The following is a 70,503-nucleotide window of genomic DNA, read 5'->3' on the forward strand; positions in this document are numbered from 1 at the left end:
CTGATATGCGGTATTTTTATGATTTTAGCGACATTATTTACCGGAATTGTTTCAAAATTGATATGTAAAGTTCGTAATGAATACTACAGCCTAAGACAGAAAATGGACCATGTAGGTCCATGTCTTTGTATAGCCCCCATATGACGGTACCTCCCAATATTCGGTATTTTGATGATTTTAGCGACATTATTTACGGGAATTGTTTCAAATTCCGCATTTGAAGTTCGTAATGGATACTAGATCCTATGACAGAAAATTGTCTGTGCAGGTGCACGTCTTCGTATTGCCCCCATATAACGGTAGCCTCCGATATTCGGTATTTTGATGATTTTAGCGACATACAGCGACAGCGTATTTGAAGTTCGTAAAAGATACTACAGCCTATGCCAGAAAATTGTCTGTGTAGGTCCACGCTTTATAACCCCCATGGTACGTCCCTATATTCGGTATTTTGATGATTTTAGTTACATTATAAACAGATTTTTTCAAGATTCGCATTTGAATATGGTAATAGCTTATGACAAAAGTTGCCTATGCAGGTCCACGTCGTCTTATAGACCCTAATATACGGATACATTCGTTATGTTTAAGATTTTAACAGGATTTTTAGCGGATTTTTTTTTTAAATTGCCAAATTTGTACCAAATGGTGGAGGGTATACAAAGTTCGGCCCGGTCGAACTTACAGCTTTTTTACTTGTTATATATAATCAACCTGTCCTGCCTCGTAATGATTGTACCATTATTGGTACTTATTCTCTGTTTCCTTATTGATCGATTTGATAGAATATGAACTAGCTCAATAGACAAATCAAGCGTGCGAGAGGTTTCGGTAAGAAACACCGAAAATTGAAGCTCTCCCATTCCTTCTTTACTCAACCAATCATTTCGGATCAACTAGGAAGCTCAATAGCTATCCGACAAGACAATTGTCCCGGTACACACAAGGGTCAACAATTGAGTTTATTTTTTAGAACATTCAGGAGTAAGCGAATAGAGATTTATTGTGCTCTACACCCACATGGAATCCACAGGTATAAGGTGGAAACTTTGCTCTTGCCCATCTTGAGGCATGCATATTTTTTCTGGTTGTGAACGCTGGAAACTAAATTATATGTGTCCAAATTAAAGTACAAAGACCGCATATTGACTGCGGGAGTATTTAGGAGCTCCTGACATCTTGTACGAAAACTCGATCCTCATATTCCAACCATTGGATCTTTAACGTGGATTATAAGCTGCGAGAATTACAGTAAGACTACGTACAGGCTCAAATACTTTTTGAATGTTCTGACCTTATACCCAACTTGGAAAGATGTATTCACAACTCTTGAAGCTAAGCTCACTACATTTGCATGGATTAAAAACTATTTAATTTAAATAATTAAATTCCTCTTTTGTCTATTCCATTTTCCCACAGCTCTCATCATTTGCACACGAAACAATTCTATTTCATACACCAAAACATTGTTACAAGTACCTGCTGAGATCATAATTACTATAAAGCCACAATTAACAAACCACCTAAGCCATCAGCATTGCCGCGAGGACCTGTATCGGCAACTAAGGCATAGACAAGACGACAATGGGCAACCGAAGGGAAATCACCAGCGACTGACTGGCAAAACAAATAAATAAGTGGGCTCTCGAATAAACAATATAATCAGGATTAAGGCAGACTTTCAAAATAAGGATCATAAAAATGAAAGCCTCACAAGCTGTGGAATCAACAGCCGACAGTTATTGTTTACCTGTTCAATAATGATGGACAACCCAAGCGACCAACCAACAAGACTCAGGAAAACAGGAGGGCATTAGGACGACACGCGACTGGCGCGTCGCCAGTAATGATAATTACGCCCCGTAATGATGATACAGCCACATCCAGCACCACCATGATGATGTTGTGGCAATGCAATGTCGGTTTCGATGGTGATTTGTAATGGGATGCTGTTGTTGTCGTTTTGGCGGTTGATTATAATGGGATTTCATGCTCTAATATGAATTTAACACATACGATTATGAATAGTCGTTACATTGAGGAAATAAGGATTGGGAAAACAGAACAACATTGCCATGATTTGTAATTTTAAACTCTTGGGAATTAAAAATATCCCTCACTATTCAATGCAATAGAATAGAGTTCGACTTATTTGCTGAATGAATATGGCGACCCTTTCATCTTCGAACTCGACCTTGTCATTTAATGTTATGTTTTCATTGCAATTTCAATCACGTTGTTCGCTCTCAGAATAAGGTACACGAATTATTCTGTTCATACAGAACGCTTCGTAATTCATAATTCCTGTATTTTAATGGAAATTTGCAGGAAAATACGTGCAATTCATGGTAAAATGTATAGAAGAAATTATTGTTTTATTTTATAATTAATTTTACAATTTTCAAAAATGTTTTGAACTTTTTGACATTTAAAACTTTTTAATGAAAAAACATGGTAGAAATACCAGGTAGCAACATAGGCGAAAATTACAACAAAGCAACTTTTTTGGAAACTTGATATGTCAAAGTTGTAGTCAGGGCGAATTGATTTGAAGTACAAAATTTGGGGCAAATTATTTTTCCAATCAAAATATTGAATTAAAAATTTTCAAAATTGTTGTTTTTTCTATTACAAAAGCAAATATTCAAAACTTCCAACATCGATTGAAAGTAATGCTGAAGCCGCTGCATCTTGGTTCGATTATAGCACGTTCAATACAACATTTTTGAAAATCACATAGACTGGAAATGGAGTGATTGTAGTCTCCAGCGCGCCAACGAAGGATATTTGCGATAATAGATGTCCAATCGTTGTTATCTCTTCATCATCCTTACACAGCATGCAGTCTTGGTAACGTTGGCAACGTTGATTTCATATTCAACAGCGATAATGTTCTTTACAAGAAAATATCCGGAAAATTATTTTTGAAAAATTAAAATTAGGTTTTGTGGTGGTTCTGGGGTGTACCCTTTTTTCTTTTGCTACATCGTCAGCTTTCTCGCTGTAGTGACATGCTACCTAAAAGGTACTTTAGGGTATATTTACTCCTCAGGCTTACTTAAGATTTGGATCAAAGATTGCAGAAGATACAGGGGGGCTGAGTCTACTGTGAGTCCAGGCATATTATTTGCTCAGCTATGAAATGTATAGCAGACAGGAAGTCTTTTAAGCCTAGATAACTTTAATACATTCGAACAATTTGAAATAAAAAAATTATCTCAATATTTAATCACACCCCAAAAATTGTCAATATTTTGTTCCCCAAACCAATCCAATATGCTTTGGAATCATTCACCTTTCACTGTTGAAGCCCTATAGTGTATAACATAGTTGAAAATCCGTACAAATAAGATGATGAAATTCCATGTATCGGTTTATCTCCTAAATGAAATTGATTCCCTGTTTCACTTATTTCAAATATCCACGAATTTTAGATCTCCATATTATCTATGCCTACCATATGTTGAATATACACTTTTTCCCTCATACTCTATAAAAACGTAAAATCTCGATTTTCTATCAATAGCATTGTTAAAGTTTGAAATCATGCAACAATCTTCTTATGTGTAAATGAAGGCGAATTCAAATTACAACAATTTTTTGACATATCAAATTGATATCAGCTGGCCTGAAAGGGTTACCTTGTAATTCTACCATGTGAAAAAATATATATTATTTTCAGTTTCGTTTTTTTTTTAATTCTGCCTTAGAGACACTTGTCAAATTCATTTTTGTCGATACACAATTTTTAAAAATAGTGACTCTTTTGTTTTTAGCTTTCGGCGAAAATTCCAACTCTTGGACAAAAAACCTACCCCGAATGAGGGAGAAAACAAAATTTATTTTCTTTTAATGTAATATACATTCATTCCATTCAACATTACATTTACATTAGATTATTTAATCTTTCCGAGTAGAGAGCGAATCACTGTGCCATGTGAACTTAGCATAAAAACCTATAATTTTTATTTCTTTAAAATTTGCGTAATGGTGCGAATACATAAAATGCTTTTCTGACCGGCTTAAGTCATCGGCTGGCTTCTTCGTATTGGAACAAAGGAGTTTTAGGTTGACTTAGTTCGATTTTGGACCTACGCTTCTTTGCCGAAGAAGCCTGCCGATGACTTAAGGGTGGAAATACATAAAGAGCTTACGTGGCTGTCTTAAGTCATCGGCTGGCTTCTTCGGAAATGATCAAAGGAGCCTAGGACAAAAATCGAACTAATTCAACCTAAAACTCCTTTGTTCATTTACGAAGAAGCCATCCGATGACTTAAGTCAGCCAAATATGCTCTTTATGTATTTCCAGCTTAAGACAGTCAAAAACCAGTAAAGAAAGTCTTAAAGTCGGGCGGGGCCGACTTTATGATACCCTACACCACTTTGCTAATTTAGTAGAGCTCCAAATAACAATTAAAAGTTTTTATGGGAGAATTTAATCATACACGCTATGATTATAATTATAATTTAAAGTTCAAAGGACTAAATATGCCGAAGCATTTGTATCTTTTAAATTCGAACTTGTATTGCCCATTTGGTGCACAATTAATTCGAAATCGGATAAAGATAAATATGGGAGCTATATCCAAATCTGAACCGATCTCGATAAAATTTGGCAAAGATATTTCTGAGCTGTATTTGATATATTTCCCTGAATATCGTTGATACGGAGTGCATATTACGGTTGTGGGTAACAAATATAACAAATCGGATGAATAATATATATGGATGAAAAATATATATCTGAACCGATCTTCACCAAATTTGACATACTAGCTTCTAGACTCAATTCGATCGTAAGTGCCAAATTCCATCCCAAATATTAGACGTTTGGTGCACAATAAAAGGAAAATCGGACGAAGTTATATATGGGAGCTATATCCAAATCTGAACCGATCTCGATAAAATTTAGCAAATGTATTTCTGAGCTGTATTTGATATATTTCCCCAAATATTGCTGTTACAGAGTGCATATTACGGCGGCGGTGGACAAAAAAAATAAATCGGATGAACAATATGTATGGGAGCTATAGCTATATCTGAACCGATTTCGATCAAATTTGGCATAAATATTTTCAGGCCTAATTTGGGTGTATATGCAAAATTCCATACAATTCGGGCTGATATTACACGTTTGGTGCACAATAAAAAGCAAATCGGACGAAGATATATATGGGAGCTATATCTAAATTTTGACCGATTAGCTTCAATTCGTCCTTGGGCCAAACAAAAGATCTTTGCAAAATTTCATCTGGATCGGACGATAAATGCGACCTGTACTTTGTTTACAAAAATACATGGACAGACGGACGGACGGACGGACGGACATGCATAAATCGAAAAGGAGCTATGGGTCTATCTCGTTTCCTTCTGCCTGTTACAAACAAATGCACAAAGACATAATACCCTGACTACCTTGTGGTGTAGGATATAAAGAGATTTATGTATTCTTACTTTAATAAAGAGGGCAGCCGAGGAATTAAGTCAGTCAAGTAAGCATTTTATGTATTCTCACCTTAAGATTTTTTCCTTCTGAAACGTAAAAATTTATTCCTTTGTAAAACTGTAATTTCGAATTTTTATATTCACGGAATTTTAAAATTATTTAAATTAACATGGCCTCTATATGGTCAGTCAAGGAGAATACTTTTGACAATGTTATTGTCTGTTCCAGAAGTGGAAGAATGTGCAGTTCGTCCGTGTTTAATTCAAAATTGCCTGCATTTTAACAATACAGAGATCAGCTGTTCTTACCGGATGACCTTTTAAATAGGACTTGAATTGTTTAACTTAAACAAATATTTCAATTTCAAATAAGCAATTCCATCTCTGCATTTTCTGTAATTTTCCTTGTCAAATTTCACTGCAAAGAAAACAGTTTCCCATATCTGGTTTATACATTCCACTTAGAAAGTGAGATGTTGTCAAGTGAATAATTTTGAAAGAAATGAAAAGATATGATTGCATAACTTTACCTTCTTTATTCCATCTAAAAAACCTAATATAAATTCGGACTTAAGGTGAAGATACATAAAATGCTTTTTCGACTGGCTTCTTCGGAAAAAGAACAAAGGACAGTAGTTCCAAAATCGAATTGAATCAACCTAAAACTCCTCTGTTTCTCTACGAAGAAGCCGGCCGATGAATAAAGCCAGCCAAAAAAAGCCTTTTATGTACCAAAGTCCTAAAATGGTAAAGACAAGACAAAATGCATTCTCAGTAGATGGTTTGGGTCTATACTATCTAGAATAACAGCTCATGACAGGACCATGTTAATATAAAAAACACATTCAGTTTGAAAAATCCAAAAATTGGGTTTCTAAATTCTATTCCATAGATTTTTCAAATTAATTGCATATTGCCCAAATGGTTTAAATCGCTTAACATTGCTAATTATGTTGTTACGATATCATAACAACAGAGGTATTTTCACAGGGTTACCATATTTTTGCTCTGTTTTGTCCCATCTTTATTTAAGTCCGAATTTCTATTAGGCAAGTTTATTTGTGGGAAGTCTCTGTTTTCAGAAAAGAGGGCTAAGGGGAAAGGAAATGGCAAAAAATTGCTTGCAATGGCAAGATTGTGGCAATCCCTTTTGTGTTTTTGTTTTTATTTTTATACAAGAATATTAATAACAATGCAAAGGTCTAAAATGGTAAAGATTAGACAAAATTAATTTTGAGCAAATGGTTTGTATCTACAATACATAGAGTAACAGCACATGACAGAGGTATGTTAATGTAAAAACCACAATTACAAAAACGAATGACAAATAAAAGTTTGAATAATCCAAAAATGTGGTTTCAAAATTCTATTCCATAGACCTTTCCAAATATTTTCATATTGCCTTAGCGATTAAAATTAGTTAACATTGTTAACTATGTTGTTATGATATCATAACCGAGGTATTGCGTTAGCAGTTAAAATTAGTTAACATTGGTAACTATGTTGTTATATCATAACAGAGGTATTTTCACAGGGTTGTCAAATTTTTACTATGTTTTGTCCTATCTTTATACTCAAAAGGCAAAGACATACTTCTATGCATGGTACAATGAAGAGAAGGTAGGTCAACTTTGAAAAATTGCAAGTATAGAGGTCTAGCTGTTTGGCTTGTAATGTCAGAATTAGTATCAAAACAATAACAAGTAAAAAAGCAGTAAGTTCGGCCGGGCCGAACTTTGAATACCCTCCACCATTTGGAACAAATTAGAAAATTTTCAAAAAAATAAAATCCAATAAAAATTCTTTTAAAATCTTTAAAATATCTAATATAGGAAGGTGCCGATATATGGGTGGATATACGATATTGTGGACCTATAAAGACAAATCTATGTCTGTGTGTAAAGTACTCACAAGGAACTCCGTGTGTGGATTTTCAGACAATACGATTGGAAAATGTGACTAAAATCATCAAAATACCGAATATCGCGGGGTACCGTTATATGGGAGCTATACGTTATCGTTAACCTATATAGAGAATTCTGTGTCGGTGGGTAAAGTGCTCACAAAGAACCCCTTGTGACCATTCCGTTGAAAAATATGGCTAAAAACATCAAAATACCGAATATCGGGGGTACCGTTATATGAGGGCTATACAATATCGTGGATCTATATAGATAATTCTCTGCCGAGGTATAAAGTACCCACAAGGAACTCCTTGTGTGGATTTTCAGACAATTCCGATGAAAAATGTGGGTCAAATCATAAAATACCGAATATCGGGAGGTACCGTTATATGGGGGATATACGATATCGTGGACCTGTATAGACAATTCTCTCTCAGGGGGTGAAGTACTCACAAGGAACTACTTGTGTGGATTTTCAGACAATTCCATTGAAAAGTGTGGCTAACATCATCAAAATACCGAATATCGGAGGTTACAGTTATATGGGGGATATACGATATCGTGGACCTATATAGACACTTCATTTTGAGGAGGTAAAATGCCCACAAGGGACTCCTTTTGTGGATTTCAGACAATTCCGTTGAAAAATGTGGGTAAAATCATCAAAATACCGAATATCGGGGGGTACCGTTATATGGGGGCTATACGATATTGTGGACCTATATAGATAATTCTCTGCCGAGGTATAAAGTACCCACAAGGAACTCCTTGTGTGGATTTTCAGACAATTCCGTTCAAAAATGTGGGTAAAATCTTCAAAATACCGAATATCGGGGGGTACCGTTATATGGGGGCTATACGATATTGTGGACCTATATAAATAATTCTCTGCCGAGGTATAAAGTACCCACAAGGAACTCCTTGTGTGGATTTTCAGACAATTCCGTTGAAAAATGTGGGTAAAATAATCAAAATACCGAATATCGGGGGGTACCGTTACATGGGGGCTATACGATATCGTGGACCTATATAGATAATTCTCTGCCGAGGTATAAAGTACCCACAACAATTCCGTTGAAAAATGTGGGTAAAATCATCAAAATACCGAATATCGGGGGGTACCGTTATATGGGGGCTATACGATATCGTGGACCTATATGGACAATTCTCTGCCGAGGTATAAAGTACCCACAAGGAACTCCTTGTGTGGATTTTCAGACAATTCCGTTGAAAAATATGGGTAAAATCATCAAAATACCGAATATCGGGGGGTACCGTTATATGGGGGCTATACGATATCGTGGACCGATATAGCCCATCTTCGAACTTGACCTGCCTGCAGACAAAAGAGAGATCTGTGCAAAATTTTAGCTTCCTATCTTATTTCGTTTAGACTGTAGCGTGATTACAACAGACGGACAGGGCTAAATCGTCTTAGAATTTTACGCTGATTAAGAATATATATACTTTGTTGGGTCTAAAATGATTATTTCGATCAAATAACAAATAAAGATGACATATTAAGCCAAGAAAATAAAAAAATTAAAATCATATGGTATCATAGCCCTACCTTGATATCATTGTACCATGCTTCTACGTATGTATTAAAAATGGGAAAAGACAGAGTCAAAATATGGCAACCCTGTGAAAAATACCTCTGTTGTTATGATATCGTAACAACATAAGTTGTGTTCCAGTACTTTTTAGTAGTAAAACTAGCAGAAGAGAGAATAATTCGAAATGTCATTCTCATTTAGGTTTGCTCAAAAAATAAGGGAACGGAAAATTAGCAGAAATGCGATAAAAAGTCAAAATTCAAAATTCCAAAAGTAAACAGCCTAAATCGGACTGGTGAAACCTTACTGAAAAGAGCGCCAACATTTAAAAAATGAGTATTGAAGACGATAAGTTAAAATTAATAATTTATAATAATAATTAATAATCTGATTCCTCATTCAGCCAGTTCTCTTCACTGCTGGAATCATCCAAAAGTGAATACATCAGTTGCTCCATATTTTCTCTTTTTGTTTTTTGCACGACAAATATTAGTTTTTCCTTTAGTTTTCAAGTTGATCATTTTCTTTATTGAAATGTATCAATACATTTTTCAACCTTGTTAGCCCTGCCAATTAAATGTCAAATTTACAATATGCACATTTCTGCTCGGCCAAATTCATGTAGCTAAAACAAGCAGAAATGTGCACCACTCAGCGCCATTTTTTTCTCGAGAGAGCTGCAAGTTTTGCTAGTTTTTGGAGCACGGGAACGCCTTGTGGCAGAATTGGTGCTAATTAGTACTAATTTGCAGGTTCTGGAACACAACTATAATTAGTAATGTTAGCGATTTAAACTGCTTGGGCAATATGCAATTAATTTGAAAAGTATATGGAATAGAATTTTGAAACCCATTTTTTGGATTTTTTAAACTTTTGTTTGTCATTTTTTCCTATGAATGTGTTTTTTATATTAACATGGTCCTGTCATGAACTATTATCTAGATAGTATAGACACAAAACATTTGGTCAGAATGCATTTTGTCTAGTCGTTACCATTTTAGGTCTTTGCAAAAGGTCCGTTACGATAAATTCCGAATTTACCTAGCCAAGACACAAACCACGAATTGTACATAGAAGATAACATAACTATGTTAACGTTAACAGGGCTACATAAAAATTGTTTTTCACTTAAAATTATTAATTTGTAATTACATTTCATATAAAAGGCTAAAAGAATTCATTACATGATCATAAATAATAAATGTTCCAAAGATTGTAAGGCTACAAACACCCATTAACTCGTACCAATATATTATGTGACAGGACAAGTTTACAACCAACTGTGCCTTACAGGACAACTCTGCCGGTACAATATCGGTACGAACGGAAAGCTTATAAAGCGTACTATCCCTTGGCATTATGAAAAGTACACAAAGTTCCGGGTATATGGTCATTTCTGGAGATATCCTTGGATCAGAATAATTCCAATGATCAATATGCCTTCCAGGACAATTCTGCCTGCACAGTATGGGTACCAACGGAAAGCTTAAGAAGTGTACTATCCATTGGCATTATGAAAAGTATACGAAGTTCCAGCCAGTTCCGAGGTATATGGTCATATCTGGAGATATCCTTGGATCAGGATAATTCCAATGGTCAAGATGCCTGCAAGGACAATTCTGCCGGCACAGTATGGGTACCAATGGAAAGCTATCGAGAATAGTCTCCGTAGCATTAATAAAAATATCAAAAATATTACCCAATGCCGCCGAATTGTACCGGCAGAATTGTCCTGGAAGGAATATTGACCAATGGAATTATACTGATCCAAGGATATCTCCAGAAATGACCATATACCTCGGAACTGGCCGGATCTTCGAATACTTTTCATAATGCCAATGGATAGTACGCTTCATAAGCTTACCGCAGGTACCTATATTGTACCGGCATTATTAACTATTGAATTTGGTAATTGGTATTGAAATTTCTAGTTCCAGACGTGCTTTAAATGAATTAAAATCCGAAATATAGAATTTTAAAATTTTTCAACACTTCTTTACTGAAGTTTAAAGTTATGTACTTAACGTAAAGTCAATGTACAATAGTATTTCACAGTACCGATTATGTAATTTTAAATTCTTGCCGAATTAAAATATCCGATTACCACAAACGAATGCTGGCATTATACACCTCAACACTTTGGCATGGATACAGGATAAAAGTACGCGCATGGCTGTGATGGTGGCAACGAACCGCATTACATCATTACACCGGCACGTAAATTAAAACCAACCACAGTAACAACCAACACATTTTCCAGAACTCACAAAAAAGGGGGTGGTCCTTAGCAACCGACCAATGATGCTGGGCGGCAGTCTGTCGATGGTGGTGATACTTTTCTACCCCAGGACGTAGTGATGCATTGAATTTTTCGTTTGTTTATTTGTGATGATGTTTGGATGACACGCTGATGTCAGGATTTAAAGTGTTAATCTGCCTAGACTGCAGAGTGTGCTGGTCATGGGAAAATTCATATTAATTTCAAGTGAAGTGATATCCATGTTTGAGACCCCAATGAACATCTGAGTGTTTTTTTTTTTTTTGTAAATTAATGAACGGCACGTGATCTGTGTATAGAATTTCAAAATATTTTGACATACCGCAGTCGCCAAGTTAACCACCATATTTTTGTTTTAATTAATTACAATATTCATAAAAAATAAATCATTGAAAATAAATCTTAAATCACATGTGTAGAATGGCATTAATATATATAACACACTTCTGGTGAAAAATTAAGGCGAACTGAAGGTGCAAATACATGGAAGCCGTTTTTACTTTATTAAATCATCCGCTGGCATCTTCGTAAAAGATCAAACAATTTTTAAGCCATTAAAAACTTGTTCTGTGTATTCTCACCTTAATTCAATGTCATTCTGGTCGGTCTTTTTTTCTCCTTTGAAATGTGAGAGATGTCTAAGAAGTGTGTGATACGCATGCATTTCCAGAAAGTTTCCTATAGAGCAGTCTCCACATTGTGTTAAAGTCATATGTAAAGTGATTTTTAACATTTTGTATTTTACATTTCATTTAAGTCCGCTCAACAATTTTTAGACTTAATCGAAACGCGATACTTTAAAAAATCATATGCTATACAAAGATATGTTAAAAAAGCACTATTACATTTAAAGTATATATAAGCATATATACTATGATATAAAGCGTTTTCTTTCGGATAACAAAACTGTGCGAAGCGCCTTAAAGTATGTAATAAAAACTCTTAACATAAATGTAGAAAAAGAAGCTTTACAGGGTGAGATGAAAATCTGCAACCAACTTCAGATTGCTGTCATATCTAAGCCACTCGTCCGACAGCTGTCAAAATTACTCCAGTGACACCTCATTATATTATATATACAAGCGTACAAAAGCATTTTGGTGAGAATTTTCCAGAAAAAAATTATTCATGATGGAATTCAATGTGAATAAATCTTTAGTGTCTCGTACCGTGATACTGCAGCGTAGCCCGACGTCAAGAAAGTGGACGGAAGAAAACAGCAACATCAGCGGAAATGGTTCGAAAAGTAAAGATCGAAACCCGCGTCGCAGTGGCCGAAAAGTGGCTCGTGAGCTGAACATATCGCAGTATTCTATTCGGCAAATATTGAAAAATGAGCTCGGGTTGAAGCCATTGAAATTCCAAAAAGTGCAAGAACTTACACCTCAACAGAAAGAAAATAGACTCAAAAGAGCTAAAGAGTTGTTTCGCTTGACCGAAAGTGGTGAACTGCAGAATTTGGTTTTCTTTGATGAGAAAACATTCATTGTCCAGCAGTTTGTAAACAAACAAAATGATCTTGTTTACTTGCCGAAGAGATCAGCTGAAAATGTGCACTTTTGGTTGGCCACCAGAACTCAAGCGCCGGCCATGGTGATGGTGTGGGCCGTAATAACTGCCGATGATCGTTCACCGCTCGTATTAATCGACTGTGGCATCAGAATAAATGCCGAATATAATCGCGAAAATATATATAAGGTGTATTGAAGCCTTGGTCACGCAAACATTTTGGCCACAGACCTTGGATTTTCAAACAGCACTCAGCACCATCGCACTCAGCACGGGCCACCCAAGAATGGTTACAAAATGAGGTTCCTCGTTTCATTTCCAGCGCACAATGGCTACCAAAATATCCGGATAACAATTCGTTGGAATATTATGTCTGGGGTATTTTGGAAAGCAAGGTTGGCACTAAAAAATACCAAAGTGTCGATCACCTCAAGCAAGCGCTTCGCCAGGAATGGGCCAAAATACCGCAGAGCAACATTCGTTTTCATTGGCCGTTCGAAGGCCATAATTCGTGCCAAAGGTGACCAATTCGAACAAATCAAAACTTATTCTAAAATTTGATGCTATTTCCGACATTTGTTGCTTTCATTCAATTAAATTTAAAAAGAATGTAAAAATTATGTCGTTTGACTTTGTTGCTGTTTTTATACCCTCCACCTTGGAAAGGAGGGTATATTAACTTTGTCATTCCGTTTGTAACATACCTAAATATTCGTTTTAGACCCCATAAAGTATATATATTCATAATCAGCATAAAATTCTAAGTCGATTTAACGATGTCCGTCTGTCTGTCTGTCTGTCCGTCTGTCTGTCTGTCTGTTGAAATCACGATACAGCCCACATTATTTGACGTAGAGCTCCAAAATTTGGCAGAGCTATTTGTGTCTAGGATGGTTGGTATTGAAAATGAGATATATCGGTCCACGTTCTGGTATAGTCCCCATATAACGGTACCTCCTGATATTCGGTATTTTGATGATTTATGCCACATTTTTTCACGGATTTGTCTTAAAATTGGTATTTGTAGGTCATAGCGGGTCCCTGAGCGTGTGGCAAAACATTGCATGTATAGGTCCACGTTGTGGTATAGCCCCCATATAAAGGTACCTCCCGATATTTAGTATTTTAGTTTTTTTTTACCACATTTTTTCACCGATTTGTCTAAAAATTGGTATTTGTGGGTCATAATGGTTTCCAGCTCCGGTGGCGGAACATTGGATGTATGGGTCCATAATTTGGTATAGTCCCCATATAACGGTACCTCCCGATATTCGGTATTTTGATGATTTATGCCACATTTTTTCACGGATTTGTCTTAAAATTGGTATTTGTAGGTCATAGCGGGTCCCTGAGCGTGTGGCAAAACATTGCATGTATAGGTCCACGTTGTGGTATAGCCCCCATATAAAGGTACCTCCCGATATTTAGTATTTTAGTTTTTTTACCACATTTTTTCACGGATTTGTCTGAAAATCGGTATTTGTTGGTCATAATGGGTTCCAGCTCCGGTGGCGAAACATTGTAATTATAGGTCCACGTTTTGGTATAGCCCCCATATAACGGTACCTCCCGATATTCGGTAATTTGATGATTTTTGCCACATTTTTTCAGGGATTTGTTCGAAAATTGGTATTTGTTGGTCATAATTGGTTCCAGCTTCGGTGGCGAAACATTGCATGCATGGGTCCATGATTTGATATAGCCCCCATATAACGGTACCTCCCGATATTCGGTATTATGATGGTTTTTGCCACATTTTTTCACTGATTTGTCTAAAAATTGGTATTTGTGGGTCATAATGGGTTCCAGCTCCGGTGGCGAAACATTGTAATTATAGGTCCACGTTTTGGTATAACCCCCATATAACGGTACCTCCCCATAATCGGCAATTTTAAGGTTTTTACCACATTTCTTCTAATGTTTCTTTTACCCTAAGGTGGAGGGTACTAAAAGTTTGGCCCGGCCGAACTTAATGTTTTTTTACTTGTTTTATCTCACCCTGTATGCATCAGGATAATTACTTTTATCAGTTAAATCAATGATCGACGCATCCTGTCGACCGGTTGATATTTTGAACATATTTGTTTTGCCGTTTTCATTTATTTTATATTTTTCGTCATTTTAAAACAAGTAAAATAACATCAGTCGATTTTGCCGACAGATATATACCTCCAGCCTTGAGTTATGATTATTCTAACAGACTAACTGTTGACCCTTTATGGGGGAGGTTCCCAAGCATTTGGCCAATATTATCCAATTCGTATCTGACCTAAGTCTGATATAAATATTACAACGTGACAGGTTTAGACTATATCGTCTACTTCCTGTACTTTATATGAGATATATGCAAATTTTTGGAAAATGTGGAAATGTGCGTGAGGTTTCAGATATAGCGAAACCAATAAACCACTTCATATAACACAGATAAAAATATTGGTATGTGCAAAATTTGAAGGAAATAGAACATTCACATCACATTTTGTACGAAATCATAAATTCCGATAACAGATTTCTGGTAGCAAGTTGGATAGAATCGCCGACTTATTTATGACAAATATAGGTATTGGAAAGGGTTTGGCAGATATATATCATCTTCACCAGAGATTTTTCCGTTAGAAAAAATGTTTGAAATGCTTATTTCGCGTGTTATGAGCATCTTTCTTTCAAAATTTTGAACACTTTATTGGGAAGTGGCAAAAGGAGTGCGACAATATATCTCACTTTTACAGCAGATCTTGTGTTAGTAAATATGCTGGAATGTATGTAATGAAATGTGAAGAGAAGCGGATGGTTATTTTATAATCGTTTTGGGTATTCAAAAATTTGACCCGCCATATTTATAACAGATCTTGTAGCAATGAAAATTTTGAAATGTACCAAGTCTGAATGGAATCGGATGTTAATTTCACGTTTGGCGAGCTTCGCAGATATTAAATGTTGACCCTTTGTGGGGGAGATACCAGAAGGAGTGGACCGATATTGCCCATCTCCGAACTCGATCTAAGTTTGATAATAATATTACGATGTACCATTTTTGGACAAAATTGGATATTCCACAATTGGATATATATCCTCTCTAGCCATATGGTTCAATAAGAATGGTTGCTCAACTTCAAAGTGTCAAATAGACTTTTAAATATGCAACAGCTGGCTTTGTTTATTTTTATTTCTTAAGTTGAGAAAAACCCGCGAAACAAGAATGGAATTTCGGGGCTATTCCACAAGATGGAATCTAAAATAGTAGGGCAATACAGTTTGTCACAAAATTGTACAATTTGATACCCATTTACGTCGAAAATTTGCATTTATGTTTTGACAGAATAAGGCCACTAAAAAAATTGTATGCTTGGTTCTAGCTTCTGTAATTGTGCCTGAGTCCGCTTATTTGAAATACTTTACCATCTTAATTTTGCCATTTGTAACGGCAGGATTTCTCCTCTTGGGCTGAAATAGCTCGTTGGGGTCCAGCGGTTCGTACAGAAATTTATTTGTTGAATATGTGCGATGATCCTATCCCAAAATCTGCCCGGTATTGATGTGTTACGAAAAACCCTCAAATTGAATATAATTTCATTCAAAAAAGAAATGATTTATTTAAATATATGTATAAAATATGCATGTATGTATAATTTGTTTGTATATAAGACAAAATTTTAAACAAACTATGCGTATATAACATAAAAATAAAACAATTTTGCATAGCAAACATTTATCTATTTTTACGGCCACGTTTACGCTGGGGTACATCATCATCTGAACTTCCAGTCTCTTGAATAACTTTGCTACGTGAAGAAGTAGAAGCAGCCGGACGACCTGGACGCCTGGACGATGAATGTGAAACATTACTGCCTTTCTTTGAAGTGCTCGCAGGTGGTTGTGGGGCGTCTGAATCACTGGAATCACTGGCCTGTGATGATTGCTGTTTTTTACGACGACCTGCTGCAGCAGCAGCTTGTCTGGCTGCTGCACCTCTTTTGGGTGCTTCATCCTCCGAAGAAGAAGACTCTTCGGATGTTGATGATTTCCTTTGTCTATTACGGCGTGATTGGGATGCCCCTCCTTTTGCTTTATTTTTCGTTGTACTTTTAGTTTTATTTTGAGTATTTGAGACGGCATCGGGAGCATTTTCTTTGTCATGTTCTTGGTTTTCCCCTTCCTCTCCAGGTTCTTTGACCTGTAGACATTCGTTTATACGTGTTTCCAATTCGGTTACTAAAGTTTTCAATTCCGGTTTGGCCAATTTGGAGGTATTCGAAATAATCAGTTTAAATGATTGATGCACTTCATCAATTTGTACCTTATCTTTGTAATATTGAATGTTATCGATGAGCTTCTTAATTGTCTTCTCATTGTAGCTTAGTAAACTCAGGCAGTAGGCAATATCACGCCATTGACGCTCTTCACGGGTTACTGGGAAGCGGAGGCAAAGTTTTTCCACCAATGTTTCGACTTGACGATCTTTTTGAATCAGATTGAGAATATATCGCATAATAATTCGATATTTTTCCTCTTCCAAATTCTGTGAGGTATCGCTCAATTTTGAAATTATGTCGGGCAACACATTATAAAGAATATTTGATTTATTTGCAATTTCCTTAAAGAATTGTTGGGTGATATTCTTAATTTCATCATGGGGATCAACGATGCACATTGCCAAATCGGCAATTTGTCCTTTAACGCGAATCATTTCATGTAAAATCAAATGTGACAACATTTTCACAGCCGTCAAACGAAGCTCAGTGTCCTCTTCATGCAGCGTGGAATAGAAATGACCCGTCCACGGCTCAATGATATTGGGAAAACGAAACGTTAAATCCGATAGACCGATGACAATGTTACATTTGATTTTAATATTTTTCGAATGACTCAAAATGTTCATCAGGAATGGCATATTGGCCTCGCAGAAACGTGATGATACGCTCATGAAACGTATCAACGCCAAAGTAGCAGCCTGCTGAAGGGAGGCATCGCGATATTTAACCGGATATTTACAAATTTCCATTACATATGGGAAAATTTTGACCAGTAATGAATTTTGCCCATACAATAAGACTTCTTCGCAAATGTGATTGATAAGTTCGGCAATGTTGTCTTCAGCTGTGGCTCCCACCAAATCTTCATCGGGCTAATAAAATAGAAAGAATAATTTTCAATTTTTTGCGGAATAATTTTACAATGTCTCTCTTACCTCTTGCTGTGGCTCAGCAGCAGCAACCGATAAACGCTTTAGTGACTCTGTGGCAGACATATTAAGATTTGTGGTTGTACGACGAGTTGAATTGAATGCTGTTTTCTTTTTCTTCTCTTCACACTCTTTAAGCTCCTGACGAAATTTCATATTGTTATAGACATCAATGTCCAAGAATATCATTTCCTTGAGAGTTATATAGCCAATCATGAAAATAAAACGTGTCAACAAAAACACCGGCATTTTCATTTGTACCAGACCAGCACCACCAATCTGTGATGGCATAGTCTGTGTCAATTGGGTGCACTGTGTGCCGGGTATTTGTTGCGAGAATGGTGTCTCATGCGCCTGTGCCTGTTGGGATGCTGTTATTTCACACAGCTTCATTGCAAATGCTTTGAATTTTTTCAACAAATCCTTTACGATATTCTGGCAAATGACATCGGGTGTCTGACACATTTGATAGAAGAATTGCAGTGTGTTCATGGTAAGTTTATCAAAATCGGGAATACGTGGATGGAAAAAGAATTTCAAGAACATGTCGATGATTTTTTGTACTACCGGTGAATCGGCATCATATCTTTTATAGTATTTCGATGTCAACGATTGATCAATGGAATTCAACCAGAACTCCAAGCAACTGGCATAGATGCGAGGGTCTTGTTTGCCTCTTTGACCCAGGCCAATACCTTCAATTATATTGATATTCGCTGATGCTATTGACGATTTGGCATAAGAGCACATTATCAGGAGTTGTAATGCTAAACGTGATTCGTTGTCAGTAGTTCCTTCCAATTTCAGAGTGAAACGTTCAAATAGAACTTGTACGACATTCGCATCAATGTCTTCATTATTTACCCATTCGCGTACTAAGCATTCCAATGCTGTGTAATGACCATATTCGATGCCTTCCAGGAACATGGAAAGATTCTGTACCACACGAAGGGCGTGGGCTCTGTAGGGAAGATAAAAACAAGGCGATTTAATGACAGCTTGGTTTATGAAATAATGGATATTTGTTACTCACCGTCCGGTTTGGTCTGTTGTAAATAATACTTTCTTATAGGCATCTGAAACAGCGTCTCGTTTCTCCTTATCCGACGACCATACCAAGTACAACATTTGACGCATTCCAACCTCGGTTCCCTTAATGCCGAACATGTAGCCGGTAGTAAAGAGATCTACAGCCTCATAGACATCAGTGTTTGTTTTGGAAAGTAACATTTCCAATAATTTTGGCATTGCCCGCGAAACTGCTTTTGAGAACTCAATAGAATCTTGCAGAAATTGAACAGTTTTTATTTGTGTTCCCAGTTCTTCATTCTGAAAGATAAAAAATAGGAAAGTATTTTTAAAAAGGGGATTGGAGCTAAAAATCTCAAAATTTACAATAATTAGAAGAATTTCTGAATAGAAGCAAAATACAATCCTCCTGAAATATTTTTTTTGAGATACATAATATGAGGTTTTCTATAGACAAGAGAGAGACTGTGATCCACATTTATGCAATCAATGTCGTTTTGTTCGACGCTTTCGATTAACTTCACAAATTTATATCTTTCCTCAAATATATGTTGAGCTCCCAGTAAGTCTGATTACAGGTCACTGAAGATCTCTAAATACCATGTGGGATGAGACTGGTGGAAACTTAGGAGGGCCATGTGAAGTGCGAGAGATTTGGTAGTTTTTAGAAAAGGAGCAATAATTTAAGGAATGTATCGGCCAAAAAATTGAAGCCAGTGTCTTCCAAAGATCACATGTTTACAAAAAAAAACTTCACAAAATGGCAAACATTCATTCTAGAAAATATTTAAAAGCTCTCTGATAAATACGCTAGGAACCACATCAAATTTCTGAAATACCTCTATTCAATCATAAGTTGGACTATGGAAGAGGTCCGTTTCAATATGTCTCATCTGAATTAGGTTAAAATTAAAAAAATCTGAAAGCATATTGGTTTTTCTACTCAACGGCAGTTAACAAAACTAAAATCTTCAAAAGAAATTCTTAAAATAATAAAACAGTGAAACAAATATTTTACTCACGCTGTCTTTGCATCCGTTCGCCAGAAATATATAGGACTTCAATAGCGCCATATAATATGCACATTGTTCCTCATGACGCAGAGATAAACGCAGCTCCGAATTTCCCGCAACATGGTCAGCTTTGCGCACCAAAACTACAGCTTCTTTGTAGTTTTTCTCCAATAACATTGTTGAGATGCGCTGCACCAAATCTTCATAGTTCTCCTGAGTCTCGGTGGGTTCATTATTTTCTTTTAGGCTTTCTTCCACAAATGGCAAAATATCTGGTATAACTAACGTCCATTTCTCTTCTATCTCTTCCGCCTTTTTACGTTCCTCCGCCAATGTTTCGGTAAGTTTTTCCATTTTCTCTACCTCCTCATTGTGTTTCTTTTGTAACTCTTCCAATGTCAGCTTGGCCGAAAATGGATTCCTCTCCAAAAATGCTTTAATTAATTGTACTGCATGCTTGCGCACCGAGGAAGTACGATCTTCTAAACGTTCCACTGCCTCCGATAGTACTTTCAATTGAAAAGATAAAGGCACTGCCTGTTCCTCCTTCATGTGATGCCAAATTTGCAAAACCTTGGAACGCACATGAGCCGATACGTCATTGATGTGCATTAAAAGATTTTCCAAAAATTCATTACGTGCCTCCTTCAGCTCCTCGGAAAGTTCCTCAGATGTTAATTCACCCACAATTGCATCACCCATAATTTGTAAAATACAATTTCTCAATAAATAGGATTCACAATTCAGCAATTCATCACATAGCGTGGATATATGGGGTATCATCAGCTTCGGAGCCACTGAGGCTGAATGCATTAGGAAATTAGAGAAATTCCTTGAAACATTTGAATCTGCCGAGTCCAATGTTAAACATTCTACAATTTCCTTTATCAGCACAGAGAAGACGCTCGTTATGTTGTACTCCTCATGCAAGATATTGATGCCATTGGCAATGGAAACAGCTGCATGCTCTACCGTCCTAAGGATTTGCAGTATACGTACTGGAAAATTCATAGCATGTTGATAACGTTTAATTGCTGTGCCGAAAATTTGAAAAACTGTCTCAACAATGTGACGATTGTCGGGACGGACATGTAACATTTCCAAAGTACGATAACAAATGTCACAAATTAAACTAAAGAAAAAAAGTAAACAAGAAACCCAACTATGAAACACAAAGGGAAACAAAATGATAATGTAATCCTTAACACTTACTTCACAAAATTCTCCTCGGCCATGGGCGGACTCCATAGTTTCTCTAATGGAAATTGCAGAACATTGTATAACTGTACCAAAAACTTGCCCCTTTTGTTTTCCCAATCAGGATACTGTTCTACTGTATCGGCATTTTTCCCTCGCTTCTTTTGCTGATTGGTCTGTTGTTGCTGTTGCAAACGCAAAATATTGCTGTCGATTTTCCTCACCACATTCACAATTAAAAACATACACATCTTGGTTAGATTTAGATGGGCATTGCGTTCTTGATTTGTCGGTGGCTCACTGACGGCCAGGAAGGGCGCCAAACGATTTCCCAGCTTGTCAATAGTCAAATACAGCAAATCAAAGCTACGCATCAGATTTGTCATAGCCGCAGAATCAGTGTTCTTATTTTCAATTACAGCATAAAAGGTGTCGAAATGATCGAATATATAGAAAGGATCACCTTGATATAGCATTTGCTTGCAAACTGTTGGTAGAAAGAAAGAATCCATTTGGCGGGCATTAGTTAAATCTTCAAAAATTACAACAATCACTCTCACGTACCTTTTAATTTTTCCGGAATTTCTGATGGACTATACAATTGCTTAACATAATAATTATCTCCACTGGAATTCAATAAATCTCCAGAGGTAAGAGGCAAATTAAATTGAAAATCCATTTTGTTTATTTGTAAATATTTTTAGGAAAATAAAATGATTCTTGAGAAATATATTGCTCGTAGCTTGTTATTAGTGTAGTAGCCGTGAAATTTCAGTTGATTGATATGAAACTATGACTGACGCTACAACACAGGGTTGCAAAGATGCCGTGTAACAACGGCCGAAACAATGTTTGTGGCATTATGACTTTTCACCCATATTGACTTTACTCACAAATGTAAGTGGCGAATAGTTACGAAAACATAATAAAGATGGCGGTAATGATGATGATGGCGCTTCTGTGTTACAATAATTCACAAAGTAGGCCATAAAAATTCCGTCAATACAATTTGAATACACATACCATGGTAGAAAAATATAGGTAGATGCATCAAAGCTTGAGAGCATTGATATGTCAAAATTTTTTTAATTTATTTTCAAATATAAGTAGCTTTTTATATGTTTTCTTATACGACGTCATTCGGAGGTTATTATAAAATGCCTTTTTCAACAATTTTTACAAATTTAAAAAATTTTCATTCAACATTTTCAATTCCAAAATTGGTTTGACATTTCATTGTCTCAGCAGCTGCGTCGATACGTCTACCTATATTCTTCTACCATGACACATACCCATGGCAAAACCAGGAAGGCAGTCCAAATTCAAAGAAACTATGAAAAATTCAACTCTGTCCTGGATTCTTGTTTTTGTTAACTCTTCAACTTTTTCATAAAATATTTATGATTTGCATTTTTAATTTAGGAGAACAACAAAATATATGTTTGTGGTTATTTCACACAACTGAAATGGCAACTCTATACTTGAGTATTATTGTGTCAAATAGACAAATCAGTCGCTATTCAACTTTTGTTGACGATAGACTTTTTCGCGCCGGTCGCAACCAAGACTTTTTTGCTTTGTCTTTTGTTTACTCACACATACACACACACTGCAGTAACATTTTCATACAAAACAAATCGTTTTTTGGTTTCTTTTTATATTATTGAAACAATTTCTTTTTCTGAAGAAAAGTGTTTTTCCAACTCACCGGATGGATGACGAGGACCCACCTCCTCGTTTTTTGCCGAGGAGGAAATATGAGGCTGGAAGTAACCCGGACAGCAAGAAGTTTAAAAATCTTCAAACACCAACAACAATAAAAAACAAAATGGTTTTTGTTTCGGAAACGAGTTCACCAACACCAACAACATCTACAGCTGCACAAGTTACTGAAGACACCAGTCATCAAAACAATGATACAAATGAAATTATTTCTAAAAATACTAATAACCCCACTACCAATTATCCCAATACCATTATTTCCAACACAAATAGATCCAATCCCAATAATCCAAACAATAGCGCCAACACCGATAAATCCATCATTTCACAATCCATTCATCCCAACAACTCACACTCCAACCATCCCACTCCCATAGCGGCCACAACTAACACCAATCAAGAAGATTTTCACAACTACAAAACATATCAAAATACACAGATTCTCTACAACAAACTGCATCCTGGTCCTTTTTATGTATTAGTTAAGACTGATGAACCCATCAGCTCAAAGAGGAAAAATTCTGAGCTTCATTTATATGCAAAGCTAACTAATGCAAACATAAATTATCATTTTGTTTCAAAAAACATAGCATACAAGACTTTCCGTTTAACTTTCAACAACAGCGATTCAGCGAATAGTTTTGTTTTGGATTCGAAAGTAAAGCAAATTGGCCTTAATGCATTTATACCGGATACATTTGTGCAAAAATTTTATGTTGTAAAATCGGTACCTACTTTTTTCAGCGGCAAAATGATCATAGATCAAATCAATAACAGCGATAATGATTTTAAAGCGGTGTCTGTATACCGTTTCAATTATAAGAACGAAAATGGACAATACGTCCCATCACAAACAATTAAAATAGGAATTGTAGCGAACTTCATGGTAAAACAAATACGAATGTTCAATTGTTTAGCTGAATGTGAATTGTATACCCCACCTACACGTCTTTGCAAAAACTGCGGCCGTCTGGGCCACATAGCAATTAGATGTCGATCATATAAAAGATGTCTTCACTGTGGAAGGAAGATAGATTGTCCTAATAATTGTGGCGAATTAAAATGCGACTTTTGTCTCTCAACCACTAAATGCAATAACTTTTGTTCTATGCCCAGATGTATTTTATGTAACGACGATAAACATAATGCCATGGAATCAAAAAAATGTCCCAAGTACACCGAGGAAAAAAATATTAGGGAGGCTATGGCTATCTCAAATTTGTCCAGAAATGAAATTATTCGCAAAAGCAAGCCCAATTATTATGCAATTTTTGATGACCCACAATATGAGAACGATTTTCCTTTGATTTCTACAATGACTAAGCCTGTACGCAAATCACTGGATGAGGAGCTAAATCGGAAATTAACAAAAACTAAATATAGTAAAGTGGTATCTTCGGTTCCGAAACGGATCCACGTAACAGGAGACGAAGAAAATATAACTCCCAGCAAACCATCATATGATTTTAGAAATTTTTCTAAAGTTACGGAATATGAAAAAATGATATCATCTTTTACAAATCAAATGGCAATTATTTTATCAGAGGCCAATTGCAGTGAAGGATTAGACATGTTAAACTGTTTTGCAAGTGCACTAAAGATAGCTTCAGAAGGAAACTCTGAAGTTCCCCCAAATAAAAACAATGAAAATTTTGCAGTACAACATTCAAAGTCTTAGTAAAAACAAAAACTATCTCGAATTATACATAAATAATTTATCAGTGGACATCTGTATACTAAGTGAAATTTTTAATGTCAACGAAAAAAATAACAACTCTTTCCTAAGGAATTACAATTTGATTTGCAAAAAACGAAGCGATAATTATGGTGGTGTAGCCTTTTTACATAAGAACAATATTTTTATGAAAAAAATCTCTTTCAATACGGATTTGGACATTTTGGTCTGTGAAACCACTAATCTATGCCCCAATTTCACCTTCGTATCAGTATATTTTCCTCATTCTGTTAAATCCAATCATTTAAAGAGAGAATTATCTAAACTTTTTACACTGCTTGAAGGAAAACCAAACGTGTTCATAGCTGGAGATTTTAATGCAAGATGCAGAGATTACGGAGATATCTTTGACACTGTTCGTGGTTCGACTGTGAAAACTTTGTTTGATGGTTCAATATTCCGATGCATTAATGATGGTTCTGCAACTTTCAAGAAAAATTTGTATGACAATTCTCCTGGTTCTGTCCTGGATCTCACTTTTACTAACTCGGCATACCATTTTACATGGAAGGTGCAAAACATTACTATCGGTGGTAGTCATCATAAGCCAATACTACTAGATATTAGTAATATTAAACATAAAGAAAAAACCTTTCTTGCAAAAAAACACCTTTTGAATAATATATGCAATCTTCATATAGGAACGGATATGCATACAATACAATCAGAGTTAAGTCATCAAGTAAAGAATTCTACTTTTGCTATTGGACCGAAAACAAAATTCAATTCATGGTGGAACGAGGATCTAAAAAGATTACTTCGTCTCAAAGATGCCGCTGAGAAAAAGTTCGAAAGCTATAAAAATACTGAAAATGCCTTAAATGCTATAGAAGCTAAAAATAATTTCAGAAATGCCGTTAAAAAAGCCAAAGCCCTTGCACAAGTTTCCAAAATCAATGAGTTAAACACCATCTCAAACTCAAAGTCTCTTTTCCGCTACATCAAGGGATGTAAGTCCTTTTTTGAAAATCAAACTCATTCAAAGTGGTGTTCCGACAACAATATCGTCTTTCTACAACATTTGAAGGACCAAGTTCCAAATAACAATCAAAATATTTTCAATGACGAATACTTAAAAAAATCCGATGTTTTTTCATTTGCAGAGCTACAAAAAGTTCTTGATATGAAGAAGAAGCCATCTGCAGCTGGCCTGGATGGCATAACATATGAAATGGTAAATAATCTTTCCATACAATCCAAACACCATCTTTTAGTCGCATATAATAAATTATGGAGAAACTGCAATTATCTTGATGAATGGAGAGAAATCAAAATTGTGCCCATTCCCAAAAAAGACAAAGATCTGGATATTCCAACTAATTTCAGGCCAATTGCCTTGATTTCTGTTTTTGCAAAAATAATAAATCTAATGGTAAAGCAACGCCTAAATCTCTATATTGATGATAACAAATTGCTTCCACATAGATCATATGCCTATAGGAAACACGTATCTACATCAACATGCATCAACGACATTCTTCACACAATAAACTTTCACAAGGAAAGAAATGAGAAAGTTGTTATACTATCAATGGATGTATCTAAGGCCTATGAATGTGTAGACATCAGCTGTCTACGAATGATCTTGCAACAATTGGATATTCCCGAGCAAATCAGAACTTGGATCCTAAACTTTCTATGCAAAAGAACACTCAGAATGGGAAACTCCCTGCTAAATATTTACAATGGCATTCCTCAAGGAAGTTGTTTAAGCCCAACTCTGTTTAATTTATACACACTAGGCCTGCATGGTATTTCAGATGGGAACACTAATCTTTTTCAATACGCTGATGACTTCATTCTATTAGTTCACGACTTCGACTTTGATCTGGCAAATAGAATTTTACAAAAAAAAGCAAGTAATTTCGTCAACTTACTTATGAAATTAAACCTTAGCGTCAATATAGAAAAAACAGCTGTTATGTATGTTGCCAAAGGAGGCCGTAAGAAACCTCATGTCATGATCAATGGAAACCAGGTTAAAGTTGTAACATCCATAAAATTTTTGGGTAGACACATTAAAAACAGTCTGTCCTTGAAAGAACATTACGATGAGGTGATACTATCTTGCAAAAACACTTTAAACGCTCTAAAGATGGTAACTGGCCCAAAGAAAGGATTACATCCAGCAAAAGCAGTAAATTTAAGTAAATCTCTGATTTTTTCCAAGACAGAATATGCAATATCATCAATGGCTCACAGACCAGCATACATAAATAAAAAATTAACTTCTTTTCAAAATCAACTTTTAAGAAGAAACTTGGGACTGGTGCCATCAACGCCAAATCATGTTGTATGTGCTCTCGCTGGTATTCTTCCAACGGATTTAAGAGCCCGACAGCTTGCGGCTAAAGAGTTGTTAAGATTAAAAATTTATAATCTTTCTCTATATGATTACTTCACAACGAACTCATCTCAGAAAACGAGCATTGGATACGTCTACAACAATTTCAAAAACATATTTGATAAAACAAGAATTGGTTACAACGTAAAATCGTCAAAAATTGAGACAAAACTAAACATTTTTAATTTCTCAAAAAATGATGTTGCTTCTGAGTGCATACAATCTCATTTTCGCAAAATGTTTAACGAGCTAAAATCTCAAGGGGTTTCCATTTGGGCAACAGATGCCTCGGTAACAAATAATAACACAGGATGCGCTGTCTGTAACATATCCTCAAGTCAGAACTTCTTATTTAAAATCGAAGAAAAGTTATCTTCTCTAGCTGGAGAACTACGAGCTATAGAAAAAGCTATAGATATAATAATTGAAGACGGAATCAGCATGGCTGCGATCTTCACAGACAGTAAAAATGCGTGTCTTCTTTTACAAGATAACTCCTCCAACAATTACACCACATACAACATAATACAAAAAATTAATAACTCATCTATATGCAAAGTGACTTTTATTTGGGTTCCATCACATGTTGGAATTTCCTTAAATGAAACTGCCGATTTCTATGCAAAACAAGCTACGGAAGCTGGATGTGTTATACCATACGAACTCTCGGTCACAGATGCAATCCAAAAGATTGAAGCAAATCTCTGGAACGATTTTGTTGAACGTTTCAAAGAAACTTCTCTGCACAAAGGATCTTATTTCTTCCGCTTCTTCCCAAATCCTCCCAAACAACCATGGTATAAAAACTCTAGCATGAAACCTGAAAACATAAAAATCATTAATAGACTTTTTACTGGACATACATATACCAAAAAATATTTTCACCGTGTTGGTATTTCCAACTCCAGTTTATGCGAGACCTGCAATGTGATCGAGGATGAAAATCACATTATCTTCCACTGCAAGAAATTTAATAGAGAAAGAAATGAACACAACCTTTTTAAAACACACAATAACTTACCGGATGTCCTCATGGCCAAAGATTTTCAACTCATAGATGATCTCCTGAATTTCATTAGCAAATGTAAAATTGTTTTATGAAATCAATTAATCTTTTTATCCTGTCAAAATCAAAATATTGCTTTTCTTGTTTTGTTTTGCTACACTCCTTTCAAAAAAAAAAAAAAACAAAAGCTTTGTTTATACGTATATTCATGTATACTTAGATGCACTAACACATATGTATCCTCATGTAAAAAGAAGAGAAATAAAGAGAGTACTTTTATATGGTTTCAAGTAACCAACAACTAGCACTGGTGAATGAACACTTCGTGTTCCACCAACACACTTGACAACGTATGAAGTACAAAAAAAAAAAAAAAAAAAAAAAAAAATAGACAAATAATTAGATTTGTTTATTTTAATGTTTTTATAAAATTCTTATTTTGAAGAAAAATAACAACACATGAACACAACACACAAAATTGAATCCAAGAGAGAGGGACAATATTGTTTTATCTAAAAATCATTCATTTTTTGGAATTTCGGGGTTTTCCACAAGATTGAATCTAAAATAGTAGCGCAATACAGTTTTATCCCAAAAATATACAGTGTATTGCCCATCAATGCTGAAAATTATTTTATTTTTTATTATAACAATACACACACTTACACAAAATGTATATATGTTTTGACATAATATGGCCACTAAATTAAGAAAAGTGTATTTAGGGGGTAGATTTGTTCTACCTTTTTTCCAAATATAAGAATTTGGTAGAATGAAGAAGGTAAAGTCATGTAATCATATGTTCACATTTTTCCAAATTATTCATTTGACAACATCTGATTGTCAATATTTTGCTTGTAAATACATTATACATACACAAATCAGAAATGGTAACTTGCTTTCTATGCAGTGAAATTTGACAAGTTAAATTACAGAAAATGCAAAGATGGGAATGCTTATTTGAAATGACTTAACCTTTTTAATTTTACCATGCATTTTGTTAAAAAAAAGATGGTTAATATCTACAATGCTCAATTTCATTTCTTCCAATCATGGGTTAAAAAAAATATTTTGTTTTTATTTTTTAAACAATAAATACATACACAAATTTGGCAGAAGTAAAATATGTAATCAGCTGGTAGCTCTTCTTTATTGTACCATGCAACCAAAAATGCAGCAATTGATATTGTTTATTTTAGTTTTTTTTTTTACATCAAATTTCGAATAATTTTGTATTGTTGTTTTTTCTTCAAATTTCAAAGTTAATTGACCTGCCATTCCTTATAATTATTGTTTTATGTATGGGCTTTTCGTATTTGGTTAATGGGCAGTACGAAACATTTTACCTTAAAATTAATGTTTTTATGACAATTTTTGTACGGCGCGAGGCGTATTAGCAAGGCCTGTTTAAAGTACGTTTACGATCATTAGACTCCTTAATAGTCGACCTTTGCATCCCTATATTAATCAGCCGTTTTGTTTTTATTCCACATCTTTCTTCTCTGTGCTTTTGCGATGACATTTGGATTTGTTTTCATTTCTGAAAACGCTACACGTGCATTGCATTCATCCTCCTTCAAACCAATTGAATCGTCAAGTTTTGAATAAAATAACGAAATAGTTTAAACAAATCTTTTAAAAACAATGTCCGATGAAGTGACCAATAATCCTGCTGCGCCACCCTTTAAGCGAAATAAGAAAAAGAAGAAAAATGCTCGATTCCTTCGTAATGCCAAGGGTTTTGCTAAGCAGGGCATATTCGGAAGAGGAACACATATCGACGATGACCAATACAACTATTTCATCAACATTCTAGATACTATGAAACTTGGTTTTGAAGATGTAGAGGAAAAAGGTGAGTCCATTGATTTCATAACTGTCAATTGATTTTATTAACGAAACTCTTCCTCAGTTATGATGGCCAATAATGTCTTTGAACAGTCGAAGGGAATCGAAGTACATTTGGCCTCGAATCAAATTGTATGTAAAGTATTGGAATCTTTATGTGGATTTGTGGAACCTGCCCAGTTGGAATCATATTTTCAAGCATTCGCTGACAACTTTCGTCCCATTTGCTCGGATCGCTTTGCTTCACATGTGTTACAGAAAATGGTGGAAATTGCCTTCCTGAGATGTGTTAAAAACGAGAAGGCAAAAAGTGCTAAACTCGATGAAGAGGACGAAGATGAAGCTGAGCATGGTCCACCAAGTAATAAGAAAACGAAAATGTCTCAAAGTGTTGCTAGCGAAGAGCGATACAACTTGGATACTGATTTTCCCGAAGAACACAAACAAAATTGTGCAAATTTTGTGTTAAGAGTGGGCAAATTTATGTTGAATAATTTAGAAGATTTCGTTTGGGATTCCTGTGCCAGTCACATAATGCGCACATGTATTCTATGTCTCTCGGGAGTCCATGTACCCAAAGTTGCCTTTGAGAAAGGAGGAGCTTCAATGGCACAAGAACGTAAGGTATATGAAGTTTCCGAAGAGTTCCATGAAGTTGCCAAGGAATTTGCCCAACGTTTAGAAATGTGGCCACAATTTCCTGACTTTCCATATGATGAGCATTCATCGGCCCTACTGAGTGTATTGTGCGTAGCTCTAAAGGCCATTGATAAAAACATGTTAAAACATTTTGGTAAAAAGATTTTGATGGAAGCACTGCTTAAAGTGGACGAAAATGGAGATGATAAGAAAATCGAAATATTGGACGATGAAGAAGAACAAAAAGCAAAGGAAGGTGAATCGGAGAACACAGCAGAACAATCCAGTGTACCAACGCCCAAATTGCCAAATGTATTTCTTTATCAAAGTTCTGTTAGATTATTGGAGACACTGATAACGGTGGCTGGTCCCAAACTTTTAACTCAGCTATATGCCATGCTATTCACCAGTAAATTGGCCATATTGGCTAAAGAACATATGACACATTTTTCTGTGAAAAAACTACTGGACAATATGAAGGAAAAGGAAGATTTCGAAAATGTTTTCCAAGAACTACATGAGCACACCGAGGAATTACTGAAAATCGGCCATACAGCCATAATATATGGCCTCTCATCGGCCTGTCTACGTCTTCAAACCAAACAAGGACAGTTTATTTCCGCTTTACAACAGGCATTGCATGTCAACGCCGACAAAGAGAAAATGAAATCGTTCTTCTTGTGTTTGATAAAGTTGAAACCATTTGAAATATTACAAGAGGATAAATCGAATTTTGTCCATTTACACGGTTCCCTGATAATACAAGATATTTTGCGGTTTAACAAACCCATTTTCCTTGTGAATTGCATATTGGAAACATCGTCTGAGTACTTGGTGTCTGTATTCAACACACCCAATGGTTCGCATATCTGTGATGCATTTTTACAAAGTAAATTTATTGGTGAGAAATCACGTGAAAAGTTAATCAAACATTTGGAAGGCTATTATGTGGATTTGGCCATAACGAAATTTGGCTCCCGCGTTGTTGAGTCATGTTTTGCGGCAGCATTGGAGCCACAAAAGGCGAAAATTGTCAAGGAGTTGGCGGAGAAATCAAATATGTTGAAAGGATCTCCATTTGGAAAATTAGTTAGTGCCAAATTACGAGTAGACACATATCGTCTATCGGCTGAGCAGTGGAAGGCAAGTCTAAAGAAAAAGGAATCAAAAGCTCAAGAACTATTTAAAGATATAATAAATTGATATGTTGACAAAAACAAGTTTAATGAGTTGTTTTATTAGCTTTACAAATTTCCCATGCTCTCAGAATTAAAATTTATGATGTGAAACATCTAAACGAAATTATAATTTTTGGCTGCAAGATTCTATCAAATACGACTTCTGATTCGTGTTTTCTATAAAAAGGAGATTTGAGTAGGAATTAAAAATTAGATAAACATAGGCCTACTGCGGAAATGAATGTCCAAAGATCACTGTGTCGTTACATTCCTACACAAAATGGAACCAGAATTTGTTTATTATTTCCGATTCTGCGCAGTAATGACATTGACCCCCAACAAATGTCGTTCAACATATGATTCAGAAACTTAAAATTTCAAGTTCACTTGCTGAGGCTTTAAGCCAACAATATTGGTCTACCTCAACTACACGCACCATTCATTGCCTTTAGTCGAATTCGAAACGTAAATAAAGCATTAGCATCTGCTTATCTCTGGAAGTACGTGAAACAATCTCCTTATCTCTAGAAAATATATTTTCAAAAAAGGTCAGTCGGTGTGGGGCCAATGATTGCATTAATATTTTAGCTTAAATATCATGTAATTATTCGATTTCAATTCAGTTTCCAAAGCTTGATGAGACAACGAAAACACCGAACAAAATGTTGCGGGCAAAAGTTTTAATTATTTCTCTTTTTGTGATGCTATTTGCATCATACATAACATGCTTCAGTGAAGAATCAATATTTGAGGATGAAGATATTTATCGCATGGCATTGCCGCCTCCAAATGCCACTGGAACCACTGTACCGGGTACCAAATGGTGTGGTCCCGGCAATACAGCTGCCAATTATAATGATTTGGGTAAACATCGCGACACGGATACATGCTGTCGTGAACACGATCATTGTGAAATGATAATTGAACCCACCGCCTCATTGCATGGCATTACAAATAGTGGCATGTTTCCCATGTAAGTATATCGCTTTGGAAAAATAGAAATATCCTTTAATTTATAACTGCCATCATTCATTTTTAGTATGAAATGTTCCTGCGAACAGAAATTCATCAACTGTTTGCAAGCCGTCAACAGTATGGTGTCAAATACTTTGGGTCACATCTATTTTGGTGCCACCAAACAGTGTGTAGAATATGGTTTTCCCATTGTTAATTGCAAACAATATATGGAGGGTACATTCCGAAAACGTTGTATTCGCTATAAGATCAATAAGAAACGTCCACAAATATGGCAATTATACGATATACCATTCTATACAACAAGTAGTGTCAATAAGCCGAAATAAGCATGAAAAAAATACAGAGATTCTTCAGAAGAGTAGTCAGTAGTAACTTTACTTACCGGGAACATAAATATAATAGAAAATTGTTAAGATTTAATAAAAATTGTTGAAATTCTAAAAAAATAATTTAAAATAAATAACTTAGGTCCAATCTTATGAGTTTTCTTTAAGAAGTGTAGTATGGCCCCAAAAAATCCAGTTCATTGTGGAATCCTTAGCCTGGCATGTGCCTTTTATTTGGCATCTTTACCCATCATCTAAGTCAACCCTTTGGTATGAGATATTGTAAATGAACGGAATCCGGAATTTGGAACAAATTTGGAAATTTTCCTAAAATAAAAAGTGGAATCCGTTAAAATCTTAAAAATACCGAATACAGGGAGTTACCGTTCTTTTGCGGTAAATAAGAAGACCTTGACCTGAATAGACAATTTTATGTCATGGACTGTAGTACCCATTAGGAACTACGAAATTTGAAACAATTCCGGAGAATAATGTCGCAGAAATCAGAAAAATGTCGTAAAGAGGGAGGCACCGTTATATGGGGGATATACGAAAACCTGGACCTGAATAGACAATTTTCGGTCACAGGTTGTATTACCCGTTACGAACTGCAAATACGAAATTTGAAACAATTCCGGTTACAAATGCCGCTAAAATCATCAAAATACCGAATATAGGGAGATACAGTTATATGAGGTCTTTACCAAAACGTGGACCTATATACCTCATTTTTAATACAAAAAGACCTGCAGACGAAAAACACATTTGAGTGAATTTTTATATCAACCTCGTTCGGAAACTAGAATGATTTCCATGGGCGGTTTTTTTTCAAATGTATATTTCGAAGTGTTACAAACGGAATGATAAACTTAATAGACCCCCTATATAATGTGGAGGGTATTAAAAATTATTCGTTTCATCAACATGTGACTCCAAAATTAGAATTTGCATCGTAATTTTTTAATTCTAATGTAATGAATTTTAACAAGCCACTGTACCGAATCGAACCGAACCAATACCACAGTTTGAGCCGCCACAAAACCCTTTGAAAAACAGAACCAACCCAAATCGACAATTGGTTTGAAGTCCCGGAAAAAATCTCTAATTTTTAGAGATTTTTTTATAGTGGGACCTGGAACTATCTATTCGATATAGGCAAATTTATAGCGAAGTGGATTATGTATGTCAATATTCTTCTTGAATCCTGTGATATAAGTCTTTGAACCTGTGCAATCTGGATCTGTTTAGTTCGCTGAAATGCTGCTTTGAATACAAAAGACTTATGTTCCCGAAGCCGGTATTGGACATAATCAGAGGAAAATTCGCAGGCTGTCTAAATAGAGGGATAAACATTTTGGAAAAAAGAATTTAATTATTAAAAATCAATGGTTGCTCAACTCGTATATTTGGATTCAGGAACGATGATAACACATATTTCAAAACTCATTAGAGAGTTAGTTATTAACTGGCATTTTTCTCCACCATTTGGGGGTTTTATTAAAATGCGGTTCCAAAAAATCTATCACTTCGACATAACTTCTGAAGTAGTAGAAATAGAGAACGCTATATTTGTATGCGTTCCCTGTCAAATGTAAAAATATTATTATATTGCAGGTAATGTAAAACAACTAATAACATAGCTATATTACATGTACATGCCAAAGTAATTTAGCCCGAAAAACGCAGTTTAGTGGCCAGAGTATGGACATTTGGATTTTTTAGGTCTATATACCTATAATCAAACTATTACAAATAAACTATATGTTTTATTATTTTCTTCTGCTAATTTCGTTTATTAAATCTATAAATAAAAACGCACATGTATAAAATGTCTTATATACATAATTTGTTCCTTTAAAATACTAAAAAAATACTACAATACTAAAAAACAGACTTATATGTCAAATAATAATTTAAAAACACTTTATATAAATATTTATAATTCCAACTATTTCCATTTTAAATGAAATGTTAATTTTCGCAAATGTATACTTGTTTTAAACACAAAATCCCACAATGGATTTGAAACACCATAACCCAAATCTTGATGGGCAAAATGATGTTGATAATGATAACGTTTCATAAAATATAATTGCTTAAGACTAGGATTTCCGTAATGTAGATAGTAGTGTATCATATCATAACCCAGATAACCCAACAGACTTCCTGCCAACAGAACTCTGGGTTGGGGGAAAATCAACGATAAGGGTGTATAAAAGAATAGACACAGTATGACAGCTGGTAGCGGTGGGAATACCAAACGCATCGGATCGAAGGGAACTTTATGATGTAGACCGTGAATCATAAAATGGAATGTACACAGCCAGGGGCTGGGGTTTCCAACCATTTGCATGTGAAATACATGGCGATGTAAGACATATTCTAACAGTGTCCATAGCAATATTCCCATAACAAAGTACAATGATAAAAATGTTATCTGAAATGATAAGAATATGAGAATGTCGAACATTTGGAAATATGTTGTTTTGTTTTTTCATTACAAAAATTTATAATTACCTTTAATATGTCACGATTAGCAAAGGGTTCTTGGAATTGATTATAAATTAAAGCTGTTATGACAGGTATCCAAAATGCCGGCACCACCCACCATGGTGTCTTTGTGCACATTTCCAAATACCAAGGACCAAATAAACGTAACGGCCTGTCAACAGGTTTATGGACCCATTCATTGTAGTAGGGAGTGATCTTGGCGATTTGTGGTAACATAGCCTGTGACCAGTCCACTAAATGCTGCAATAGAAAATTTTATAATATATTTTGAATTAATATTCAATAATTTATACCACATTCTTCTTGATTAATTATTTGGTTAGTTAAATTGAAATATATTTCTACAAAATGTCGTGAAATTGTTTTGATGAAGCTATTTATCACCAACCAATGAGCCAGTGCAAATTAAAATACTAAAATTTATAAAAATATGTCATTTTCTATTTTCTAACAACAGCGAGTTTTGCTCTATTTCAGAACCTGCAAGAATCTACTCTTTTTGCAAATCATAAAGGGAAAATCGAAGCAAAAACCTTTTTATTCTTACAGTTCTTGATCAGAACATTTGGTAATTCTTACAAAAGATATTTCTGCCTGTAAAATCCAGCAGATCTAAGTAACACAACTGCAAAAAGTTCTGGATATATTCAATACAATCTAGTAACAATTATTACTAGTCGTACGATTCATTTTGCAGCACTCGTCTAATGTAACGGAAACGTTCAACGTCAGCCGCCACAATTGTGTGTGTTGTGTTCAACGCCTGAAGTAAAAAAGGTAAACAAACGAATACAACACTGCGCCGTTAACAAACAAAAACAAGTGCGAGCTGTCAACTACTTTGAAGGTATTATTTGAAAATTGTTTACATTTGCGTTTGCGTTTAATAAATGTTTTTACACATACTTTCTATAATATATATAATTAATTAGAAAAGGTCATTTTTGTTCGTCCAGCGTTAGCGTCACTAGACATGCAAACACCATGCGGTTCCATGAGAACCCTGAAGGGAATATTTCAGGAGCCAAGTAAGTGGTTGCCAATAGCAATATGAAAAAAGCATATGTACATTTTCCATTCATTTGAATTAAATACTTTTTTTTTACAGAAATGAACCACAGACGTGATTTTTTACGTGAAAATAAATTAAATTTACGTGAGCTACAGAAGAATACAACCAACAAACTTGTACAGAAACAACAGGATCTGGAGAGGAAGCAACAAAAATACCTACACAGACGTTCAGATTCTCAACAAAGATATGAAAGTACAGGACGAACAGGATATACTTCATCCACAAGAATGACGGCTGATAGGGGTGCAGGTGCAGTGGTTACACCGTGTAATGGAGGCACAAAACAGAATGGAATAAGGGGTAGGCCAGAGGAAGGAATGAGACAGAAGCAATTGTCCTTTCGACGTTCGTATAGTCAACAAAGGGTAGGGGAACAAATAAATCCATATGAAAGAAACGCAGGAGAGCATTACAAGGCCGACAATAGAAACACTGTGCCTCGCAGTGCCAGTGTGGTGTCTTTCGTTTCCAAAGCTGAATCATGTGATAAAGAAATACAAACTGAGGATATTATCGATGAAGAGTTCCTGTACAGGGCTTTAAAAAAGTAAAGATGGCAGTCTGCAAAAATTACTTTTTTTAATTGATGTTTTCTACTTTTTTCAGATGTAGTAACACGGAAGTTGATTATTGTAATAATCGCGAAGATGCAAACCCTGTATCGAAAACGAATGCAAACTCTTATTCCGCAAACCCAACTGAAGATGACCTTAAAATAGCATCAGAGCATGTTCCATACGAACATCAAAAATATAACGTTGAAGTGGAAAATCAAAATCGCTATTATCAATATTCACCAAGGTCTCAATATTCACATATGGCCAATGGTCACAACGAGGAAAATTTTGTGGAACAATTTGAAAATTTGCAACTTAACACACATCAACTTCGAGACGAAGAAACCCGTTCAAGTGCCCGCAGTCGTCAAACAATGTTTTCAACTGCCAGTAAGAAAAAATCTAATGGAAACTATAAATTTGGAAGTAGGCCAAAAAATAAATTTCAACATTTTCTCAAGTACTTTCTTTTTATAAAATTAGTTTTATCTTTTAGGTCGTGATGAAATACGTTTACCTAGATATTTAGAGAAAGAAAAACGTGAGAAAGAGGAAGAACGCCAGAGGGAAATTTCAAGAGATCCCAATTGTCCATTGGGTCATTATGCCATAAGTGAAGCAGAACGTTTGGCTGCATTAAATGCTGCTGAGAAAAGTAAAATAATTTATTTTTTTTACTTCTTTATTTTTAATTAATACCAAAAACAACTATTATATATATTTTCATGATATTAATTTCTACAAATTATAATGTTTATTTCTTTATTTTCAAAGAAATGGAATCTCTGATACAAGAACTAAATCGTATGCCCATGACAACTGAAACATTACGAATACGCCGGAGAAAAGTTGAAATAGAAAAGGAACTATCACAAATTGAATTAGATATACGAACATTTTCCAAACCCAAAGTATATGTTCCAGCTAGCAATGAACCTTCCAGTCATCTCTATTGAAATGTAATTGAAAGAGAGCAAAATTAATGGAAGACCCAGACGAATTGATATGCAATCTGTATACACAATTATTAATAGATACCATGTAAATATTTATATGTATATTTTGAGTACATTTTCTTATACAAATATACAAAAAGGCAATATATGTAAATTTCATATATATTTCATACTTATTATTCTCTACCTCACTAACATGAAAAAAGTTGTTAATAAAAGTTTCTGCGATTCGAGTATAAGTTATGCGAATGTAACAGACTTCATGTAAAGGTAAGATATGCGTTGTTGCTATATATAATCCATCTGCTTCCCAATTGGATTCATAGTTAATGGCCATATAGAAGACATTTCATCTTGATTAGCAGGTCCGCAGGCGGATCAAAAATATTCGGAATATTCGGAAACCACTAATATGTCGGTAACCAATTGTTTTTTTTTTCTGTATGTTAGAATTTGGACTATGCCACTATAAAATCTCCCACTTCATAAAAAATTGGTTAAAATATCGAAAGTTTTATTTAAAATATTCAAAAAAGTTTTGCTAGCAACTTTAATATATACTAAATACATTAGTTGTATCATACATCTGCTTATATAACTTTTGTGCAATAATTATTAATTACTGACCCAATTGTATTAAATAAGAGTATTATAGAACCACCAATAAAGTCAAGATAAGATTTTAAAGCCTTTGAAAAACGAACTCACGTAATCATACGTCATCTCACTTTTCGCACCGTCATTGTACCTATTTCATTTCATATATTCGAAAATGAATCATTATAAAAAATAAAACGTGTTGCAAAAAAATTTTAGCTGATTGATTGAAAAGCCCAGTATTTATGTTCCTTATTGATATACAACTTTGATAAATTATAGATTAATCGAGAGTCCCCAATAAAATTAAGAAAGTAACCTTAGACAATCAAATGTCTCACTTTTATAAATTTGACGTCCGAATATATGTTTTTTAAATATGTTTGTATAAATTAAAATGTATACACATATTAGAGGTGGGAACATGTTCTCTATACGATTGAATTTGTCATGGAAAATTGCAGAAAACCCCTAGACGTTCCATATGTTTTTTGCGATTTTTTCTTAAATTAAGTAGCTCTTAAAATGTGTAAAATAAACAGAGTTCGAAAATAAATTAAATCGCTCGAAGGAAGACCTCATAATTGGGCCATGGGGCACAGTTAGAAAAAATGTTATCATGGATACATCCATGGCGCAATAACAAGATGTTCCTGCTAATTTTCAAAACCAAAAAAAAAGCAATTGTGTATTGAATATATGAAAAAATAAATTTCGACAGGATTTTTTTCGTAAAAGAACAAAGGACTATTTTAAATTATGAACCGAAATTGAACTAAGTTCAGTTTGGTTACTCCTTAAAGTGGAAGTACATAAAGAGCTTTTTTGATTGCCATAAGTCATCGGCTGGCTTCTTCGTAAAAGAACAAAAGAGCCTACCTCCGTTCCTCTACGAAGACTAATCGAACGGTTCATATTTAAATAAAAAGAAGAACGATTTATTTGTCCGACAACATGATTTTTTTATCTATCGAAAATATGTAATAACCGGCCATGAAATGCTTTTGTTAACGGCAGGCTCATGGCCTAAGTTTAAAGGCGAGAATACATAAAACACTTTTTTTGCTGTCTTAAATGTGAGAGTACATAAAACACATTTTTGACTGACTTAATTCATTGGCTGGCTTCTTCGGAAAGAAATAAAGTAGCCTAGGGTCAAAATCAAACTAAGTCAACCAAAAAAGGCGTTTTATATATTCTCTTCTTAAGTCATCGGCTGGCTTCTTCAGAGAAGAACACAGTCAAAGTCTTCATGTACTTCCAACTTAAGGTCCTCCTTCCAAGCTCGCTGAGCACCAAATGTAATGTGAAAATGCACTATTGTGATTGAAATCACAAAACAAAAGATAAACAATAGCCAAAAAAGTGTAAACAAATGTTTACATTCCATCTGGTGTCATGTGCATGCTTCTTCGTAAAAGAATAAAGGAGCAAGTATGGGACGAAATTGAACTTAGTCAACCTATAACTCATTTGTTCACTTACTAAGGAGCCAGTCGATGACTTAAAACAGTTATTGTATGTATTCTAACCTCTTTTTATTGTATCAAAATAATACTATAATGTAAACATATTTTTTATAAGTTCCAAAGTACGTAAAAAGATTTATGGGGAAAGGTCTCAAAAATTTGTAATGGATTAAATGGCTTTTTTCTTTAAACGTGTGCGCCTATTTCGCCTTCAATATTATAAACTAACTATCGCATCGTAAACATGATTTTTTATCTCTCCTGATTATAAAGTGCTCACTAACGATAACACCAATTAAAATTCAGGCGATACTGAATGCCGGTATAGAATTTACAAGATTGACATTGTTCTATCTAATCTCAAAACTAAACGGACTACTCGTACATGTACCCCCTTGTCTTAGCAGAGAAATTAAATTTAAATTATAAATATCGCAATAACTTACGACATGAAAGTCAAGTCACATTTCTATGATAGGTTCTAGTGTTCTCAATAAAAACCGATAAGAAGTTTTTCAATAGTAATTAAAAATATAAAAGTGAATCATTCTCCATTAAAGTGGATAGCCCATAGCATGGTAGAAATATAGGAAGGAAATAACAAAACTACAACAAATACAATGTAACAAAAGCCCCATAGAAAATAATGCTAGTTTTAGAGCTATATGTCCAAACATGTAAACAAAACAAATTAATAGTTTAATTTTAAAAATGTATATTTTTAGAATATGAATTATTAAATTGAAATTTTCGAAACGAAGTCCCTAATACTGGGGAGAGTACAGAAAAAGACTTAAATGTGAGAATACATAAAACGCTTTTCTGCACGGCTAAAGTCATCGGCTGGCTTCTTCGTAGAGGAACAAAGCAGTCTTAGGTTGACTTAGTTCGATTTTGGCCCTACACTACTTTGATCTTTTCTAAAGAAGCCAGCCGCTAACTTAATCCAGTCAAAAAAGCTCTTTAAGTGCTTGCACCTTAAGTAATCGGTTGGTTTCTTCGTAGAGGAACAAAATAGTTTCAGGTTGACTTAGTTCGACTTTGGCCCTACGCTCCTTTGTTCCTCTACGAAGAAGCCAACCGATGACTTAAGCCAGTAAAAAAGCGTTTTATGTATTCTTACCTTAATAGTGTTCCAGAACTGCAATAATGTAAAAATTTTTACTATGATAAAATATTTTTCCTTTATGATATCGGAAAAATGCCAAAATAAACAGTTTAAATTCACAAGGTAAAGAACAGAAAATACAGAGCTGGATATATATATTTTTTATATAAGGTTACCTTTACTTAATTTTATCATGAATACATTGCCTATATGATCAGCTGATTTTATCAAAATACATGCATTTGTAAATTAATCGCATGAAAACATGTTAGAAGAATACAGGTAGTCGCATTGACACAGCTGCTGGGACAATGAAGTGTCAAACCAATTTTGGAATTAAAAACGTATATTATCACAACCTCCGACTGGCGTCGTGTGGGAAAACATATAGAAATCGACTTATTTTTGACAAAACATTTTAAAAATTTTGACATATCAATGTTCTCAAGCGTTGATGCATCTACCTGCATTCTTTTACCATGGAATGAAAACGTAAACAAAAATTTGTACAAGCATTTTTTAATCGGAATGGTAGTCCGTGTGTACTCGGCCCATGGCGCAATAATTTCCAAGGTAGCTAAAGTCATGCAAATGTTTACAATTTTTCCAAATTGATACGTATGGCTTGATCTCATTGTATATACACAAATCAGAGATGGAAAACTGTTTTCTATGCAGTGAAATTTAAAAGGGTAAATTACTGAAAATGCTTTTTTGAAGTGACATTACCTTCTTAATTTTACAATGGGTAGGTCATAGATAAAAACATGTATCCCTACAAAACTTACCTCCATACTATCATCCAAATCATTATTATTTGTGTGTTTCTTTGCATTTTCATCGTGATCTTCCTCTTCGACAATTTCAATATTTTCCTTAATCTCTGGCGCATGTCGACGACCATTTCTCCATTTTGGCGGTATTGTCTTTATTTGATATTCTTTCATTAAATACATGGCAGCATCTGAGTGCGGTGGGGCACGCATAAAACGTGCTGTCATATCGGCATTTTCTAAGCCTCTCAGGGTATTGATGCCACCCGGATGTTTATGCAGGAATCTTGTAATGTCGTAGAAATTTTTACGATATTTCACAATAATTTTGGATTTTTGTTCATCTGTAGTTCTGTCGGCGATATCATCGACAGGGGCTGATTGTGTTTGATGATTGGCATTTTCGGAATTTGGTGGCATTTTTATAATACTCAAGAAATTGTTATATTAAACTGTAAACGAGAGAAATTAAAAAAGTTTTATTAATTATAAAATATAATTATATAAATGTAGAGGCCTTCGAAAGGACGTATTAATTAATGAAACTATTGGTCTGTTCCATAGCTGCAAGAATGTAAATGTTTTTACTACAATAACCGATTTTACCTTTATCATATCGAAAAAAATTGCAAAAATATAGATTCTTGCAGGTTCTGTAACAGAGTAATTGTTAGATATTGGTGTCTTTCTAAAAAGTTTGGTAGTAAGGAAAATAATCAATGCAGTATGTATGTTTTAGTAAAATACAACTCTGATTCAAAACAATTCGCCTTGTGTAAACAGCAGGTTAGTTTTAAACAAAACTTTTTAACAGACCTTGACCTCAGATAAACGAAGGAAGTTAAAACCAGTCTTGTTTATGTCAGGATTATATTTCATACCAGTTGATTAATTATTTTACTATGAGTTGTTTATTTTATTTATCTGTACATTTATATTTATTTTCTAACAACAGCGAGTTTTGCTCTATTTCAGAACCTGCAAGAATCTACTCTTTTTGCAAATCATAAAGGGAAAATCGAAGCAAAAACCTTTTTATTCTTACAGTTCTTGATCAGAACATTTGGTAATTCTTACAAAAGATATTTCTGCCTGTAAAATCCAGCAGATCTAAGTAACACAACTGCAAAAAGTTCTGGATATATTCAATACAATCTAGTAACAATTATTACTAGTCGTACGATTCATTTTGCAGCACTCGTCTAATGTAACGGAAACGTTCAACGTCAGCCGCCACAATTGTGTGTGTTGTGTTCAACGCCTGAAGTAAAAAAGGTAAACAAACGAATACAACACTGCGCCGTTAACAAACAAAAACAAGTGCGAGCTGTCAACTACTTTGAAGGTATTATTTGAAAATTGTTTACATTTGCGTTTGCGTTTAATAAATGTTTTTACACATACTTTCTATAATATATATAATTAATTAGAAAAGGTCATTTTTGTTCGTCCAGCGTTAGCGTCACTAGACATGCAAACACCATGCGGTTCCATGAGAACCCTGAAGGGAATATTTCAGGAGCCAAGTAAGTGGTTGCCAATAGCAATATGAAAAAAGCATATGTACATTTTCCATTCATTTGAATTAAATACTTTTTTTTTACAGAAATGAACCACAGACGTGATTTTTTACGTGAAAATAAATTAAATTTACGTGAGCTACAGAAGAATACAACCAACAAACTTGTACAGAAACAACAGGATCTGGAGAGGAAGCAACAAAAATACCTACACAGACGTTCAGATTCTCAACAAAGATATGAAAGTACAGGACGAACAGGATATACTTCATCCACAAGAATGACGGCTGATAGGGGTGCAGGTGCAGTGGTTACACCGTGTAATGGAGGCACAAAACAGAATGGAATAAGGGGTAGGCCAGAGGAAGGAATGAGACAGAAGCAATTGTCCTTTCGACGTTCGTATAGTCAACAAAGGGTAGGGGAACAAATAAATCCATATGAAAGAAACGCAGGAGAGCATTACAAGGCCGACAATAGAAACACTGTGCCTCGCAGTGCCAGTGTGGTGTCTTTCGTTTCCAAAGCTGAATCATGTGATAAAGAAATACAAACTGAGGATATTATCGATGAAGAGTTCCTGTACAGGGCTTTAAAAAAGTAAAGATGGCAGTCTGCAAAAATTACTTTTTTTAATTGATGTTTTCTACTTTTTTCAGATGTAGTAACACGGAAGTTGATTATTGTAATAATCGCGAAGATGCAAACCCTGTATCGAAAACGAATGCAAACTCTTATTCCGCAAACCCAACTGAAGATGACCTTAAAATAGCATCAGAGCATGTTCCATACGAACATCAAAAATATAACGTTGAAGTGGAAAATCAAAATCGCTATTATCAATATTCACCAAGGTCTCAATATTCACATATGGCCAATGGTCACAACGAGGAAAATTTTGTGGAACAATTTGAAAATTTGCAACTTAACACACATCAACTTCGAGACGAAGAAACCCGTTCAAGTGCCCGCAGTCGTCAAACAATGTTTTCAACTGCCAGTAAGAAAAAATCTAATGGAAACTATAAATTTGGAAGTAGGCCAAAAAATAAATTTCAACATTTTCTCAAGTACTTTCTTTTTATAAAATTAGTTTTATCTTTTAGGTCGTGATGAAATACGTTTACCTAGATATTTAGAGAAAGAAAAACGTGAGAAAGAGGAAGAACGCCAGAGGGAAATTTCAAGAGATCCCAATTGTCCATTGGGTCATTATGCCATAAGTGAAGCAGAACGTTTGGCTGCATTAAATGCTGCTGAGAAAAGTAAAATAATTTATTTTTTTTACTTCTTTATTTTTAATTAATACCAAAAACAACTATTATATATATTTTCATGATATTAATTTCTACAAATTATAATGTTTATTTCTTTATTTTCAAAGAAATGGAATCTCTGATACAAGAACTAAATCGTATGCCCATGACAACTGAAACATTACGAATACGCCGGAGAAAAGTTGAAATAGAAAAGGAACTATCACAAATTGAATTAGATATACGAACATTTTCCAAACCCAAAGTATATGTTCCAGCTAGCAATGAACCTTCCAGTCATCTCTATTGAAATGTAATTGAAAGAGAGCAAAATTAATGGAAGACCCAGACGAATTGATATGCAATCTGTATACACAATTATTAATAGATACCATGTAAATATTTATATGTATATTTTGAGTACATTTTCTTATACAAATATACAAAAAGGCAATATATGTAAATTTCATATATATTTCATACTTATTATTCTCTACCTCACTAACATGAAAAAAGTTGTTAATAAAAGTTTCTGCGATTCGAGTATAAGTTATGCGAATGTAACAGACTTCATGTAAAGGTAAGATATGCGTTGTTGCTATATATAATCCATCTGCTTCCCAATTGGATTCATAGTTAATGGCCATATAGAAGACATTTCATCTTGATTAGCAGGTCCGCAGGCGGATCAAAAATATTCGGAATATTCGGAAACCACTAATATGTCGGTAACCAATTGTTTTTTTTTTCTGTATGTTAGAATTTGGACTATGCCACTATAAAATCTCCCACTTCATAAAAAATTGGTTAAAATATCGAAAGTTTTATTTAAAATATTCAAAAAAGTTTTGCTAGCAACTTTAATATATACTAAATACATTAGTTGTATCATACATCTGCTTATATAACTTTTGTGCAATAATTATTAATTACTGACCCAATTGTATTAAATAAGAGTATTATAGAACCACCAATAAAGTCAAGATAAGATTTTAAAGCCTTTGAAAAACGAACTCACGTAATCATACGTCATCTCACTTTTCGCACCGTCATTGTACCTATTTCATTTCATATATTCGAAAATGAATCATTATAAAAAATAAAACGTGTTGCAAAAAAATTTTAGCTGATTGATTGAAAAGCCCAGTATTTATGTTCCTTATTGATATACAACTTTGATAAATTATAGATTAATCGAGAGTCCCCAATAAAATTAAGAAAGTAACCTTAGACAATCAAATGTCTCACTTTTATAAATTTGACGTCCGAATATATGTTTTTTAAATATGTTTGTATAAATTAAAATGTATACACATATTAGAGGTGGGAACATGTTCTCTATACGATTGAATTTGTCATGGAAAATTGCAGAAAACCCCTAGACGTTCCATATGTTTTTTGCGATTTTTTCTTAAATTAAGTAGCTCTTAAAATGTGTAAAATAAACAGAGTTCGAAAATAAATTAAATCGCTCGAAGGAAGACCTCATAATTGGGCCATGGGGCACAGTTAGAAAAAATGTTATCATGGATACATCCATGGCGCAATAACAAGATGTTCCTGCTAATTTTCAAAACCAAAAAAAAAGCAATTGTGTATTGAATATATGAAAAAATAAATTTCGACAGGATTTTTTTCGTAAAAGAACAAAGGACTATTTTAAATTATGAACCGAAATTGAACTAAGTTCAGTTTGGTTACTCCTTAAAGTGGAAGTACATAAAGAGCTTTTTTGATTGCCATAAGTCATCGGCTGGCTTCTTCGTAAAAGAACAAAAGAGCCTACCTCCGTTCCTCTACGAAGACTAATCGAACGGTTCATATTTAAATAAAAAGAAGAACGATTTATTTGTCCGACAACATGATTTTTTTATCTATCGAAAATATGTAATAACCGGCCATGAAATGCTTTTGTTAACGGCAGGCTCATGGCCTAAGTTTAAAGGCGAGAATACATAAAACACTTTTTTTGCTGTCTTAAATGTGAGAGTACATAAAACACATTTTTGACTGACTTAATTCATTGGCTGGCTTCTTCGGAAAGAAATAAAGTAGCCTAGGGTCAAAATCAAACTAAGTCAACCAAAAAAGGCGTTTTATATATTCTCTTCTTAAGTCATCGGCTGGCTTCTTCAGAGAAGAACACAGTCAAAGTCTTCATGTACTTCCAACTTAAGGTCCTCCTTCCAAGCTCGCTGAGCACCAAATGTAATGTGAAAATGCACTATTGTGATTGAAATCACAAAACAAAAGATAAACAATAGCCAAAAAAGTGTAAACAAATGTTTACATTCCATCTGGTGTCATGTGCATGCTTCTTCGTAAAAGAATAAAGGAGCAAGTATGGGACGAAATTGAACTTAGTCAACCTATAACTCATTTGTTCACTTACTAAGGAGCCAGTCGATGACTTAAAACAGTTATTGTATGTATTCTAACCTCTTTTTATTGTATCAAAATAATACTATAATGTAAACATATTTTTTATAAGTTCCAAAGTACGTAAAAAGATTTATGGGGAAAGGTCTCAAAAATTTGTAATGGATTAAATGGCTTTTTTCTTTAAACGTGTGCGCCTATTTCGCCTTCAATATTATAAACTAACTATCGCATCGTAAACATGATTTTTTATCTCTCCTGATTATAAAGTGCTCACTAACGATAACACCAATTAAAATTCAGGCGATACTGAATGCCGGTATAGAATTTACAAGATTGACATTGTTCTATCTAATCTCAAAACTAAACGGACTACTCGTACATGTACCCCCTTGTCTTAGCAGAGAAATTAAATTTAAATTATAAATATCGCAATAACTTACGACATGAAAGTCAAGTCACATTTCTATGATAGGTTCTAGTGTTCTCAATAAAAACCGATAAGAAGTTTTTCAATAGTAATTAAAAATATAAAAGTGAATCATTCTCCATTAAAGTGGATAGCCCATAGCATGGTAGAAATATAGGAAGGAAATAACAAAACTACAACAAATACAATGTAACAAAAGCCCCATAGAAAATAATGCTAGTTTTAGAGCTATATGTCCAAACATGTAAACAAAACAAATTAATAGTTTAATTTTAAAAATGTATATTTTTAGAATATGAATTATTAAATTGAAATTTTCGAAACGAAGTCCCTAATACTGGGGAGAGTACAGAAAAAGACTTAAATGTGAGAATACATAAAACGCTTTTCTGCACGGCTAAAGTCATCGGCTGGCTTCTTCGTAGAGGAACAAAGCAGTCTTAGGTTGACTTAGTTCGATTTTGGCCCTACACTACTTTGATCTTTTCTAAAGAAGCCAGCCGCTAACTTAATCCAGTCAAAAAAGCTCTTTAAGTGCTTGCACCTTAAGTAATCGGTTGGTTTCTTCGTAGAGGAACAAAATAGTTTCAGGTTGACTTAGTTCGACTTTGGCCCTACGCTCCTTTGTTCCTCTACGAAGAAGCCAACCGATGACTTAAGCCAGTAAAAAAGCGTTTTATGTATTCTTACCTTAATAGTGTTCCAGAACTGCAATAATGTAAAAATTTTTACTATGATAAAATATTTTTCCTTTATGATATCGGAAAAATGCCAAAATAAACAGTTTAAATTCACAAGGTAAAGAACAGAAAATACAGAGCTGGATATATATATTTTTTATATAAGGTTACCTTTACTTAATTTTATCATGAATACATTGCCTATATGATCAGCTGATTTTATCAAAATACATGCATTTGTAAATTAATCGCATGAAAACATGTTAGAAGAATACAGGTAGTCGCATTGACACAGCTGCTGGGACAATGAAGTGTCAAACCAATTTTGGAATTAAAAACGTATATTATCACAACCTCCGACTGGCGTCGTGTGGGAAAACATATAGAAATCGACTTATTTTTGACAAAACATTTTAAAAATTTTGACATATCAATGTTCTCAAGCGTTGATGCATCTACCTGCATTCTTTTACCATGGAATGAAAACGTAAACAAAAATTTGTACAAGCATTTTTTAATCGGAATGGTAGTCCGTGTGTACTCGGCCCATGGCGCAATAATTTCCAAGGTAGCTAAAGTCATGCAAATGTTTACAATTTTTCCAAATTGATACGTATGGCTTGATCTCATTGTATATACACAAATCAGAGATGGAAAACTGTTTTCTATGCAGTGAAATTTAAAAGGGTAAATTACTGAAAATGCTTTTTTGAAGTGACATTACCTTCTTAATTTTACAATGGGTAGGTCATAGATAAAAACATGTATCCCTACAAAACTTACCTCCATACTATCATCCAAATCATTATTATTTGTGTGTTTCTTTGCATTTTCATCGTGATCTTCCTCTTCGACAATTTCAATATTTTCCTTAATCTCTGGCGCATGTCGACGACCATTTCTCCATTTTGGCGGTATTGTCTTTATTTGATATTCTTTCATTAAATACATGGCAGCATCTGAGTGCGGTGGGGCACGCATAAAACGTGCTGTCATATCGGCATTTTCTAAGCCTCTCAGGGTATTGATGCCACCCGGATGTTTATGCAGGAATCTTGTAATGTCGTAGAAATTTTTACGATATTTCACAATAATTTTGGATTTTTGTTCATCTGTAGTTCTGTCGGCGATATCATCGACAGGGGCTGATTGTGTTTGATGATTGGCATTTTCGGAATTTGGTGGCATTTTTATAATACTCAAGAAATTGTTATATTAAACTGTAAACGAGAGAAATTAAAAAAGTTTTATTAATTATAAAATATAATTATATAAATGTAGAGGCCTTCGAAAGGACGTATTAATTAATGAAACTATTGGTCTGTTCCATAGCTGCAAGAATGTAAATGTTTTTACTACAATAACCGATTTTACCTTTATCATATCGAAAAAAATTGCAAAAATATAGATTCTTGCAGGTTCTGTAACAGAGTAATTGTTAGATATTGGTGTCTTTCTAAAAAGTTTGGTAGTAAGGAAAATAATCAATGCAGTATGTATGTTTTAGTAAAATACAACTCTGATTCAAAACAATTCGCCTTGTGTAAACAGCAGGTTAGTTTTAAACAAAACTTTTTAACAGACCTTGACCTCAGATAAACGAAGGAAGTTAAAACCAGTCTTGTTTATGTCAGGATTATATTTCATACCAGTTGATTAATTATTTTACTATGAGTTGTTTATTTTATTTATCTGTACATTTATACCAGTCTGAATTTGCTATTGTTTTGACTCTCTCACTTTCGATTATGTATAGAGATTATACAGAAAATAACTAGTAATAATACAAGTTTGCCTGTTAATGTAAAATTTATATTCATGTTTTGTTATTCCAATTATTTTTATCTCAGGAAATTAATCAAATATTTAATTATTACGAAAATAACAACACAACTAACAAGTATATTACACAAGAGAGTAATGCAACAATTATTATACAAGGTAGACTCGTGATAGAATGCCGAAGAAGAGCTCATTGGAAATAAACATATCCAGCTTTCTGAAATTCACCTTGTCAAATTTAATTGTATGGAATTTTGGGTGATCGAACAACATGGTAGAATTAAGAAGGTAAAGTCATGCAATCATATGTTTATTTTTTATTTATTTGATTGTCAAAATTTATATTTATAAGTCCAGTGTATACACAGAAATCTTTTTTATTTTGTAAAATTTGACAAGGTAAATTACAGAAAATGCAGAGATTGGTATGCTTTTTTGAATTTCATTTTACCATATCGTACACATACAAAAGTAGATTTTTGCATGGCCGGATTTATTATAAATCCGGCGTGGAATCTACATACCAACGGAAAGCATCACATTAGTATCGCGGTACACTCCAAAACCGCAATTTTTTTCACAAAGGCGCTCTTTACATTTCCCATTAGTACAATAACAAAAAAAAATTAACATTTTATTTGCCCATTATAATACCATGGTACAATCATGACATAATTAGAGAAGGTACAAAAAGGTTCCCACTAAATACAATTTTTTCCTTTTGGTGTCCTTATTCTGTCAAAACATATATGCATTTTGTGTATGTGTGTGTATTGTTTTGAATAAAAAATGCAATAATTTTAAATTATTTCAAATTTGGTTGCAAAATAAATGCAAATTTTCGACGTAAATGGGTAACAAAATAATATTGTAATAAAACTGTATTGTCCTACTATTTTAGATTTAATCTTGTGGAATAACCCCGAAACTCCATTCTCGTTTCGCGGGTGTCTCCCAATATAAGAGTTTTGTTAAAAAAAATTAAAAATAAACGGAGCAACTGTTGCATATTTAAAAGTCTATTTGGCACTGTAAGACTCCACCACAGAGTTGCATTATTCTTGTTTCTTTGAAGTTGACCAATCTTTCTTATTGAGTCATGGGTACAATGAAATAAAGGTAACCTCATTTCAAATTAGCTTTCCCTGCTCTGCATTTTTTGTAATTGACCTTGTCAAATTCTAATGCATAAAAAACAGTTCCCATCTGATTTTGATTTTGTGTGTTTACAATGGATTTATTAATATAGATTTTGACAATGAGATGTTGTCAGATGCATAAATTTAAAAAAAATAAAGGAAACATATGATTACCTCTTAGTTCTACCATGGATAATGCATTCCTTGCAGAAGGTTGCCAATGTGAATAAAGTTGTTTTACATAAGTAGTCAACGACATGAACGACATTTCAGATGAGAAATACATGAGTAAAGTACATATCATGTAAGAATAATAGAGGTAGATGCATCAATGCCTGAGAACATTAGGTGTTTCTGGTTACCCTAAAATTTGTAAGAATTGTTACAAATTGTTACTGGAAGTTGTCTGTTAACCCGAAAGTTCTACAAAAGAGAGCGGTTGGAGAGAGAAATTTTGACAGTTCTTTCAGTGAGAGTTTGCAAATTCTTGCTGGACAAATTTCTTCTTGCATCGACATTCAATCAGATGTTTTTGTTTATTTATTTCTTTTTGTGATTTTAATTTGAAAATATTGTTTTGGAATCAGCAAGACTAAGGCTGGAAATACATAAAGCGCATATTTGGCTGGCTTAAGTCATCGGCTGGCTTCTTCGTAAATGAACAAAGGAGTTTTAGGTTGACCTAGTTCGATTTTGGCCCTAGGCTCCTTTGTTCATTCCCGAAGAAGCCAGCCGATGACTTAAGCCAGCCAAATAAGCGCTTTATGTATTCCCAGCTTAATTGTTTTTGGAGAACAACTTTACAAAATGTGAAAAACGTAAATGTTAATATGTAATAAGAAAAAAATACTATTTCCAACATTTTTATTTAAAAAACTTGTAAAATTAGTATTGGTTCCTTTGTTTTAATTCTCCTTATGGGATACAAATTGGTTTGTTTTGACAAATCAGCTGATTAGTTGCAAGCTTCTGCAGGAATAGCGTATGTTTACTTTTCGCATTTTCCTTGCAAAAGAGAATAAAACTACCTTACTCTCTCAGAAAGAAGTTGCTGGACAATTCCTGCTGGAAAAGTAACCAGACGCACCTATTTATATGCTAACAATCATTAATTTTAATTACATTGGAAAAATATAGTCTAATCAAAAATGTTGTTTGTTGTGTGAAAATGTTTGCGGTATAAAGTCATCCGTAATGTTTTATAAGTTTTTATAAAATGTTATATAATTAAATAAAAAAATAAAATAAAAATAAAAAAATAACATATGCAAGAGTGTGATCGCAAAAATTATAAGTCATATGTAAAGTGGCAGCACATATGTAAAATCCTTATCGTCTGATAGCAGCTTAAACACTTGCCTTTTTAACATCAATTGTCTCTACCATGATAAAAGATTACAGGAAGATGCATCGGCGCTTGGGAACATTGATATGTCACAATTTTTTAAATGTTTTTTTTTTTTTTTCAGAAATTAGTAGATTTTTATGCAAATCGGAGTTTGTTATGACATGCATTTTTAAACAATTTTTACCAATTTTAATAAATTTTTAAATAATAATTAATTTCAAATTTTCATTCAACCACTTCAGTTCCAAACTTTTACAGTTCATTTTTCCAGCAGCTGTGTCGATGCGACTACCTGTATTCTTCTGCCATGTTTGGCTAATTTTTATATACTTTTTTGGTTTTGTACATGGTAGAATGAAGAAGGTAAAGTCAAGCAATCATATGTTTACAATTTTTTCAAAAATTATTCATTTGAAAACATCTCATTGTCAAAATTATCCATTGTACATACACAAATCAGAGATGGGAACATGTTTTTATGTAGTGAAATGTGACAAGGTAAATTACAGAAAATGCAGAGATGGAAAGCTTTTTTGAAATGACTTTACCTTCTTAATTTTACCATGGTTTTGTATGTATACGTAAACAAACATTAGCTGAGCTTCTTAAAGCTGCTATCAGACGACAAGGGATTTATTGTTTTTTCAAAACTCTAAGTACAAGCACAAAACTGGCATAATCAAAGAAAAATTGTAATCTACCATACCTTTTTAATGTAGCATGACTTTATGCACGTTTTTAAAAATAAAACAACATATTCAAGATTTTGTAACAGTTGTATGATATTACCATGGTAGAATAATGAAGGTAAAGTCATGCATTCATATGTTTAAATTTGTCAAGATGTATATTCATAAATCCGAGGTGGGAATCGGCTTTCTATGCAGAGAAATTTGACAAGATAAATTACAGAAAATGCTAAGATGCGAATGCTTATTTGTAATGACTATACCTTCTTAATTTTACCATGGATATTACTAAAATCTCTTGTAATTAATTTACGATGACAAGTGTTTTGAGATATTGGTTGGTTATTGATTCCGCGGAGACATCGATCAAACCCACGAATTAAGTTTGTTGTCCGCTATGTTTTGTTTACATATTTGTGCTTAATGACATTTTAACTACCTTAAACAATATTCTATTAATTAGAATGTTTAATTATATGGACGCACGTGCATGAAAGTGTGACAATTCATTAATTGGTCTCAACAGAAATGTTATGTCATAGGAGACTTATTTTCCCCCCTCCCAATCGTCAATAAGGAAGGTTTTTATTTTATAGGTCAAAGAAATCATTAAACAACAATTAGCAGGCAGGACATAATTGAACACCCCTCAATGTAAATTAATGGGTTGTATGAAGCACGGGTTAGGTGACATTATCCCCCACATCTTTGGACGTGAAACATGTTGAGCAATCAGCTTGAAGTGTCAATCAATTGTTTTTATAAGGTAAATAACAATTGGGAAGAAAAATGTGATGGCATATATTTAAGTAGATTCTCAGATAATAATTCTGACACTCGTAAATGTCAACATTAAAAGTTTCGTAGAAGTTTTTGAGGTTTTTATTTGCACACAATTTTCTTTTCAAATACGAAACCTTGAATGGCATACCTTCGTGAAAAGAAATCTTTAAAATATCTTCAATCGAGTTTTGGGAAAAATACATGGAGTCTATTAGGTATCCTAATACATTCATAATTCAGGTACTTATGTACATATGACCTAGAAATAAAATAAATAATATTGAGTTTGTAGACAAAGAAGTAGGCGGGAACCACAATTCTATAGGTGGGACTACATAAAGCACTTATCTGGCTGGCTTAAGCCATCGGCTGCCTTTTTCGGTATTAAACTAAACCTAGGGCCAAAATCGAACTAAGTCAACCTATAACACGTTTGTTCATCTACGAAGAAACCAGCCGATGACTTAAGCCAGCAAAATATGCGTTTAGGTATTTCCACCCTTTGTATATTTAACCATGTTAGTGTAGCTTATCATTATAAAGGGTATTAATGTTAGCACTTTAGTAAATGTGGGAACCATGGCACAATTCATTGTAGAATTAATCAAAAGTAATCATATGTTTACACTTTTCTTTAAAAATTATACATTTTGCAACATACCCATGGTAGAAGAATACAGGTAGATGCATCAACGCTTGGGAACATTGACATATCAAAAAATTGTAAATGTTTTCCTATACGACGCCAATCGGAGTTTGTTATGATATGCATTTTTTTAACAAATAAAAATTTACAAATTTGAATAATTTTCACAGTTCATCGCCCAGCGGCTGAGTCGATGCGACTACCTGTATTCTTCTACCATTGTCAAAATGTTTATTTGTGTATCTATATTGTATATATACAAATCAGAGATGGGAACCTATTTTCTATTTTTTATATCCTACACCATAGTATGGAGAGAATATTTTAAAATATACATTTTAGACCCTACAAAGTAATGGTCTATCTGCCAGTCCGTCTGTCGAAATCACTCTAGCTCCCGAACGAATTGAAGTAGGTTGATAAAATTTTACTCAAATGTGAGTTTCGGTTGCAGGACTTTTGGTATTTCAGTTATAGCCCCCATATAACTATACCTCCCTATATTCGATATTTTGATGATTTTAGCGATATTCTTCTTCGGAATCGTTTCAAATTTCGTAATGGGTACTACAATCTGTGACGGAAAATTGGCTACGCAGGTCCATGTCTTTGTTTGATTTTAGTGACATTGTTCACCATTCATATATTCGGTATTTTGATGGTTTTAGACATGACATAATTATGGAAGGTAGAACAAAACTACCCCCCCAAAAACAATTTTTTTCTTTTGGTGCCCTTACTCTGTCAAAACATATACATATTTTTTGTATGTGTGTGTATTGTTTTGAATAAAAAATACAATAATTTGAAATCATTTTAAATTCGTTTGAAAAATAAATTCATATTTTCGGCCAACACATTGTAAAATGTTGGGATAAAACTGTATTGCCCTACTATTTTAGATTCAATCTTGTGGAAAAATCCCGAAATTACATTCTTGTTTCGCGCGGTTTTCCCCAATATATGAATTTTGTTTAAAAATCAAAATAAACAAAGCCAACTGTTGCATATTTGACACTATAAAACTCCAGCACAGAGTTGCCTTTTTCTAGTTTCTTTGAAGTCGAGTAACCTTTCTTATTGAGCCATGGTTTTAGATTATTATTCGCCGAAATTGTTTAAAATTTCACATTTAAAATTTCTAAAGAGTACTACAGTCTATGACAGAAAATTGTCTATGTAGGTCCAGGGGCTGGATTCTGGTTGTATGAAAACATGAAATGAAAAATATTTTCTTTACAATTTTTTTCATTTGACATTTCCTTCCTTTATAAAAGTTTTCATTTCACATTTTCATAGAACGAGAATTGATGCCCAGGTCTTCGTATAGACCCCAAAATAACGATAACTCCCTATATTCGGTATTTTTAAAATTTTAACATAATTTTTACGGGTTCTGATTTTTATTTTATTTATTTATTTTTTTTTTTTTGAAAATGTTCAAATTCGTTCCAAATGGTGAGGAATATTCAAAGTTCGGCTCGGCTAAAGTTGCTGTTTTTAACTTGTTTATTTTTAATTTTTATTCCGCAGATTTCGTAATTCAATCACTTGCAACTCCTTTTCTTAAGGCGCCAATATATAACACGCTTTTTTAATTAGCTTAGATCATCGGCTGGTTTCTTCGGAAAAGAAAAAAAGAGTCTTGCGCTAAAATCGAACTTAGTCAACCTAAAACTCCTTTGTTCCTTTACGAAGAAGCCAGTCGATGACTTAAGACAATTAAAAAAGCGTTTCATATATTCTCACCCTTATTCTTGCCACAATACTCTAGAAAACGCTGTCACAATACTTTGAAAACATTGATTTTTGAAAGTTTACTTGGTCTTCCTTTTTGATTCGTACTCTTTTTTTTTAAATACAAAAATTGTGCGTGCTTTGTTTCCTTTTATGGCAAATCATCTGATTGCTTGGTATTTATAGTTATGCTGTCTGTTTACTTTTACAGTTTTCATACAAAAAGAGTAAATCAGCATGAAGGTGGGAGCACATAAAGCGCTTTTCTGAATGGCTTACTTCATCGGCTGGCTTCTTCGGAAAAGAACAAAGAAGCGAAGGGCCAATATCGAACTAAGTCAACCTAAAGCTTCTTTGTTCCTCTACGAAGAAGGCAGCCGATGATTTAAGGCAGTCAAAACAGCGTTTTATGTATTCTCACCGGAACTCTCTGAAAAATAAGATGCTGGACAAATCTGACTGAATAATTTACCAAATGGAATTATTATTGGAATGTATTGCAATTTTCTGGCGAATTCAAATGTGGTCTAAATAACTGGGCCATCACAGAAACTTCCAAAAAGTAACAAAAATTGGAAGACCTTGCAACTTGGACTTTGTAAACAAAAACCTATGCGATAAAACAAATTAAATTTGCAAAAACATTGATCTACACTCTTCATGCCTATAGTAAAATGGTTAAAAGTAGTTAACGTTTGTCATTATTTCAGCCTTTTAATCGATTTATGACTTTTAAAATTCTGCTACTGGTCTATAAATTTTTAATAAAATTGATTGGTGTGAGACTCGCATCACACCTCTGAATAATGAATGGACCTAGATATAATATTTTACGTTCATATGGTTGAAGGAATGCAAATAGGCACAAGTGTTTTCATTGTCCTTATTGTTCGCGTAGCGGTGAGTGGGCCATTGTGGACAGCCGATGGCATTTAAAGGCATACAATAGATTTCTTTTAAAACGTCTGGAAAATTGAAAAAAGTTTGAGATTTTTCCAATGAAGGGTTTCCTTTGTTTTTATTAAACGAGCATTTAATTTGCTTTTTATTTTAAATGAATTTAATGATAAGAAACTTTCACATCAAACTAGTTTGAATAAGAATACATAGATTTATTAATTTTTTTTCTGTAAATACTCCCATTTTTTAGGGATGGTACATATTGCATAGTAGTTCTGAGAGTGAGTCGTATGGAAAAAAGAAGAACAATTGTTGTTCGCTCAGAATATTTTGTGTTGAGAGTTGAGTAGAGAACGGATGAAGAGGGAATCACGTCCCATGTGAACTTAGTATATAATAGCAAAATATAAAAAATAAAAACCTGCTTTACCCCCTGGTAAACATTACCATCGTTCTCCACTAATAAACAAACGTTGTTTTTATAAAAACAACAATAAAGGGATAAAGCCTGACAATTTTGCAACAACAAAAAAATAAAAACTATTTTATTATACCCTCATATGGCTACATATATACCCTATATATCATTTGATACAGCCAAAACGTGCCTCATCGAAATAACGGTTTTATACCCTAGGTCTCTTTAAAACAAATCCGTTTCAGGACATTTGGAGTCGATTTAGCGATGTCTGTCCGTCCGTCTGTCTGTCTGGCTGGTTGATGCGCACGATAACTCTCGAAGGGAGCATCCGATTTGATCAAAAGTTGGTACATGGTAATATTATTATCAAACTTAGATCGAGTTCGGGGATGGGCAATATAGTTCCACTCCTTCTGGTACCTCCCCCATAAAAGGTCCAAATTTTGAAAAAAATTATTTTTTGCACAGAAAGAGAAAGTATAAACCGATTTTCCAACTTTGCGAATCCTAATATTTTCATCAGTGCTACGTCAGGTGTGAAAATAGTCAATATCGGTCCACTCCAACAAGGGTTCCACTCCCACACAAAGGGTATAAACTTTGAATAATTACAACTGTTAAAAAATGTGATGTAAGAATCCGATTGTCTTGAAATTTCACACAACCTAATATTTTTATCAACTCAAGGTCTGGTGTTAAGATGGAATATATCGCTCTACTGGGTACCTCCCCCACAAAATGTCGAAATTTTCAAAGAATATATTTTATTGCACAGAAAAAGAAAGGATAATCCACTTTTGCTTCAACTTTGCAACTCCTAATATTTTCATAAATGCTAGGTTAGGTGCGAAAATGGGCAATATCAGTTCACTCTTTCTGGTACCTCCCCCACAAAGGGTCAAAATTTTGATTATTATAACTCTTTCAAAATGTGATGTAAGAGTCCGATTGACTTCAAATTTCACACATCCTATCTATTTTTATGAACGCAAGATCGGTTAGTAAGACGGAATATACCGGCCCACCCCTTCTGGTACCTCCTCCGCAAAAGGTCAAAATTTTGAATATTAGTTAAGCTCATAAAACACGAATTTAACATCCAATTCCATTTAGACTTGGTACATCTGAATATTTCTATCAAAACAGGATCTGTTATAAAGACGGTAAAGATCGGACCATTCCTTCTGGTACATCCCCCACAAAGAAACAAAGTTTTGAATAACCAAAACGTTTATAAAATCCGAAATAAGCATCAGGTTTTCTTTATATTTCACTCATACAAACATTTTTGTTAACACAAAATCTGTTGTGAAGATGGGATATATCGTTCCACTCCTTCTGATACCTCCCCCACAAAGACTTAAAACGTTGAATATCCATAAAGCTCATAAAAAGCGAAATCAACATCCGATTCCATTCCAGACTTGGTGCATCTCAATATTTCCATCAACACAAGATCTGTTATAAAGATGGCAGAGATCGAACCATTTCTTTTGCTATATGCCCCACATAGGGTGCAAGATTTTGAAAAACAAAACGCCCAAAGAAAGCGAAATAAGCATCCAACTCTTTTCAAATTTCACACATACAAACATTTTTGCTTACACAAGATATGTTGTGAAGATGCTATATATCTGCGAACCCCTTCAGGTACCGCACGCAAAAATGGTCACAATTTTCAATACTTTTATCTGTCATAAATTGCGAAACAACTCAGCGTTTCAATTTTCTTATAATTTTTGCCATACCAATGAAAGAATCTGAATAACCAAGAAGTCAAAATGTTTTTAAATAATCGAATATTGGCTGAGGTTCGGCAAAACCGACAGATAATTTTGAGAATTCAAATAATAGATATGCTAGGTTAACTCTAAATAACTTCAGAGCTTTATAACTGTCAAAAAAACTAAACTTTTATCAAACCGATAACATTGCGCAAATTTTATTACAACACTAACCTAGATAAAGTAAACAGACAGACATACTATTAATCCGATCATGATGATATGACATATTTTATGTAGCCTACAGCGACATGGTAGAAGAATATAAGTAGACGCATCGACACAGCTGCTGGGACAATGAACTGTCAAACTAATTTTGGAATTGAAAATGTTGAATGAAAATTTATTTAAATTTTTAAAAATTGTTGAAAAATGCGAAGTATAATAACCTCCGAATGACGTCGTATAAGAAAACGTGTAAAAATCTACTTATATTTGAAAGAACATTTACATTTTTTTGACATATAAATGAACCCAAGGGTTTGAATCATCTACCTGAATTCTTCTACAAGTTATCTAATAGTATGTTTACATTAGGACATTTTGCCGGATTAAACACCTTTATAATGATTTATTTGAAGTCTATTCAATGAAATAGGCTATTTAAATCCGCTGGGTTTACTAAATACAGTACGCTGTAAACGTAATATAACTTAGGCTGAATCACTTAAAATTTTAGATTTCATATGTATACATGATTCATCTGTTTTCAAATTTAAGGAAGGCTCACTAAAGATCCGATATGCATTTAAATTTGTTATTGGAATAACTTCTTTCAAATACCCAAATGGCGCCCAATATTGATCAACCGTTTTATTGCCATTGGGGCATACGTGATTTTTACCTTTTTTCGTCCAAGTTCTAGAAACTTTCAACAGGTGCGATTTGTACGATAACAATGTTGTTAGTTCAGAACCAAAAAAAAGAACGTTAAGCAGAAAACATAGCATTTTTGTTTTGATATCACTATGCACAACAAAAAAACAAACACACACTATTTATTTAGTTTAAATGCTAAAAAAAAACCTCCACAGATAAATAACAATATTTTATCTAGGATTTCTGGGGGATTTTCTTCTTTCATTGACAACACACACACACACCCACACACACATACATTGTTGTTTGGCATTCCATATTAACCATAAATTATTAATGATAAATTCATAAATTCACAAATTGATATGCAAGATCAATAACAGTTTAAAAAATTGTTGACCATTTTTAATAAAAAAAATCGAACGAGAAAAAAAAATAATAAACAAAACTACAAAATTTCGATTATTTTCTTTGGCTTCCATCGAGTCATGTAGCATTGACTGACTGACAGCTGTCGTCGCAACCATACTCAACAATCATACACAACAAAGGTGCGAACATCATCATCAAACCACCAGCGACACCTTTCAAACCTCAATTGTATTTTGATCGTTTTTTTTTTCAATTTTCAATTTTTGCATATTTGTTTGTTTTGATTTTTATACTTTTTTCCCGTTTTTGGTACGTACACTTACACACACACACACACCACCCACTACAAATAAAGAGATGCAATTTTTTGGATTTTTTGTTTATGAATGAATTAATTCATAGAATTTTAAATAATTTCTATAACTTTTCGCTTGGGAGGTTTGCTTCGACCGGTATTTGTTTGGAATATCTTCTGAACTGCACCACGCGTCAACCAAAACTGAAATACCTATATTTTCTATGACAAAACGCGCGCTTCACTGACTCAAACTAACAACCGATGGAAGCATACAGGCACATTCACTCACTCGCCGCCGCCGCCTCTAACAGTTAAACTTTGTGATTATTATTTAAGCGTTCGCCTCTATTTGTTCCGTACGAACATCGATAAAATTCTAATACTACACAATTTATTTTTGTTGTTGGTGTTGTTGTAATTTCTTGTCAATTTCTTTAACCCTTACCGCTGTTATTTGCGTTCGTTGGTGTTAGTCAACGATTTGTAGAGGTAAACCAAACCACCCAGTTAACAACTCGGAAGTTGTTGTTGTTGTAATTTAACACAGAGATAAGAAAAACAAATTCTACAACAACTTGTGTGCGTGAGTGTGTTGTCGAAAATCCCACTTGTACGGAAAGTGGAACAGATAATAGATTTGTTGACATTCTAATGGGTACCTTCACTTTTTTGTTTTGATATCATGAAGTTAGTAAGGACTGATATTCGGACAGTGGAGAAAAGGTCCAGTGAAAATGACTCAATAACATCTTTCAAATCAAAATAATGTTGATTTCATTAATCACGATTATTGACTAGCTCCTGACTCCCCACCACTATACAAAGGGAACTTCTGAGGTTACAAAATTAATTTTTTCTAGGGCTCTGTTAGTGTCATTCAACTAACTTTCTGCGGCAACAGGATACCCGATCCACACTTTAGGTATGTCACAGGTTATACTGGGGTTTAGTGTCGCCCAATCGGGACCGAAAAATCAAACTCACAGGCCTCGTAGGGGCAGTAAAAAATTAAACTAGAGTTGTTCCAAAATTTCCTTTTTTTTTTTTTAATAAAAAAAAAAACCACAACCTTTGATTTTGGCAATTCAAGATTTCACAATTTATTGATTTGTTAAATTTACGTTGTAGCAAAACACGACCGTCTCTTACGGTGATCAACAAACTCTGTTGTCCCAAAAAAAAAGAAAAACTAAACAAAAGGAAAAGGTCGAGAACTGACATCGATTGTCAGTGATGGCACATCAAATCGTGCACGTACGCAGAGATGAGATTAGTCCCTTTATACACGGAGGAAACTAATCCTTGCGTACGTGAACATGCCGCCCCCTTTGAACGATTAGTTCAAAACAAAACAAAAGGAATAATAATAATATAAAAATAAATAAAATTCATAGAATTCAAAACGCCCACCGGGGCAGACTAAATATAGATTAAAGCTTAAGTTCAAAAGCCCAGTAGGGGACAGAAAAAAAATAATCAATATACTTATGATTACAACAAATTCTAATTATACCAGCTCACGATGATTTAGTTAAATAGTATTTTGCTCCATAAACGTTCTCACCAACTCTGTGTTATCCACATCGGTCTCCAACGCACCAAAAAAGGCATAACCAAAAATGGTATTCTGCATGTAAGGGAGACCTTTCTGCTCTTGAGGTAAGCCCAGGTAGATATGTTTCGAGACATCTTTCCCCAATACTATGGAGCAACCCCATGGAAGGTAGAAAGAAGTGTCAGCTACATCTTCGACATCGTATTTTTTCCACACTTCTCCTGGAAGGCAATGGGCTTTTGGCGTTTCTAGGCGTCCATCATGGCTTGTTTTAAGCTTTATGGTGAGTGTTCGAACCTCGCTGTGTCTATCGGTAAATTGCAACTCGTAGTCAGGAATGTCGTAGTCTGTTGGAAAAGGTAACCTTTGATATGGTGGTGCAATGTAGCTCTCACTGCAATTCGGACTTAGTAATATTCGGACGATGTGTTTCTCGTCATCAACCCCAGGACGATGTACCAGAGCTTGGGCTGTCATTTGAAGCCACTGATATTTAGAGTCATCAAGCTCGTGTAAAAGGGTATGATGCCTACGCCAACAGACACGACACACTTCAGGGCTACGACAATCCTCCAAGCTGTGTGATAGCCCCAGGCAGTTAACACAAGCCTTATTCTGACGCACATACCTCATTTTTTCCCGTGGATGGAGAACCAAGAAGCGCCGGCACAGTCTGAGTGAGTGTCGGGTTGCGCAAAGAAGGCAGCGATATTCCTCCATGTAAGGGAACATTTTCTGAGAGAGATATAAAAGTTAATTAGTTTAAATTTAATAACACAGTTGGTTGTTAGGGAGTGAAGGATTGGGGTAGGAATTTTTTTTGTAGTTACTGCGAGCTAGGTAGTAAGACCAATTTATGTACGGGACGTTTTATCAAGCCCGTTGTCGTCTTTAAGTCGACTACCCTAACGTGCCCATCCGGGCCAGGATACACCTTTGCTACACGCCCCAAACGCCATTCATTTGGACTACCCATCTCCTGTGACAGAACAACTAAGTCATTTACTTTTAGATTTTGTGATGGCTGTTTCCATTTGTTCCTTTTGTGGAGTTCTTTCAAGTAGTCGGATTTCCATCGACGGCAGAACTCCTGCTGAATGACTTTTAATTTCCGCCATCGGTTTAGCAAAGATGTTTTGGTAGGAATTTCTTCTGGTTCGGCAGGGGACAGTAAGGATGAGCCAATCAGAAAATGGCCAGGCGTAAGAGCAGTTAGATCGTCGATATTTTCCGATTGTGGGGTCAATGGGCGTGAATTTAGACAGGCCTCAATGGCTGCTAACATTGTACTAAATTCCTCGTAGGTATAATGTATTTGACCAGCAATCTTTTTCAGGTGAGTTTTACAACTTTTAACACCCGCCTCCCATAAACCTCCCATATGTGGGGCAGCAGCTGGTATAAAATGCCATTCAAGTTGTTGTTGGCCGTATTGTGATATGGCTTTATCTTTCAACTCCAAGACGGTTCTTTTAAAGTTTGCCTTAATCTCTCGAGCAGCACCGACGAAATTACGACCATTGTCAGAAAATATTTTATTGGGACAGCCTCGACGAGAAATAAATCGGGTTAATGCTGCCATAAATGCCGGAGTAGAGAGATCGCTTACTGCTTCTAGATGAATCGCTTTAGTAGCGAAGCAGACAAACAGACAGATGTATCCTTTAACAATGCGGGACCCGCGACCAGAATAGGTTTTCAGCTCAAATGGCCCGGCGAAGTCGACACCAGTGTTGGCAAAGGGGCGACTTAGGGTTACCCTTTCTGGGGGAAGAGCTGACATTAATTGTCTTTCTAGCTTCTTCCGAGCCATTACGCATTTAACGCAGTTATGTATGTGTGTTTTTATCAAATTCTTTCCTCGAATGATCCAGGATTCTAGACGAATAGTTGCCATCATCAACTGGGGTCCGCCGTGTAACGTCATCTCGTGTATGAAAGATACATAAAGTTTTGTGAGTTTACTGCTCGGGGACAGAATAATTGGGTGTCTTTCACTATAAGTCAATGAAAAGGTTGATCCTAATCTCCCATTAGCACGAATAATCTTATCTTTGTCCATAAAGGGTGTGAGCGTGAGAAGTGGGCTTTTCCGATGTAAAGGTCTTTTTTGGGATAGAGCTTCGTATTCCTCGGGAAAGTATCTCATTTGCGATAACCTAATAAGTCGATTTCGTCCAGCGGATAGTTCCGCAGATGATAGGTTTTGGCTTCTATATGTATAGGTCTTTTTCGTGGCAGAATGATTGGCTTTTATGAACCTTTCAATATACCCAAATACATGTATTGCCATTGTATAATTATGTAAATGTTGCAAGTGCATTTCAGTGTGTTCGACATCCGCAGATCTAGCTACATGTGTTTGAGACGTTTTCATTTCCAGATTAATTTCCGGAATACTAAGATATGAAGGCCAGGATTTCTCTTCTTTTTGGAGCCAACTTGGTCCAAACCACCACAGACTTCTCTCTTTCAATTCTGAAGGAGTCACCCCCCGGGTTGCTAGGTCTGCAGGGTTGTCATGTGTTGCAACATGGTTCCAATTATTTCCTACTTTCTCTTGAATTTTTTCAACCCTATTTGCAACAAAGGTTGTCCACGTGTGTGATGGTTTCTTAAGCCACGCTAGGACTATTGTTGAGTCCGACCAAAGGCGTAAAGTGTGATTTTTAATACTCAGCTGCGGAAGAACAGCGTGAGCCAAATTAGCCAGTAAAAGAGCGCCACAAAGCTCTAGTCGGGGCAAAGACTGCTTCCTAATTGGGGCAACTTTCGATTTTGAAACCAATAAATTTGAGGCAACAGAATTTCCTATCTTTATTCGGGCATACAGAACCGCTGCATAGGCTAATTCTGAGGAATCGCAAAATCCATGTATTTCTATTGTGCACTCTGGCGAATATTTCACCCATCGGGGTATTTGAATTTTGTCAATATCGAAATAACTATCTAAAAATGTTTTCCACCTATTCAGGGCAAGCGGTTTCAGTTGATCATCCCATTGTATTTCATCCAACCAAAGTTGTTGCATAAATATTTTTGCTGTTACTATAACAGGTGCAAGCCACCCCAAAGGGTCAAAAAGTCGGGCTATTACCGACAAAACTTCTCTTTTTGTAAACGACTGTTTGTTTGCTATTTTTTCTGTTACAAAGTAAAATGTGTCGTTAGCTGCATTCCATCGGATTCCAAGCGTTTTTGCCATGCTTTTATCATCAAAATCCAGGAATTCTCCATTGAGAAGATGGTCTCGTGGTACATCTTCAATAAGTTTTTTACAATTAGATGTCCATTTTCGCAGATGGAATCCCGCTGATTTCAAAATGTCTATTAGCTGCTGTTTTGCAGCAATTCCTTCAGGGATCGAGTGTACGCCTACAAGAGCATCGTCTACATACATGTTCTCTCTTAATATCTTTGCTCCTATTGGGAACCTATGTTCCTCATCTTGGGCCAGTTGTAATAAAGTCCGTAGTGCCAGATATGGGGCACAGTTGAGACCGAAAGTTACAGTCTTTAGCTGATAATCCTCGATTTCCTCATCAGGAGAAGAACGATATACGATTCGTTGGAAAGTGGCGTGATTAGGATTTATCTGTATTTGTCTATACATTTTTGATATGTCTGCATTGAAGACAAACTTGTACAGACGCCAATTCAATATGAGGGTAGTAATGTCTTTTTGTAGGATGGGGCCTACATAAAGCAAATCATTTAGACTTTTACCAGTTGACGTAGGGCATGATCCATTAAAAACAACTCTGAGCTTTGTTGTGATACTTTCAGGTTTGTATATACCATGATGGGGTAAATAAAAGCAAGGTTCCAAATTTGACGTTGGCGCTTTTATTAATTCCAAGTGCCCAAGGGACAGATATTCTTGTATGACCTCGTCATACATTGATTTAAATTCAGGTTTTTTTTAACATTGACTGTTCGTTTCGTAGAAACTGACAAAGAGCCACATATCTATTCGAATTAAGAGCTGATTTTGACGGCTCTTCTAATTTGAAGGGCAAATCAACAGTATATCTACCATCAGAGTTTCTTTTCACCGTGGTCTTATATATGTTTTCGCATATTTTATCTTCTTCAGATACAGTTGTTTTCGTGGGAATTTCTTCAATTTCCCAGAAACGGGCTAATTGTTTGTCGATAGACACTCTCGTACAATGAGATAATCTTAATGATTGTTTTGCGACTCTATTATTCGCAGGGCCAGTTACGATCCATCCAAAAACCGTTTCCTGGGCTACTAACGATCCTAATATCCCATGTTCTACTCCGCCGAGCAGAATCAGTGGGTATAAATTTCCTCCTATGAGGATATCAATTGGGCCACTCATATAAAATTCAGGATCCGCAAATCTTAAGTTTGGCAATTTGTTTCTTTCTACGTAGTTGAAAGAATGTGTGGGAACATTTCCAGTGACGTCAGGGACAACTAACGCATCAATTTCCAACGAAAAAGAAGGAGTTACAATGGACGATATAGTAAAGATTGCTACTTTAGAGCATCTCGCTAGGCATTCGCCGCCGAGACCGCTAATTTCTGCCGCAATTGGCATTGTAGGAAGATTAAAGAGCTTCTGTATCCTTGATGACACAAACGAATCATCCGAACAGGGATCGATAAGAGCTCTAACTTTGTGACATGTACCATCTTTGACAATTGTCACCCAAGCAGTGGCCAGCATTGTCTTACTTGCTACAGAAGTATGGTATGTACGTATATTTTCAGGCGAAGAAGGTCTCTCTGTGGACTGTAGATTCGCCGTTTGGCAGGATTGAGACCTCAAACAATCTCTTGACTTCTTCTCTGGTTGGGAAACATTTGACCTGTGCAGAAGCGTATGATGCTTCGAATTGCACTCGGAGCAGGATTTTTCGCTTGTACAATCTGCTACCACGTGACCGTAAGATAAGCAATTGAGGCAGTGTTTGTCGCGTTTTACTATAGACAATCTATTTTTAAAGTCCATACTTAAAAATCTGGGACAAGATCGCAAAATATGATTTCCCCTACACAATTTACATTTCGAATTGTTGACTTTTGTATGGTGGACTTTATAGTTTTTTGATCTTTCAAAGTTGTGAAATTTCTGCTGCTGGGGCAGATTAGACCGTGAACTGTGCGGACCATATATGTCAGAGACACTCTCTAGTGCTTGAAATCTTTCCGTTAAAAATATATTAAGTTCTTCCCAGGATGGCATTTCCGTCTTCTTGGCAATCGACTGTTCCCAAAGGGATAATGTTAGTTTCGGCAATTTTGACGAGCATTGAAATACAAAAATTGGATCCCATGATCGAATGTCTATTTTGTATAACTTTAAGACAGAAATAGCATTGTTTATCTCCCTTTGTAACTTTTTTAGAGCGCTTGCTGATTCTTGGGAGCATTGTGAAAGATTAAAAATTGTACGCAATTGATTATTTATAAGAATTCGCTTATTTTCATATTGGTGCTTCAGATTATCCCACGCAATATCAAAACCTTCATCAGTAAGAGGAATATGCTGATTTATCTGTCTCGCTTCCCCACTTGTCTTTTGAAAAAGATGGTACAATTTTTCTACCGGACTAAGTTTTTTATTGTTTACATAAATTGCAGTGAACAAATCCCGAAAACTGGGCCAATTTAAATAATCTCCATGAAATACCTCTGTATCACATGGTGGGACCGAAATTGAGGAGCTGACTTTCTGAGTTGGTTTTAAACTTGAAGTTTTCATTGTTTCTTTGGCGTCTCCAATAAGAGTAAGACATCGCATATAGCTCTTATGAGTTTCTATTTTTTTGTTCTTTACTGTAATTTTGTCCTTTTTCTGATAATCCAAATCAGAAATACATTTTTTGTACGAAGCTTTCCAATCTCCCCATAAGCTTTCAACTTCCAGCTTTTCTGCCTCTAGGGCCATATCGTTGTATTCTTTCAAATTGGTCTCCTTTAGTTGCTGTTCGTATGAAATTATTTCTTCACACTGAATTAAAAAATCTTCCATTACACCCATGACGCTTCGAGTCAGTTAGGCAAATATTAAATTTTAAATAAAAATATATATTGCGATTCTGCCCGCCGGTAGGGACAGTTTTAAGACGTAGTTAATTGAATTTCTTATAATTCAGAAAAATATATTTTTCCACAATTTTATTTTTTAAAAAAATGGGAAAATAATCTTTCACTTCGAACCAGTCCTTATATTTGATAAATTCAGGAAAATGTTTACGTTTTTATAAATGTTACGTTCAACTAGGGATCAATCTGAGGTGTACTTGACGTAGAGACGAAATGTATTTTGAGGCAATTTGATGATGTGACTTAATCTTCTCTAAACGGAGACAGTCCAAAGGAATATTCCAAATACATTTAAAACAGAAATCAATTTATTGCTCTTTTTTGTCAAAATTCTATAAAAATTTATTTAATTATGCTCCTTTTGAAACAGTTCATTCTTTAAGATGAGTGGGACAGTCGATCAAATATTTTTGTAGCAAAGTTCCATTTTGTTCATATAATTAATTAATATATTCACAATTATATGATGATTAAATACATTAAAGGGCTTTGAAATTCTTTAAATTATTTCAATTTCCTCAATAGGGACATTAATTTGTGCAATTATTACTTTGACACCACTGTGTCGATATCATTTACTTGTGCGTATCTCTTACAAGGGTAGGCTCTTGCAGTGTTCAAATAACCACTCTCATTGTGACCGTTAGCGAAAACTTTGATTTCTATTCGCACCAAAATTCCATTTCACTCCATTTGAGTGACCGCATAGAAACGAGCAAACCAAAAATTATTTTTTTTTTTTTTTCTTTGATGCCCAAATTTGGTGTCTGTTACTGCAACATTGATCCGCGATGACAAAAATGTGAGTGACGACACAACATAAAGCTGTTAATTTTTGTGTAATATTTATATCTATCGTTAGCCCACTTTAATTGTCCGGTATAATGAGCTTTAATTCAAATTTTTCAGTTTAGGGACAAAAATCTAATATTTATTTTCAATACGTGAAAAATATTATTCTTATTTTCCCAAATGCATCTCTTCGAACCACTGTATTGATATTCTTGTTTTTTCCTTCTTCTCTAACAACACATCAATAAGGGACAGACTGCAACAAGAGATCACAACAAAAACGCACAAGCAACCAATCTTTGGTATGTATGTGGCTGTGTGTATGTATGTTTCGAACAGCCAAACTATTTTGTGTGCGTTTTGTTATTGTTTTTTCTATGCAAAGACACTGACCTACCTCAACAACAAATTGATGGGTAGCGGTATTTTTTGCATTATTTCTTCTTTCGATGCAAAATTATGATTTTTGGTGAAATTTTGCAACACCGCAAGTAACAATAGGAAAATGGATGACAGGTTATGGGACAGGTTATGATGGATGTATGTTCTGGGATAGAAATATTCTGGATCTTTTTATAAATGCACCGTACGTACCTCAGTATGGCTGATATCTGCCTGTATTTCAATTTTTTTTTTCTGGTTGTTGTAGGTTCGTAAGGACCATATGTTAGTGTCATTCAACTAACTTTCTGCGGCAACAGGATACCCGATCCACACTTTAGGTATGTCACAGGTTATACTGGGGTTTAGTGTCGCCCAATCGGGACCGAAAAATCAAACTCACAGGCCTCGTAGGGGCAGTAAAAAATTAAACTAGAGTTGTTCCAAAATTTCCTTTTTTTTTTTTTAATAAAAAAAAAAACCACAACCTTTGATTTTGGCAATTCAAGATTTCACAATTTATTGATTTGTTAAATTTACGTTGTAGCAAAACACGACCGTCTCTTACGGTGATCAACAAACTCTGTTGTCCCAAAAAAAAAGAAAAACTAAACAAAAGGAAAAGGTCGAGAACTGACATCGATTGTCAGTGATGGCACATCAAATCGTGCACGTACGCAGAGATGAGATTAGTCCCTTTATACACGGAGGAAACTAATCCTTGCGTACGTGAACAGGCTCAATATTGCGTTTAAAGCCCTTCCACTGCAAAAATGGT

General features: G+C 34.6%; 8 protein-coding genes and 1 long non-coding RNA gene across 13 annotated transcripts; 5 read left to right on the forward strand and 4 right to left on the reverse strand.

Annotated features, from left to right (window-relative positions):
- Window positions 1-16,260: 16,260 nt before the first annotated feature.
- On the reverse strand, window positions 16,261-21,890 carry LOC101893175 (condensin complex subunit 1). Its single transcript, XM_005176945.4, has 6 exons — window positions 21,678-21,890; window positions 21,129-21,600; window positions 19,926-21,048; window positions 18,908-19,203; window positions 17,881-18,835; window positions 16,261-17,817 (listed from the first exon to the last, which is right to left on the reverse strand). Exons 1-6 carry the CDS (start codon window positions 21,790-21,792, stop codon window positions 16,402-16,404), a joined length of 4,377 nt encoding a protein of 1,458 aa, XP_005177002.2. The 5' UTR covers window positions 21,793-21,890; the 3' UTR covers window positions 16,261-16,401.
- Window positions 21,891-22,630: 740 nt separating this feature from the next.
- LOC131803571 (conserved oligomeric Golgi complex subunit 8-like) lies at window positions 22,631-28,267 on the forward strand. 3 transcript variants are annotated; one of them, XM_059124939.1, is made up of 2 exons: window positions 22,631-23,493; window positions 28,141-28,267. In XM_059124939.1, exons 1-2 carry the CDS (start codon window positions 22,825-22,827, stop codon window positions 28,147-28,149), a joined length of 678 nt encoding a protein of 225 aa, XP_058980922.1. In that variant the 5' UTR covers window positions 22,631-22,824; the 3' UTR covers window positions 28,150-28,267. The 3 variants fall into 3 exon arrangements, with proteins under 3 accessions (XP_058980922.1, XP_058980921.1, XP_058980920.1); XM_059124938.1 differs by having other exon boundaries at window positions 22,631-23,721; window positions 28,141-28,254; XM_059124937.1 differs by lacking the exon at window positions 28,141-28,267 and adding an exon at window positions 25,674-28,050 and having other exon boundaries at window positions 22,631-23,721.
- Window positions 27,458-28,281, reverse strand: LOC131803573 (uncharacterized). Its single transcript, XR_009342660.1, has 4 exons — window positions 28,151-28,281; window positions 27,936-28,082; window positions 27,800-27,873; window positions 27,458-27,734 (listed from the first exon to the last, which is right to left on the reverse strand). It is a non-coding gene; the product is annotated as an uncharacterized LOC131803573 (long non-coding RNA).
- Window positions 28,282-29,413: 1,132 nt separating this feature from the next.
- Window positions 29,414-31,627, forward strand: LOC101893336 (uncharacterized). Its single transcript, XM_005176946.4, has 2 exons — window positions 29,414-29,775; window positions 29,833-31,627. The coding sequence occupies exons 1-2, from the start codon at window positions 29,565-29,567 to the stop codon at window positions 31,608-31,610; spliced, it is 1,989 nt and encodes a 662-aa protein (XP_005177003.2). The 5' UTR covers window positions 29,414-29,564; the 3' UTR covers window positions 31,611-31,627.
- Window positions 31,628-31,976: 349 nt separating this feature from the next.
- On the forward strand, window positions 31,977-33,037 carry LOC101889460 (phospholipase A2). Of its 2 annotated transcripts, XM_011298026.3 has the most exons (3): window positions 31,977-32,133; window positions 32,209-32,558; window positions 32,625-33,037. In XM_011298026.3, the coding sequence occupies exons 2-3, from the start codon at window positions 32,248-32,250 to the stop codon at window positions 32,887-32,889; spliced, it is 576 nt and encodes a 191-aa protein (XP_011296328.2). In that variant the 5' UTR covers window positions 31,977-32,133; window positions 32,209-32,247; the 3' UTR covers window positions 32,890-33,037. The 2 variants fall into 2 exon arrangements, with proteins under 2 accessions (XP_011296328.2, XP_005176978.2); XM_005176921.4 differs by having other exon boundaries at window positions 31,982-32,558.
- Window positions 33,038-34,646: 1,609 nt separating this feature from the next.
- Window positions 34,647-42,387, reverse strand: LOC101893509 (uncharacterized). The gene is made up of 3 exons (XM_059124905.1): window positions 41,951-42,387; window positions 35,407-35,640; window positions 34,647-35,326 (listed from the first exon to the last, which is right to left on the reverse strand). The coding sequence occupies exons 1-3, from the start codon at window positions 42,353-42,355 to the stop codon at window positions 34,838-34,840; spliced, it is 1,128 nt and encodes a 375-aa protein (XP_058980888.1). The 5' UTR covers window positions 42,356-42,387; the 3' UTR covers window positions 34,647-34,837.
- Window positions 36,106-38,149, forward strand: LOC105262567 (uncharacterized). Its single transcript, XM_020040041.2, has 6 exons — window positions 36,106-36,247; window positions 36,333-36,428; window positions 36,509-37,022; window positions 37,082-37,458; window positions 37,529-37,687; window positions 37,807-38,149. Exons 2-6 carry the CDS (start codon window positions 36,374-36,376, stop codon window positions 37,986-37,988), a joined length of 1,287 nt encoding a protein of 428 aa, XP_019895600.2. The 5' UTR covers window positions 36,106-36,247; window positions 36,333-36,373; the 3' UTR covers window positions 37,989-38,149.
- A 752-nt stretch (window positions 42,388-43,139) lies between the features above and the next one.
- Window positions 43,140-45,182, forward strand: LOC131803553 (uncharacterized). 2 transcript variants are annotated; one of them, XM_059124903.1, is made up of 6 exons: window positions 43,140-43,280; window positions 43,366-43,461; window positions 43,542-44,055; window positions 44,115-44,491; window positions 44,562-44,720; window positions 44,840-45,182. In XM_059124903.1, exons 2-6 carry the CDS (start codon window positions 43,407-43,409, stop codon window positions 45,019-45,021), a joined length of 1,287 nt encoding a protein of 428 aa, XP_058980886.1. In that variant the 5' UTR covers window positions 43,140-43,280; window positions 43,366-43,406; the 3' UTR covers window positions 45,022-45,182. The 2 variants fall into 2 exon arrangements, with proteins under 2 accessions (XP_058980886.1, XP_058980887.1); XM_059124904.1 differs by having other exon boundaries at window positions 43,152-43,280; window positions 43,390-43,461.
- Window positions 45,183-47,851: 2,669 nt separating this feature from the next.
- LOC131803632 (cytochrome b5 type B-like) lies at window positions 47,852-60,478 on the reverse strand. The gene is made up of 3 exons (XM_059125060.1): window positions 60,274-60,478; window positions 48,984-49,420; window positions 47,852-47,857 (listed from the first exon to the last, which is right to left on the reverse strand). Exons 2-3 carry the CDS (start codon window positions 49,386-49,388, stop codon window positions 47,852-47,854), a joined length of 411 nt encoding a protein of 136 aa, XP_058981043.1. The 5' UTR covers window positions 49,389-49,420; window positions 60,274-60,478.
- Between the last annotated feature and the right edge of the window lie 10,025 nt (window positions 60,479-70,503).

Source organism: Musca domestica, unplaced genomic scaffold (assembly GCF_030504385.1).
Source record: "Musca domestica strain aabys unplaced genomic scaffold, Musca_domestica.polishedcontigs.V.1.1 31, whole genome shotgun sequence".
Taxonomy (NCBI): Eukaryota; Metazoa; Arthropoda; class Insecta; order Diptera; family Muscidae; genus Musca; species Musca domestica.

What these genes read in the sequence shown, in the direction of transcription:
- LOC101893336 (XM_005176946.4), top strand. Translation starts at nt 29,565, where the DNA reads ATGTCCGATGAAGTGACCAATAATCCTGCTGCGCCACCCTTTAAGCGA. An exon ending in TGAAGATGTAGAGGAAAAAG is followed by an intron (nt 29,776 to 29,832) that starts GTGAGTCCATTG and finishes ACTCTTCCTCAG; the next exon opens with TTATGATGGCCAATAATGTC.
- LOC131803632 (XM_059125060.1), bottom strand. Translation starts at nt 49,388, where the DNA reads ATGCCACCAAATTCCGAAAATGCCAATCATCAAACACAATCAGCCCCT.
- LOC101889460 (XM_011298026.3), top strand. Translation starts at nt 32,248, where the DNA reads ATGTTGCGGGCAAAAGTTTTAATTATTTCTCTTTTTGTGATGCTATTT. An exon ending in AATAGTGGCATGTTTCCCAT is followed by an intron (nt 32,559 to 32,624) that starts GTAAGTATATCG and finishes ATTCATTTTTAG; the next exon opens with TATGAAATGTTCCTGCGAAC.
- LOC131803571 (XM_059124937.1), top strand. Translation starts at nt 22,825, where the DNA reads ATGGATGACGAGGACCCACCTCCTCGTTTTTTGCCGAGGAGGAAATAT. An exon ending in GAATTGTAGCGAACTTCATG is followed by an intron (nt 23,722 to 25,673) that starts GTAAAACAAATA and finishes TTTCATTTGCAG; the next exon opens with AGCTACAAAAAGTTCTTGAT.
- LOC105262567 (XM_020040041.2), top strand. Translation starts at nt 36,374, where the DNA reads ATGCAAACACCATGCGGTTCCATGAGAACCCTGAAGGGAATATTTCAG. An exon ending in CTGTACAGGGCTTTAAAAAA is followed by an intron (nt 37,023 to 37,081) that starts GTAAAGATGGCA and finishes TACTTTTTTCAG; the next exon opens with ATGTAGTAACACGGAAGTTG. An exon ending in TGGAAACTATAAATTTGGAA is followed by an intron (nt 37,459 to 37,528) that starts GTAGGCCAAAAA and finishes TTTATCTTTTAG; the next exon opens with GTCGTGATGAAATACGTTTA.
- LOC131803553 (XM_059124903.1), top strand. Translation starts at nt 43,407, where the DNA reads ATGCAAACACCATGCGGTTCCATGAGAACCCTGAAGGGAATATTTCAG. An exon ending in CTGTACAGGGCTTTAAAAAA is followed by an intron (nt 44,056 to 44,114) that starts GTAAAGATGGCA and finishes TACTTTTTTCAG; the next exon opens with ATGTAGTAACACGGAAGTTG. An exon ending in TGGAAACTATAAATTTGGAA is followed by an intron (nt 44,492 to 44,561) that starts GTAGGCCAAAAA and finishes TTTATCTTTTAG; the next exon opens with GTCGTGATGAAATACGTTTA.
- LOC101893509 (XM_059124905.1), bottom strand. Translation starts at nt 42,355, where the DNA reads ATGCCACCAAATTCCGAAAATGCCAATCATCAAACACAATCAGCCCCT. An exon ending in ATTTGGATGATAGTATGGAG is followed by an intron (nt 35,641 to 41,950) that starts GTAAGTTTTGTA and finishes TTTCTATTGCAG; the next exon opens with CATTTAGTGGACTGGTCACA. An exon ending in CTAATCGTGACATATTAAAG is followed by an intron (nt 35,327 to 35,406) that starts GTAATTATAAAT and finishes TTATCATTTCAG; the next exon opens with ATAACATTTTTATCATTGTA.
- LOC101893175 (XM_005176945.4), bottom strand. Translation starts at nt 21,792, where the DNA reads ATGGATTTTCAATTTAATTTGCCTCTTACCTCTGGAGATTTATTGAAT. An exon ending in AATTCCGGAAAAATTAAAAG is followed by an intron (nt 21,601 to 21,677) that starts GTACGTGAGAGT and finishes TTCTACCAACAG; the next exon opens with TTTGCAAGCAAATGCTATAT. An exon ending in ACAACAGACCAAACCGGACG is followed by an intron (nt 18,836 to 18,907) that starts GTGAGTAACAAA and finishes TCTTCCCTACAG; the next exon opens with AGCCCACGCCCTTCGTGTGG.